General features: G+C 47.3%; 2 protein-coding genes and 2 pseudogenes across 2 annotated transcripts; 2 read left to right on the top strand and 2 right to left on the bottom strand.

Annotated features, from left to right (window-relative positions):
- Positions 1-10,907: 10,907 nt before the first annotated feature.
- On the bottom strand, positions 10,908-15,726 carry LOC136494557 (receptor homology region, transmembrane domain- and RING domain-containing protein 1-like). The gene is made up of 4 exons (XM_066490711.1): positions 15,549-15,726; positions 15,250-15,480; positions 11,750-12,145; positions 10,908-11,425 (listed from the first exon to the last, which is right to left on the bottom strand). The coding sequence occupies exons 1-4, from the start codon at positions 15,664-15,666 to the stop codon at positions 11,337-11,339; spliced, it is 834 nt and encodes a 277-aa protein (XP_066346808.1). The 5' UTR covers positions 15,667-15,726; the 3' UTR covers positions 10,908-11,336.
- Positions 15,727-36,138: 20,412 nt separating this feature from the next.
- On the bottom strand, positions 36,139-37,238 carry LOC136491688 (sulfate transporter 3.1-like; annotated as a pseudogene).
- A 3,321-nt stretch (positions 37,239-40,559) lies between these two features.
- Positions 40,560-43,707, top strand: LOC136494560 (uncharacterized; annotated as a pseudogene).
- Positions 43,708-45,704: 1,997 nt separating this feature from the next.
- LOC136494559 (thiosulfate sulfurtransferase 16, chloroplastic-like) lies at positions 45,705-48,120 on the top strand. Its single transcript, XM_066490713.1, has 5 exons — positions 45,705-46,021; positions 46,644-46,717; positions 46,869-46,939; positions 47,074-47,127; positions 47,830-48,120. Exons 1-5 carry the CDS (start codon positions 45,825-45,827, stop codon positions 47,923-47,925), a joined length of 492 nt encoding a protein of 163 aa, XP_066346810.1. The 5' UTR covers positions 45,705-45,824; the 3' UTR covers positions 47,926-48,120.
- Positions 48,121-60,948: the final 12,828 nt, after the last annotated feature.

A 60,948-nucleotide genomic window follows, 5' to 3' on the forward strand; every position in this document is an offset into this window, starting at 1 on the left:
GGAGGCTAGCGGAGCGAACAGCTCGGCAGTCCGCTCTTCAACGTCGTTCCTGGACAATATTTCTGGCCTCTCTCGGGTACCGTTGGTCTCCCCTTTGAATTCAAAGCCTGAGTGCGCCCTCTCTTTATAGGGTTGTATGCAGCACACTATGAAACTAGCCGCCACCAATCCGCCATTGGTCTTCACGTCCTTTATCAAGCTAAGGAGTTCATTCACTTGCTCCATGTCATCATTGCTCGATAGCTCCAACCAACTCCTCTGGCTTTCTAGGATGTGGTCGGCGTTACAACGAACCGCTGGGTGGCTTTGTTTCATGTAGAACCATCTGGTGTTCCACCCCTTCAGCGACGTGTTCAGTGGTATGGTAAGGTATTCACTCGACATTCCATCCTGAAGTTGGAGATACACCTCGCTGACCACCTTGGAACCAGCGTCGCCTCTCTTCTTCAGCCAGAATAGGTGACGGAAAAGATTGAAGTGGGGTAGGATTCTAAGGTATGCCTCACAAAAGTAGATGAAGATCGAGATGTGCAAAATGGTATTAGGGTGGAGATTGCATAGAGTAACCCCCCAGAGCTCCAACAGATCCCTCAGAAATGGGTGAACAGAAAACCATAACCCACGCTAGAAATAGTCTTCGAATACCACTGCTTCATTAGTATGAGGCGTGGGAAAGGACTCATTGAGGGCTAGCCACCATCCGGCGGTAGCACGGTCAGGGAGAACGTCGGCTTCCACCAATCGGTTTAGCTCAGCTTCTCCTGTTCATGACAGGCAGCCACTCCTCGCCGCGTCGGGCCACGGTGTCCGCCTTCTTGGGACTCGCCTTCTTCAATTTCACAGCTCCTCTCTTCGGCACCATCTCTTAGATCTGGTTAGGGTTTGGCGGCGGAGGCGAATGTGGTTGCGGATTCGGCGGAGCGATAGCTGAGGAGGAAGATGAAGTGAAAAAGGTGGAAACGGGGTCTGTGGCGGCACTATTATATAGGATTTCCCCTGCCATTCTGCATTCAAGGGTTTTTTGGGAACCGTTCCCACGATCTGCGCTACTCCAATTTCTCCGATGTGGCATATGGGCCGTTACCTAGGCTTCTGCACAACCGCAGCCCATGACGCTCATTTATTGCTACCATCAGTTGCTACTCGCCGAAATATTGCCGACTTCTCCGCCATTTATTGAGGCTCAGTAACTGCCACTGTACAGCCGTTACTCTAGTTTTTTCTCCACGGTTCGATTTCTCTGATGACTCCGCCTATGGCTTAGGAACTGGCGGCCTGCTCCATTGGTCTTTGATTGATTTCTATTTCTGACCCTGGCACCACGTGACTGCATCACCTACTATCAGGCTTCAGGGACTAAGTGGGCACACTTCACCTTGCGGTGAATGTGCTTTGTCTCTTTTTGGGCCACGCTCGGGTACTGGCTGCCTGCTCGGCTAGTTTTCTACTATTCATCTAGTTTCTGGCCCTAGCACCACATGACTACATCATCTGCTGTCAGGCTCGGGGACTAAGTGGGCACACTTCACCTCGCTGGTGAGTGTGCTGGGATTTTTTTTCTCGAGGACTACATGCCTATAGAGGAAGATTGACTCCTACAACTTTTTTTAGACTCTAAGTGGGCACACTTGGTCCACTATGGAGAAAGTTTCGATTATGAACTTGAGCTCCTTACACCCTTATGGCAAGCCATACTTGGGTCACACTACTCGGTGATAGGTCACACTGCTCAGTGACAGGTCACACTGCTCGGCGGCAGTTCATGCTGCTCGGCTGACGGTTTACACTACTCGACGACATGTCACACTGCTCCGCGATAGGTCATGCAGCTCAGCAATGGTTCACACTGCTCGACGATGGTTCACGCTACTCGGTAGTTCAGCATGGTGGTTGGACCATGAGCTTGACTGCTCGATGTTATTCGCACTTGCTCGGACGAGCTCAAGACGGCGTTGCACAACGGGTACAAGGCGCTCGGGGACTAGCTATGGGGTGTACGACCCTGGATACCCACTGGTAGACCATATGGGCTGTGCCCCTAGGGGTGGCCCAGCCCACAAGAAGAAGCCTTACGGGGCACGACTCTGCTCGGCGCCTTCCGCAAGACATCAGGAAGATATCCTAAAGATACTACGAGATCTGTTAGGATATGTATGATCCCAAGATTCCTGTAATCAGTTATTACTTTCCGGTTATCTCAGATCTAACCGATTTGTAACTCTGCCTCCCTGGACTATATAAGTTGGGCTGGGACCCCTCTAAAATTATGGCATATCATACGATAGCTAATACAAACCAACAGACCACAGGAGTAGGGTATTACGTCATACTGATGGCCTGAACCTATCTAACTCATGTGTCTTTGTTGCCTTCTTGTTCTTGATCTCACACTCCTCTGCCAATCAATCTACCTTTGTGGGATACCCCTCGGAGGACTGCTGACGATATTATGTCGATAAGCAGTTAGATGCTCGGCAGGAGGATATGGTCGAGAACGACCCCAGCGATAGTTTAGATGACTACCAGGATATCCCTCAGATGCCTCCTCGATGACATGACTATGAGGCCAGTAGCTCTAGCTCAGCTCCACAGGCACCATAGACAAACCCCGCTCTTCTTGCTATACTTGAGCGAATGTGGCAGGATCAGGCTTGCTTGGCCTAGGGGACCACAGCTACATTTACATAGTTTTAGGCTAGATTGGACGAGTTCCAGCGATAGCAGCAGGCTATACAGCAGCAGCAGCAGCTCCTCATGTAGCAACAGTTACTTGGATTTATGCAGCATGTAGTTACTACTATTGGGGCTCCACCGCCACAACCTTCACCCTAGATCGGTCAGCCTACCACCACTTCTATGACTCTAGCTTTACAGTCCAGTGGGCTTCAGAGTCAGGGACAACTAGCGACACAGTTTCCTTCACCTACAAAGCATGTGTCCTAGTGGTTTGCCTCACTAGTGTCTGCCCCGTAGTTCACACCTCTTCATACGGGCTTCACACTAGGCTCAGAGTTCATCGTTGCTTGTGCTAGATACCCTAATCTCTAGGAGCCTTGATGCGACATTCAGTGAGTTGATAGGGCAGCCTACTCCATCAGATCTACGTGTCCCTAGTCCTTCCACAGTTGCTCCTATCACTAGGACTATAGAGACGCTCCCTTCATCAGTTGCATCATCAGAGCCGCCTGCTTCAGTGATACCTATAGAGTCACTAGGCCTGCACCTATTCTAGATCCAACCCAGACCACTTCAGTGTCACTTCCAGTGATAGAAGGTTAGATAGCTCAGAGCTCAGGATCAAATGACGATGGCACACTAGTTCCAGATCGCTCATTGCACCTCAGCATCTGACTCGTCTGCTCCAGCCCCGCTGACCGACCCTTAGGTTTTGGTGTTTGACGCCAAAGGGGGAGAGGGATCGAGTATGATAGACTTAGGGGGAGCGATATATCTAGGGAGAGCTTATCTATTATATTTGGCTTTTTATGTGTGATACACTATTATGCATTCATGTTTACCTTCATGCATTAAACTATGTAAGTGTGATATTAATGTGATCGTGATATTTATGTGATAGTGATATTTATGTGATATGTGACATGTGTGCTCTCTACTTTAATCTTTATATATGTCATGTCACTTGGTTATGCTCATTTGCTTTGCTTCCGCGCTTTACTCCGATGCAAATGAGCTTTATTTCTTATACTCATGCTTATTTCATATCCATTGAGTACATCATGTTGGCTTGGGTCATATAAGCTTACCTAACTCCTTTGTTCTTATTGTCAAAAGCTTATATGAACCAAGCATGTTGAAAACCTCATCTCTTTTACATACTCGAGGTTGTATTATCATCAATCACCAAAAAGGGAGAGATTGAAAGCATCTAGGCCCCTAGTTGGGTTTTGGTGATTAATGACAATACAAGATTGTTGTGACTAACATGTGTTTTGTAGATACAATTAAGTTAGGTCATGGTAATGACAATTGATTGGGCAATCATGGCTATCATTCCCCTACGATGGAAATCGTTTCGGTTTTCAAAGGATGGACGACAAGGTTAAGGATGGACTAGTTCTAAGTGTCATTTGGTGTTGAAGAGACTTAGAGTAGTTTATGATTTTGTTTTTTTTCCTTTGGCCATACTATTAAGGGGGGTATGGACAGGTAGCTTGACCTAGGTGAGTCTAGTGGGTTAGGTGTGGTGCACACTTATCAAATCTAGCACTAGGTAGCTCCTAAGTAGCCCTAAGATCAATTGGAGCAAACTTCATTCACATATGATTTCGAGTTAGAAGTGAATGGATGGTCAAATGTTGACTGAACGCTGGTTTCGGCGTGACTGGACGCTAGCGCAGAGTTCCGGTCAGTTCATTTGATCAACAGTGAAGTCGTCTAGATACGACCGGATGCTGAGTGAAATGTGACCGGACATTAGGTGCTAGAGTCCGGTCAACTCCAGTAAGGTTCCAAGAGAGGGAGAATCCTGATCGGACGAGTCCAGGTCAGTGCTGACCGAACGCTGCTTAGGTTTCGGCTACTGACCGAACGCTGAGCAGCAAAGTGACCGAACGGTAGGTGCCAGAGTCCGGTCAACATCAGTAAGGTTCCAAAGAGTAGTTTTTGTGATCGAACGTGTCCGGTCAGTGCTGACCGATCGCTGGTTCAGTGTCCGGTCACAACTTAACTACTCAGGTGGCGGGGAGAACTAACCAGAGCAGTCTGGTCACCTCGACCGATGCGTCCGGTCACCCCACAGTGGCATATAATGGTTCGTTTTGAATGAGGGGTTATAAATACTTCCTCTTTTCACTCAAGGGATCACTTTTGCTCATTTCAACAGCTGAGAAACAGCCTTAAGAGTGCCAAGGAGAGTAAGGTCCTCATGAGGTGATTGAGATTTGAGAATCCAAGATTAAGGCCTCATTAGTGAAAGCAAGAGTAGCAAAGTGTGCATCCACCCTTCTCATTAGGCTTGTTGTGGTCAAGTGAGAGTTTGTGCTTGTTACTCTTGGTGATCACCATGACCTAGATGGCTTGGTGGTGATTGGGAGTTTGGTGATCATCCATCGGAGCTTGTGGATGACCAACTCAAGTTGTGAGCGGTTGTGTATGATTCACCGTGACGGAGTGTCGAAGAATCAACCCATAGAGAGCACTTCATCCTTGCACGGATCAAGGGGGAGCTACACCCTTGCGCGGGTGCTCCAACGAGGACTAGTGGGGAGTGGCGACTCTCCGATACCTTGGCAAAACATCGCAGCGTTCCTCCTCTTTTTACTTTAAGCATTTACTTTGACCAATTTGATTCTTGTCTTTACATTCATAGAATTGCCATGCTAGAGTAGGATTGGAACTTAGGTTGCAAAACTTTTGTGTGGTAGAACATTAGAAATATATTCTTGGCACAAGGGGTGAAGTGGGTTAAGTGTAGGGTTTAATTATTGCAAAGAATTTTAGAATTAGCCCAATTCACCCTCCTCTTGGGCATCTTGATCCTTTCAGACGTTGATAATGCATTGCTGTGAGTTGCCTCGTAATGTCGAGTCGATAGCAAGGACCACGCAAGCCGTCGATGAGGGCTGATGAGCGCCGCCGAAGGATGATGACGAGTCGATGTCGAGTGATGTTGCCGAATTCTTGAAGTTGACCTGCATGCTGCTGGCTTGCCGCATGTAGCCGTCTCCTTAATTGGTGCCAACGAAGCGCAGCGTTGGACCTCTGGAGAACTCTTACGAAGAGCGATGCGCCTCGGAGCCTTGAGTTGAGATCGCTGTCTCACGGAGCCAAGTTGTCGCCACAGATGGTGATGATGATGGAAAATTCCCATCTGGTTCTCCCTAAGCGTAGTTGACGATGAAGCGACAGACACTCCGACCAGTTGGTTGGCGAAGTGAGCGCCGAACAGTCCGATCAACTGGTCGGATATTGCATTATGGAACATCTTAAACATGGAGATATTAAACGTGGAGATATTTAATTATGGAAAATAATCGGAGAAATAATAATTGGAAAAGCATGGCAAAAACTCAGGTGAAAATAATTGAAAAAAGCTGTATTAAATGCAGATATAGTAGAGGTACTTATCTTTAGTCAAAATGTCTAATCGTCGGCATATGACATTATCTGATCGGCGTCGACAAAATTGCCCGGCCCTCGAGCTTTCCATCCTGTCAGTCATGGCAGCGGTCGTGGTGGTCATAGCGCCGTTCTATGCGGCGATCATTGCGACACGATAGGCGATCGGTACGAGTAGTCCAGGCGACGTCGTTCTTATGCCACTGGTCAGTCTTAGGCAGATCAGATACAGAGAGATCGTTGTCGTAGCCGTATTCAGTCTGGTCGGAGAGACGATGCGACATGGCACATTAATAGTCCGGCGAAGTGGAGTAATCGGCGTATATAATATCGAGCTCGCGTCTATGCAGTGGAGTTGTAGTCGTAGTCGAGGGCGAGGTCCAATGAGTCATGATGGAAGACGAGGATGATCGCTGCTGTGAATAACCATAGAAGCGTATGCAGATACACAAAGACATAAACATGCAATACGATACTAAATTGGAAGAAAGGAATAGGACTTAGCTTGTCAACAAGCCGTCGGGTGTGTTTGTGCTTGCGACCTCCATGCATGCATGCTGAGCGTGTAAATATATACTCCCGTATATACAAGCCAATTAATGCATAGCACTGTATGTCCTCCTTTGTTGCTTGAGGTTGTGCGACGGTTCCTACGCAAACGCCGCTTGACGCTTTCCACCGATGGCATGAGCAGGAGCGTCGTGCGTGGCTACCGATCATGATTGGTTGGTATTGGACAGGGCACGGAGGCACGTCGTCGAACAGTCGAGAGAAGGGTACCGCTTGACTCAGCACCTCATCGCGAACTGTTGTAGATTGCCTCGAGACGCAGAATCCCGTCGTAGGCCGACATGAATACCGCGAGATGCCAAGTTGCTGCCGACGCCGTTGGTGAAGAAATTCCAATCTGGTTCGGCGTAGAATCAGCACACATACTCTCTACCTAGCACGTCACTGTCAACGAAATCTAGTCAACAGTCTACCGAGGGTTATACCCACGGTAATAGATGATCGGTGGAGATGCACGTAATAGGAACCGAATGGTGACACGGCGTAGAGACGGCAGTTTAGACAGATTCAGGCCGTCTGATCGACGTAATACCCTATTGTGGGGGGTATGACCCCAGATACCCACGACAGACTACATGGGCTGCGCCCCCAGGGGCGGCCCAGCCCACAAGATGAAGCCTTGCGAGGCACAGCTCTGCTCGGCGCCTCCCGCAAGACATCTGGAGGATATCCTGAAGATACCGCGAGATCTGTTAGGATATGTATGATCCCTAGATTCTTGTAATCAATTATTACTTTCCGGTTATCTCCTAGATCTAACCAACTTGTAACCCTGCTCCTCGGACTATATAAGGCGGGCAGGGACCCCCCTCCAAACACACGTAATATCAGACGATAGATAATACAAACACAGACCACAGGAGTGGGGTATTACGTCATACTGGCGGCCTGAACCTGTCTAACTCGTGTGTCTCTGTTGCCTTCTTGTTCTTGATCTCATGCTCCTCTGCCGATCAATCTACCTTCGTGGGATACCCCTCGGAGGACTGCCAACGATATTCCGTCAACAGTTGGCGCGCCAGGTAGGGGTTGTGCGTGTTGTTTTCCTTGTCGAACAAGATGGTTTTTTCCGTAGGCTCTTCATCCCTCCCGCAGCCCGGCCAGATCTTCACGATCGGATCAATCTCATGGATCATCAATGCTGATGGAGTCGGAGAGCTCCTTGAGCCGGTGCAGATCGATTCTGCGCCGATCACCCCCGCCCCCGCGACAGTAGATCCGATCTTAGAACCACCTCCGAGGTCGTCTTCACCAACAACTCACCGCCCGCCAGGTGCTTGCCGTCAACGCCGACCAGATAACGCCATACGTCGTCGACCAGACATTCTTTCTAAAGCTAAGTCACTCTTTAATATTCTTTTAAATATTCTCCAATCTTCGTTAATCGCCATAATGTTTCTCCGAGCTGTTTTCTCCATATTTGCTCTCCAAATAATTTTCTGAACCCTTGAATAGTCATGTTGATGCTCGGATGCCTCTAGGGACAGCTCTGTCTCCGGCTCCTCCCTACACTTGCACGAGCATCTGCCCTCTGCGTTATGGGTGGTCGGCAGCGGCTCCTTAGCGACGCCTGTTCCTCGTACACGTACACGAGCTCCGCGCTCGACGTTATGGTTAATGGGCTAGTTAGGGCTGGAGACTCAGCTACACACTAACTGTTCGGGCGGTTTATATTAAACATAAATATATTTTCACGCCAACTGATCGTCAAGCTATATACACTATTTTTTCTCCAGAGTTCATATATTTTTACATCATGTACTACCCATTCTACATGTTTGTATTACAGGGTCATCGTCTAGGTGATCGGACCACCTGGTGCTCGGACTTCTCCACCGATCAACTGGTCGGACCGCTTGTTTCATGGACTCCGTCGCCAACCAGTTGATCGGACTGTTCGTCGGTCGCTTCTACTCAATGCTCACTTCGCCGTCGATCAGTTGACTAGACTGTTCGTCGCTCGTGCTTCATCGCTGCTACGTCGGTTACTCCTCAGCGCTCGGATTCTTCGTGCTCGATGACTAAGTGGGCACACTTCACTGCACGAACGTCGTCAGCTACGTCGGGGACTCCTTGGTGCTCGAACATTGCCGCCTACGCCGAGGACTCCTTGGTGCTCGGTCATCGCTCCTCGATGCTCGGACATCGCCAGCGACGTCGGGGACTCATCGCTCCTCGGTGCTTAGTCATCGCCAACGACGCTGGGGACTCCTCGCTCCTCGGTGCTCGGTCATCACCAGCGATGCTGGGGACTCCTCGCTCCTCGGTGCTCGGTCATCGCCAACGACGCCGGGGACTCCTCGCTCCTCGGTGCTCGGTCATCGCCAGCGACGCCGGGGACTCCTCGCTCCTCGGTGCTCGGTCATTGCCAGCGACGCCGGGGACTCCTGCTCCTTGGTGCTCGGTCATCGCCAGCGACGCCGGGGACTCCTCCCTCCTCGGTGCTCGGACATCGCCAGTGACGCTAGGGACTCCTTGTTCCTCAGTGCTCAGACATCGCCAGCGATGCCAAGGACTCCTCGCTCCTCGGTGCTCGGTCATCGCCAGCGACGTCGGGGTCTCCTCGTTCCTCGGTGCTCGGACATCGCTAGCGACGTCGGGGACTCCTCGGTGCTCGGTCATCGCCAGCGACGTCGGGGTCTCCTCGCTCCTCGATGCTCGGTCATCGCCAGCGACGCCAAGGACTCCTCGCTCCTTGGTGCTCGGTCATCGCTAGCGAGGCCGGGGACTCCTCGCTCCTCGACACTCCGACATCGCTAGTGACGCCGGGGACTCTTCGCTCCTCGGTGCTTGGTCATCGCCAGCGACGTCGGGGTCTCCTCGCTCCTCGGTGCTTGGTCATCGCCAGCGACGCCTGGGGACTCCTCGCTCCTCGGTGCTCGGTCATCGCCAGCGACGCCGGGGACTCCTCGCTCCTAGGCGCTCGGACATCGCCAGCTTCGCCGGGGACTCCTCGACGCTCGGACATCGCCGCCTACGTCGGGGACTCCTCGGTGCTCGGTCATCGCCGGCGACACCGGGGACTCCTCGCTCCTCGGTGCTCGGACACCGCTAGCGACGCCGGGGACTCCTCGCTCCTCGGTCATCGCCAGCGACGTCGGGGACTTCCTTGCTGCTCGGATCTTGCTACGTCTCATCGGTGTGCTATTAAGCTGCTCCATGCTGTTCGAATCAGGGTGCTGATCTTAGGCAGCACGTCTGGGGTCTTGATACGCGCATGTCAGACGACGTCGGCAAGCTTTCAGACTTCTTTTCCTTTGACCCTGCTACAAGATTCATTCTTCATCTTCCAATAGGCTTGGGGACTAAGTGGGCACACTTCACCTTACGGTGAATGTGCGCTTTTCATCTCGAGGCTACGTCCGGAGACTGGCTGCCTGCTCGGCTGGTTTTCTACTTTATGCCCCTGGCACCACGTGACTACGTCGCCTACTGTCAGGCTCGGGGACTAGCTGTGGGGGGTATGACCCCGGATACCCACGGTAAACCACATGGGATGTGCCCCTAGGGATGGCTCAGCCTATAAGACGAAGCCTTGCAAGGCACGGCTCTGCTCGGCGCCTACCACAAGATATCTGGAGGATATCCTGAAGATACTACGAGATCTGTTAGGATATGTATGATCCCTAGATTCTTGTAATCAGTTATTACTTTCCGGTTATCTCCTAGATCTAACCGACTTATAACCCTACTCCCCGGACTATATAAGACGGGTAGAGACCCCCTCCAAACACACGCAATATCAGACGATAGACAATACAAACCAACAGACCACATGAGTAAGATATTACGTCATACTAGCGGTCCAAACCTGTCTAACTTGTGTGTCTCTGTTGTCTTCTTGTTCTTAATCTCACGCTGCTCTACCGATCAATCTACCTTCGTAGGATACCCCTCGGAGGACTGTCGACGATATTCCGTCGACACCTGTCATGTGTCTTTGGTTGATTGTATTGAATATGAGATGAATTCGAAGAGGGTCCCTACCCGCCTTATATAGTCTGAAAGTAGGGTTACAAGTCGGTTTAGATCTAGATCTATTCGGTTATATGATAAGTATTTACAAGAAATACAATATCTATCATATCCTAAAAGATCTTCCTTTATCGTCAAAATGTCTTCAATTGTCTTGCGGTGCACGCTGTCCAGAACTGGGCACCGTAGACCTTAATTTTATGAGCTCGACCTCCCCTGACAGTGCAGCCCATATCCATTGACATGGGTACATTGACATGGGTACATGGGTACCCCCACAGTAATAGGATCAACCCATGTCTTATTAATGAACATTTCTCTGTGTGCGCATAAAATAAAATGAACAAAGTAATGTAACCTGGTATACAGAGGGGTTTACGTTGGAAGTACGATTACACTTTGCTTGCACACAACACCTAGTTTCTCGAGGAATACCGGGCAATACACTGCACCAGAAGCGACAGAAGTGCTGACATTTATCGGCATCAGAGCTTCTTGAAGTCTTCCACACAACAAACAAGGAGCTAAAACAGATGATCCAAATATTGACCTCAAAGTCAGTAGTCTAGTAGCACACTACAACGTCCAACCTGAGGAACTGTGATCTGTACTTCATCCTCAAGATCAACGGTTAAAATGAATATTGGACCTAGCAATGGATCAACAGATCAACAAACTTCAATAGAACTGCCAGCACATGGATGCAGTAATGCCTATTCGCGCGACGTTACTTCAAGCTTGCATATAGGGCAGAAGGTGCCCCATTTTGTGAGCCAGGAATCAATACAGGTCTTGTGGAATTCTGTAAATAAAATTATCGATGATAAGATAGAGGAGGAGCTATAAGAAATAAAAAGTTTCGAGCAAACTTGCTGCTAATGGATATCATTATGTTGGTTCCCAAAATCATTGTCTGCCTTGAAACAAATGAATTATGCAAAAAGAGAGAATATGCATCTACCCATCAGGGTCACTCAATATATATGATTATATTGGTACATTTGTATCTATCACTGAGAAACAAACAGTAACAGTTATATGACTGAGCACCTCAATATCTTTGGTAACTATTGAGTCAGCAATAATAATTTAAGATAGCAAGTACTAAAATATCTCAAGCACTTACCATGTTTGCATGGGAGATGTCTAAGCATATCACCATTATTGTAGTCTTCTAAGCAAATTGCACAAGCTTCCGGAAAATTATCTTCACTAGAACAGGAAGCACTGTATGCTGAGCAAGGAAGCTTTTCCACCACATGTTTCTTGACGTAAGTTGGGTGATTATCAACTCCATGGCGTAGAAGTCGGCAGTTTCGAGCAAACAGAAAAGAAGCAAAAACTGATATGATGACAACAAGTGACACGAATGACATTACCAACACTGTCCCTGCAGTCTCATCCATCGATAAGTTAATACAGCACTCATCATCTTCACCCCTGGCAAACTTTTTTAGTGTTTCGCCAGCCATCTTGGAAACAAATATCGCAGGTATGTGTATGCCCTCAGATTCACCAACCACTAAATTAACATAAAGAAGGAAACTATTAACTAAACAGGGAATCTCCCACAATGCTACAAGAACTGAATAGATGAACACAGAAAAAAATGTCTACGCTAAACAGCACAAAAATCATTTTCTCATGTCTAACATTGATAGGATTTATTCTGGTATTGAGATTCTCGTGCGATGACAAGCTCTTTACCTAGGTACCTATAGAAACCTCAGTACTTTGATGTGCATAGTGGGACATCCTACACCAGCAATGTAATCAGGTCGTCTGACTAATCGTGATTAGTTGGCTTATCAGTCCGCTCAGCTCAATTAGGCACCTTGAGTCAACTAGGCCGATCAAAACTCTAGTTGTCCGATTAGTGATTTTCGACCCATTAAGACATGAACAACTAGCCTGGGGAGATGAGAATGCAAACTAGGCTGGCACCTGGTCACTTGGACACTTGGGCTTAGTGTTTTCCACCCCAATAGGGTTTCACTTGTATACCTCCTCCACTCCTCTCTCATTGGATCCCCTTCACTGCAGACTGCAGTCGCCGCCTTGCAGGAACTCGAATGGGCAGGAGAAGCTCTCACCACCCTGCACCTTTCCCAGCTGCTGCTGCCACCTCATCCATCCCAAGCCATTGCTCCTCTTCCCAATATCCCCAGGCTAGGAGCACACACAGGGAAGCTGCTTGGCTCCATCCCTGCCTCAGCCGGGCATCGAGCGCTGCCAGGGTCCATCCTGATCAGCCCTAAGGAGCCTATGCTAACACCACCAACTCAAAGGGATTACGAAGATGAGCTCCTCCTCTGACGGTCCATGTTCGAATCTTGATGCGTGCTTTTCTTTCTTTACCAATGCTGTGAGTAGATACATCTTGAGTATTAGGACATGTCTGAATAGGCTCAATTATACAATTTGAAAACATGTACACCAGTGTTAGCTCAACTGTGTTTTCCCTATGATAGACAACTAAAAGAAATATCATTTACTTACAATTCAATCAGGGAGGTATTGAGTATTGCTAATAGATTGAGCAGCATTAGAGTAACTTGTTAAGCTGGTAGCAATGTTCAGCCAGAGATCATGGAAATCATTTTTCTAAGGGCAGCCAAACATTTTAGTCGTGTGCTGGTGTTAGTTATGTGTTTCTCAGTTTAGAAGAAGTGAAACTGACAAATGAAAATTGTATGGCTAAGAAATTAAACACAAGACAAAAATTACTATAACTATATGAGATTAGAGTCTTGAACAACTTTAATGAAATCAAGGCATTCAGCATTTTTCACTTCACAATCAATGAATTTGGAATTATTAGCCGAGTTTAGTCTCCTTAGAATTAGAACTAGAACATAAAGTCTCTTTCTCCCTTTTAGTTCTTTATTTATATTCTATAGGTCATTTTTAGAAAGCTCGAAGCGACATAGTAACCATGGGAAAATTTTATAATTATGCATGGGTATAATTTTTTGTTCTAACATGTTATTTAGCACCTCATCATATTGTTATTGTCATTGTCTACCTAAAAGCAATGACTAAATTTGCATTGGCACAGCATCAAAATTTGCATGATCATTGTAGTAACCAATTGAAAATTAAACTGTAAACCTTTTTGTTACCTTAAGTATGCAATAAGAATTAAACCAATGCACAGAGTATGGCTAAGGACGTAGCATGTGGCATAAGAGCCAAGCAAAACTTCTCGACAACGACTCCATGCTAGTGAGGTTATCGCAACTCACTTCATCAGTAATAACCCTACATGAGTTCTTCATCAATAATACCCATGCATGATGGACCAATATAATGGTAAGAAGGTTGCATAGATTCATATGTCTCCTGATGCTACCTTAAAACATGAGACAAGAAAGAGCTAAAGTCTGTAAATAAGGAGCAAAAGTGAAACAAGTGCTGCTATCATACTAGCTAATAAACCTGAATGAATTGATTTGGAAGTGAAGTCCTATTTGCTAATAATTAGCAAAAAAAAATGAATTAACTATTTTAGCCTCAAAAACAATGAATGTTGGCCTTAGTTTAAAATGATGCACTAAATAATGTGCATACAACTTCTATTCTGCTTGGCTGTAACCATTCAATTCGAATACAATGCTACCATGTTTTTCCTTAGCCCGACTACTTGCATGCATTTGAGACATTGCCTCGATTCTTATATTGCTCCAGAGAACAAGCAAAAGAAGCTAAAGAAAAAGAGTAGGGAAACTGCTATTTCTTCCTACATAAAAAAACAAGGCCTTCTTATTAAGTCATGTCACCATAAGTTAGTGGATCTAAATCATTGTCTCAGATAGCAGATCTCCATTTTAGATTTAGGCTCCGTTTGGATCCTTAGAATTGAATTTATTTTAATAATCATAACTTAGACACATATTAATTAAGCTAATATGGTTGTATATAGATTATATTTGTATATTATTGTTGGCTATACGAGAGAGATACTTATGTGTTGCATTTCTACCATAGGGGGTTGAGTTGAAGAGCGTGTCATAAGTTGTAAAGTAGAAACATAGAATAGTGATCTATAGAATCAATTTCCATCTCTCACCCTATGAATTTGAGATAGGCTTATATGTGAACTTTGGAAAGTGGTGGAATGTCAAATTCCAAGCCAAATAACCTAATTTATTAAGTAGATTTCAATTCCTCCAAATGAAAGGATCCAAGCGCCCCCTTACTGTTTTTATTAAATTAACTAACAATTAAGTACATTTGCAAATTTCTAAGCAGAGTAGCCGACAAGACATTTGCAAAATTCTTATGTAGTTACATGAGGTGGATTATTCTTTTCCCTTTGTAGGGAGACGCACTGGATGAATATAATAGTCACACAGATGTGTAAGCATACACAGATCCATCTTTAATAGAATCTCAAAAAAAAAAAAAAGAGGCGCTACCATCTTCAGCTAAAAAAATATTTGTCTAAATTGATATATATAAGAAATCACTAACAATTCTGCAGCAACAGGTAAATAGTTTGCCTACTATGCAACGAATACAATGAGCACCAACGAAAATCCTCAGTTAACCATAACTTCAGCTGGAGCAAACGAATTGCAAAGAAACCAAGAGTAGGGTTAAGCAGAATGGCATGGTGGTACTCACTGGAGTAGAGGCTGGCTTTCTCCTCATCGTCGTACACGACGGCGGCGTCGAACCCCTCTTGCTGCGCCGCCCGAACCTTCTCCTCAAAGCTGCAGTTGCCCCTTGCGATCAGCACGAAAGCCTTCCGGCCCGCGCCGCGGCAGCCGCCGCGGTCTTTGATGGGCTCACACGCCTCGGCCGGCTCAGCGGCGCGAAGCGAGCCGCAGATCCCATCGCCGCCCACTCGGGGCCCTACGCGCCAATATGAAGTAAGAGAGGAAAGGAAAGCTCCATTGAGGGATGGGGAGGGCGATGCTCACCAAATCGCGCTGGGGCGTCGAGGAAAGTGAAGGAAAAAGTGGCGGAGTGAAGGCGGACGAGGGCGGCGCAGGGGCGGAGGGCGGCGGCGAGGAAGAGGAGGACCACGCGGGGGCTCATCGCCGGGACATGAGAAGCACAGATTCTCGTCTCCTCTCTTTACTTCTAGAACAATGGAATGAATTTGGTTGGATATATTCGGTATTTGACATCATTGCTAGACCTAAGAGCCGGTACCTGCTAACAGCATCTTCAAGAGTTTTAATTAAAAAACAATTGATAAATCAATAGTCACTTGGCTAAAAAATATTTTCAAAATCTCACTAATTGTGTCATGAAATCCCGAATTATTTAAATTACTCTAGCTATTTTTATATCTTTTCTCTCTTATACATTTGCATTGCGTTCCCTCACATCTATCCACCTCTAGATCAGCAGATTGATACGCGTGTCTATATTTCTGCACGATTGGATCAATTTTCTTAAGTGCCAAAGATTGGGAGTTGAGTGTCGGTGTTTCGAGTTACCACCGACGAGTAAATTTCTATTATTGCGCATCTGGCTCGAATGTTGTGCTTAGAGGACACGAGGTTTATACTGGTTCGGGCAGAAAGTCCCTACGTTCGGTTCGTCGCTGCTGCTCATGTTACTGGCACTGAAAGTTTGTAGTAGGGGTTACAAATGGACGAGAGAGGGAAAATGATCCCAAATCTCTGGTGGAAGGAGTGAGTGGGTGCAGAGAGCTCGATCGCTGCTCAGCCAGTATGCTCATGTCGTGTTCTTATGTGTTTATCTCATGTTCTGATCTCGTGCGGATCTCGATTGATCCCTCCCCTTCATGAGACGCCGTGCTTTCCCTTTTATAGGCTAACGGGAAAGCGTGGGTTACAGCGGAGAAAAAGGAGAAGAACGAGAGAGAGGAAGGCTTTCAGGATCGCCGGGTCCTTCTTCTCCTTCACGCGGGTCCCGTCGACCCTATAGATGTCAACAGGGATGGCTCCATGTCACGGCCCTATCCATCACTAACGTCATGCGCAGGCGTCATCTGCCGGTCATGGCGTTCCATTCCGTCCTGACGGACGTCGTGGTGAACTAACGTGTTTGTCAGCGTTTGTACGAGGGTTAGGCAGAACAGCACCGACACGTCCCGACGCTGTTCTTGATGTGAATCCTATGGTATGGCCCGTCATGGCCACGGGTGTCGAGGACCAATACTAGGGTATCCGAAGAGGATGAGATAATGATCATCAACATTAATTCATCATAGCAGTCAAGAGCGCGACTACAGCTCCAACCGACCCTCGGATGCACGGGCTCTGCCTCGCCCGACCTCTGGGAAACCTCTAGGGAAGGACTCTGCCTCGCCCGACCCAAAGGCTGCGGGATCCGCCTCGCCCGACCCTTGGGTTTGCGCTCTGCCTTGTCCGGCCTCTAGGAGAGGGCTCCGCCTCGCTCGACCCTTGGGTTTGCGCTCTATCTTGCCCGACCCTAAGGCCATGGGCTCCGCCTCGCTCGACCCTTGGGTTTGCACTTCCACCTCACCCGACCTCTGGGGGAGGGCTTCGTCTCGCTCGACCCCAAGGCCACGGGCTCCATCTCGCCCGACCCTTGAGTTTGCGCTCTGCCTCGCCCGACCCTTGGGTTTACACTCCGCCTCGCCTAACCTCGAGGCCGCGAGCTCCGCCTCGCCCGATGGAGATCCACGCCACCGCCAACCACTCCAAGTCCAAGTGTATGGGCCTGGGTCAAAAGCTCTGACACCAGAGAGGAGACCGACATGCCTTCGATGTAACCCGCGACCATGACAGGCCATACCTGAGGGTTCACATCAGGAACAGCGTCGGGCGTACCGGTGTTGTTCTGCTTAACCCTCATACGAACACTGATAGGCGTGTTAGTTCACCACCCCAAGGCCACGGGCTTTCGTCTCGCCTAACCCTTGAGTTTACGCTCCGCCTCGCCCGACCCTTGGGTTTACACTCCACCTCACCTAACCCCGAGGCCATGAGCTCCGCCTCGCCCGACGGAGATCCACGCCACCGCCAACCACTCCAAGTCCAAGTGTATAGGCCTGGGTCAAAAGCTCTGACACCAGAGAGGAGACCAACACGCCTCGATGTAACCCTGCGACCATGACAGGCCATACCTAAGGGTTCACATTAGGAACAGCAGTCAGGCGTACCGGTATTGTTCTACTTAACCCTCATACTGAACACTGACAGGCGTATTAGTTCACCACGACGTCCGCTAGGACGGAGTGGAGCGCCATGACCGGCAGACGATGCCTACACATGGCGCTAGTGATGGATAGGGCCATGACATGGAGGCATCCCTGTTGACATCTACAGGGTTAGCGGGACCCGCATGAAGGATAAGAAGGACCTAGGTGATCCTGAAGGCCTTCGGCTCTCTCTTGTTCTTCTTTTTCCTCCGCTATAACCCATGCTTTCCCTTGGTCTATAAAAGGAAAAGCAGGGCGCCCCTATGAAGGGGGCATTGATCCAGGCTAGACCTAATCGAATCATCATGAACCCATCAAACCTCGAACTGGCCAGAACACAACACAAGCACATGGCTAAGCGGCAACCGAAGCTCTCAACACCCATTCACTCTTTCCACTAGAGACTTGAGACATGTCCCTCTCTTGCCTTTTTATAACCCCTACTATAAACTTTCGATGCTAGTAACATGAGCAATAGTGACGAACTAGACGTAGGGACATTCTGTCCGAACCAGTATAAACCTCGTGTCCTCTAAGCACACCATCCGAGCTAGACGTGCAATACTAGAAATTTACTCATTGGTGGTAACTCAAAACGCCGACAACGGGTTATGTCAGGGCATGCCGGTCTCTTCTTTGGTGTCAGAGTTTTGACCCAGGCCCATACGCTTGGACCTAGAGTAGGTTGGCGATGGTATGGGATCCTCGTCGGGCGAGACGAAGCCCGCACCCGAGGAGTTCGAGCGAGGCGAAGCCTGAACTCGAGGGGTTAGGCGAGGCGAAGCACAAACCTAAGGGTCAGGCGAGGCAGAGCCCATGGCCTTAGGGGTCAGGTGAGGTGGAGCGCAAACCCAAGGGTCAGGGTGAGGCAAAGCCCGCTGGCCTCAGGGTCGGGCAAGGCAGAGCCCACGACCTTGGGGTCTAGCAAGGTAGAGCCCTGCCCCAAAGGTTCGGGCGAGGCGGAGCCCACTGTGCCTGGGTGTCGATCAGGAGCTGTAGTCACACTCTTGATGGCTCGGATGAATCAATGTGGATGGCAATTAGCTCTACCTCTTCAGGGTACCCTAGTATTGGTCTCCGATAGTAGCCCCTGAGTCTGTGGAGGAGTAGAACAATCCTTCATAGGCTTTTTCTGAACGAGAAGGCTCTGAGGGCCTTGGCCTTCTTTTGTCGCCCATGGCGTGTCCTGGGAATGACGATTCCCTTTCGTCATGATCACACCCCTCAGGGGTCTATCATTCTACGACCGCGCTGTTCAGTCTCCTTATGAGTCCAACTTTCCTCGAGCCCCCACCCGTAGCAGGGGTCCAGTCGAGGGTCGGCTCATTTTTTGTGATCGTCTTCCCTCAAGCATTTTTCCTGATAAAAACAGAGGGGTTGTGCCATGATTTTCCTCTATGGACAAATCATGGTGCTTGATGAGCTGCTAATGGGCTAGTCCGAGTGGGGCCCCGACATCCCATTCGCAGAGGTCTAGCTTGGGTCAGCTAGTGACCGACTCTAGATTCTCAGCGGTCAATCCATATAGTTCTTGGGTTCGTTCGGCTGGTCCGGAGGGCTCTCTGCCTTTCTTCAAGAAAAACCCATGGATCGTATTCGGCCAAGACCCAAACATGGGCCGGAATGCCCACGACGCTCATGCGCCTAGGTACTGGCCACTAGTGGGCCCCATCCCTTTCCACCCCTCGCTCTTAGGGTTCCCCAGAGTGGCCGTGAACCCATCGGTGGGCCGGTCTTTGAACTCTTAGGCCTAAATGGGCCGTAGGAAGTGTTTTTTAGCTCTGTATCCCTCCTTACCTGTGATGGTTCTTGGCTTATCATTTGGGTGAATTGTTATCCGGTGTGTCCTTTGAGGGCATGGCCAGAGATTGGGTGTGCATGGTCTTCGGAGGGAGGTGTCGTGCCATGGCGCAGTGATTGCGTGAATCTAGGTGGATGGTTCGCCTTCTCGCCCCGCTCTGCCTTATAAATAGCAGCCTTCCCCTTGATGTGTCTGCACACCAAAAACACAACCTTGCCTTCTCTATTTCTCTACCGCCGCTATTTTGGATCTGCCGTGCTTGCTAGTCCATCACCGGAGCCCTAGATCCGTAGCCTTCGCTCCTCTGTCGCCGTTGAGCTCGCATCCGTCTGCCCCCACCTCCAATGGATCTGTGGTGCCATTCTGACATCACCTTCCAGCGTATAGAGGGCCTCGTCCATCGCGATCTTCTCTATGCGCAGACCTCGGTCGATGAGTGGTTGCTGCCCGGCTATGAGGATTTGTCGTCGTCGCTCAATGGCTACGTGGTGTCGTTCGCCCACTTCCATAGGCGTGGGCTCGTGACCCCCGCCCATAGATTCCTTCAGGGGCTGCTGCACTTCTACAAGATTGAGCTACAGTATCTCAATCCCAACGGGATCTAGCACATGGCGGCGTTCATCGCGCTATGCGAAGGATTCCTGGGGATCAGCCCCCACTTCGACTTATGGAGGTATTTCTTCACCGTCAACCTCTAAAAGAAGAGGGAGAAGGGTGGCAGGCAGGAGTTGCACATGCCGATGGGGTGCGCCGGCATCCAACTTTGGAACAATTAGGTCAGGCAAGTACCCATCCATGGGGCCTCTGATGTTCAACAAGGGGTGCACTTGCAGGGTTTCTACCTCAAGAATGACGTCGCTGCCCCTCTACCGGAGTTCACCGGGCGCTTGATCGAAGAGGCCCTAGAGCAGTGGAGGAAGTGGGGCATCCTGGAGAAGGACAAGAAGAAGATCTGAGACCACATCATAGCTATCCACATCCTAAAGGAGAATGGCCTAAAAGGGTTAGGCGTCATTGAGGCTTACCACATGCAGGAGGGTGGCGCCTTTGATGATGCGCGCGCTCCTGCTATACGCGATGGCACCCGAGGTGTCGTTCGACAGAACTGACGCTCAGTCGAGGGAACGCTCCCCAACTCTAAGATCACTGCAACACATCAAGGAGGTGATGGAGCCTTTGCAGGACGATGCGGGTGCTGCCCTCAACTTCATCTACCCTAGTGCTAGGGCATCCTCCAATGTGTCCAGAGCCAGGCTATGTTGTCCTTGTAAGTTTCCCTTTCTCTTGCCTCCTCTTCAATTGATTTCCTAACCGCATGAGGCTAACTTTGAGAGGGGTGGGACCAGCTAAGGGACCTCATCCTCATGGATCACCCAGTGCCGCTATCGAGGGATTCGGCCGTGAGGGTGGCGAATCGCGCCGAGGGCAAGCGGCTGAGGAAGACGAAGGAGGACGAGAAGAGAAAGAAGCAGTGGAAGCTATGGGCATAGGAACGAGGGGAGGACACTGATGATGATGATGGTGGTGGTGGTGGTGAGGATGATGAGGTGATGGAGGGAGAAGAAATGGTAACCGACGATATCAAGTGGGACAACCTAGAGAATGAGGATGTGCTGATAGGTATCGGTTCATCCTTATAGGCATCAGGGACCCTTCCCATTCCATGGAGGAGAGGATATGTTCGGGGAGCCAGCGGAGGTAGGACGTACCATTCGCCTACCCTAGGAGTCAATAGAGGCGGGCGGCTCTGCTGTTGCGACCAAGGTGCTAGCTGAGGGGAGCGGGGTGTTTCGCCTAATGTGCTCCAGGAGCTATCAGGGGCGAGCCCCTCTGCCAAGGAGCAGGGGGTGGGCTCGAAACGGCCTCATTCCGATGAGGTTGAGCAAGGGTCCAGGGGTTCGTCCCCCAAACACATCTATCGCCCGATAGCGCTGAGGTGAGTTATCAATTCCTCTGTTTTTCCTAGTTTTGGTTGAATTTTATCATGACTTATGTTTTTCATCCCTTGCTAGCGTTGGAAGGCATCAGGAATCCTTTGGTGTCGGCACCAAAGAAGAGCATCGCCCTCCAATCAGGGTGGTGGCCGTCGGTTGGTGTTGTGCCCATTTTGGGTAGGAGCGGCGCCAGTGTGACCACAGTCATCCGGCCGGTCAGGGTGCCTCCCATGGTGGTGCCTATGCCCTCAGTGGGATGGGTAGACTGTGTGTGTTCAAGGGGTGCCTTTGGAGGTCGTGGAGCAGCTGGTGATGGGCGCTGATACCGCTGCCGATGGTGGGGCGGATGGGGCTACCGACCGTGCTTGTGGCGCCGACCATGGTAAGAGCGACACAGCTGGTCGTGACCCCACCAATGTAGGTGGAGGTGATGACGGCCAGTGATAGATGGGTCACAACTGGGTGCAACCACAGCGTCGCCTAAGGCATTAGCAGTGACCCGTGCCATCGATGGCCCAACCAATGGCGCCTTGGCGTGGGTCGGACGGAGGAAAGATTCATGTCTGCACTACTAACCCCTTCCATCACTGGAGGGGCGTCCTAGTGAGGACATCATGGCGAGAGGGGTCAGGCGGCTGCTTGGAGCCAGTAGGGAGTCGTCCCTAACCCTGATGTCGGTGGGCTAGCTGCTTGCCTATGTGGGGTGAGCCCCTGCTCTAATGGATGGTTCTGTAGGAACCGACGTTGATGCTTTTTACTCTTGATGCCACCATAGAGAGCATGGAGCGGGAGAGCCATGACGTAGGGATCGTGTCCATGCTCGAGGCCCTAGACCACACCACGGGCGCATTGCGCTGACGTTCTTGTTCCCTTCAGCCGGGTATTGTTTGGTCCTGCTCCTTGCCCTTTTCTTCCTTTATATACTTTTCGTATCCTGACCATTGTCTCCCTACAGTCCCTTATATCTTGTAGCCAGGGGAAATCTTGGTTCCTTCATCAACAGAAGGAAGCCTAGGACCGCCTCGTCGAGGAGACGCGGCTACGCTGGGGAGGTGATAGCTTAGCTCATTGTCTGCCTAGTAGAGGGTGGTCGAGCTAACTCCCCTCGCTGAGGAGGTGGCCAATCTTCGGTCGTGGGTGGCCTGAGACCCATCGGGATGCTGACGAGGCCGAGAAGGCATTTGAGGCCCTATCAGTGAGGTTGTGGAAGGATGACGAAAGAAGCCGCTAGGGTCAGGAAAGAGCGGGATGAGTTATTCTAGAAGGACGTCGAAACCCTGCCAGCAAATCCTTGACCTTCTAGGCGAGGTTGAGAGAGAAAGGGATCTGAAGCTAGGGGCCAAGGAGAAGCTCATGGCCCTAGAGAAAAGGGCGAGCCTAGGATGCCGCGGTGGTCGCTCGGCTACGCAAAGAGCTGGATGAGCTGCTCCAAACCACTGGAGAGGCTCCACTCAGAACATGGCGTGGCTCACGAGGAGCATGACCAGGCTTTTGAGAGCATGACCAGGCCTACCAAAATGCAATAACACGCAAGCAGAAGGTCGGCTCCCTCTAGGATGAGCTCAAAAGCGTGATGACCCAGAAGCTAGGAGGCTGAGAGCATTTCTACCTGGGCTAGCTGTGGATCTCACCGAGGTGAGGAGAAATCTTCAGGCGGGAAGTGACGAGCTCGGTATCCTAAGTGCCGCCCTCAGGAGTGGTCGGCGACTGACCTTAAGGTGGTGCAGTCGAAGGGGACCAGCTCACTCGTGGCTCGTGCCATCGAGATCATAGCTCGGGTGCGCCAGCTCGAGAGGACTGCCCTTCGCACCAAGGTTAATCAGTCCTTCATGATTGCTCATTCTCGTTATGGGGACATCATCGATCTGGAGGCAATGAGCCATGGCTACACGCCTGGCTATGAAGTCCATGAGCTAGAGGAGATGGAAACATGGTGGTGTCTCTTCTTTCACTAGGCCTGACAGATAGGATAGAAGGCATAGTTCTCCCCCAGAGGGGCTAGTTAGTTAAATAGGTCGGGCGATCATTTTTGTAATAAGCGGACAAGTTCTGACCCTTGTGCTTTGTTTGAACGAGCTTGTTATTTCGTTTGAACAAATGTGTTCTTTCTTCGTTTTTTGTGTAAAAAGGGTTTAATGTGTTCCTACCCTTCCTATTGTTAAGACCATAGAGTTCGAGGTGTGGGTAAGAAAACTCTGGTCAAGCTGGTAAGCAAGAGCGCCGTAGCCATTGGAGCGTAGGTTTCTTGCAGTCCGACCAATTTTGCTCGGCATTCCTTTCCGCAAACTCTAGGTTTTAATCATGAGAAAGGGTCAGGCACGATGACTATTTTAGAAAGGGTATATGTATACCCTTATCAGCCTCCGAGTGAGGCCTGACCCCCTGCCATTGCTGAGGTTGGGTGTCACTAAAGATCAAGAGAGACGATAGCGAAACTAGTAGGAGAAAGCGTCTCTTGTTTTAAAAACGTTATCCTTAGTTTTTTGTACGTATCCCCTCCCTAGGATCCGAGCCATCATTCTATGACAATGCATTCGGTCTCCTTGCGAGTCCAACTTCCCTCGAGCCCATGCGCGTAGCGGAGGTCCGGTCGAGGGTCGGCTCGTCTTTGCGATCAGTCACCTCGTCTGCGATTTCTACAACCAGAAGGGGTTGAGCTAACGTTACTTGCCTCGATGGCTTGAGTGACACGCTCGGCGAGCTCGCTAATGGGCATGTCCGAGTTGAATCCAAATCCATCGTTCATGATGGGGTCAGCATAGCCCTCATGTGGCATTCCACTACTCCTTAACCTACCTTCCAGCAGATGCCCGAATCATTCCAGAGATCGATTCAGGTGGTTCAGTTGACCTCTCCTCAATGGAGATTCTATGGGCATGGCTTGAGGTTAGGATCGGATGAGAAGGTCAAGATGACCCTATCCACTTCTAAGCGGGTTGGGCAAGGGCCACTGTGGCTCATCTGTGTTTTCTCCCCTGGCTCTGTTCGACGCGAAGGTGGCCTCGAGCCCTTTGTGGGTCGACCTTCGAACCTCGATCAGTCATATTCTCGAGTCAGGGTCAGGTGGCTTGAGTCCCCCGAGCCCCGTTGGGCTCGGTAGGAGTCAGGCCGAGTTTTATGCGTCGCCCCTGTCTGTGGTTTTCACAACTAGGAGGGGTTGAGCTAACGACACTTGCCTCAATGGCTTAAGTGTCACGCTCAGCTGAGCTCACTAATGGGCATATCCAAGTGGAATCTGGGTCCATCATTCATGACGTGGTTGTCATAGCCCTCATGTGGCATTCCACTGCTTCTTAACCCGCCTCCCGGTAGATGCCCTGAGTCGGTCTCCCCTCGATGGAGATTCTATGGGCTTGGCTCGAGGTTAGGATCAAACAAGAAGGTCGAGATGACCCTATCTGCTTCTGAGTGGGTCAGGTGAAGACTGCTGGGGCTCATTTGCATTTTCTCCCCTAGCTCTATTTGACACGAGGCAGCCTCAAGCCCTCCGTGGGCCAGCCTTCGAACCTCAGGTCGGTCGTTGCTCATATCGAATGAGACAACTACCGCTTCGTGACATGACGCGAAGCGTTGTGATGCAATAATTGCATATGTGATGCTTAGGATGTATGAGAATGGATGAATGAATGCTCATGCACTAAAAAAGTAAAGTGGGGGTTGGTAAAGTGATGGGTTTAGGGAGCTCTTACCTGGATATGTCATGTGTGGAATCTAGGTTCATCGTTCATGATGGAGTCGGCATAACTCGTATGTATGGGGTATTCCACTTCTCCTTACCCGTCTCTCAACAGTGGCCTGAGCAGTTCAATCGACTTGGGTGACCCACTGGCATAGGACTTACCTGCGAGGATAGAGGACGAGATCATCCCCCAAGAAATTAGTTAGGTAGACAAGCCAGGTAGCGAACTCATAATAAGTGAACAAACTCTTAAATTTGGTTATGGCTAAATAGATTTTTAGCCCTTCTCCCCTTTTTGTATAAAAAAGTTAATGCATTCTGACCCTTTCCATCATTAAGGCTATAAAGCTCGAGGTACGGGCAAACAAACTCTTATCATGCTGGTGAGCAAAAATGTTGTAGCCACTGGGGCGTAGGTTTCTTGCAGGCCGACCAGTTTTACTCAGCATTCGTTTTCGCAACCCTTGCTTTCTAGGTCTTGATGTGAGAGAGGGTCAGGCACAAAGAATGTTTGCCAGGTGGATATACTCTTAAACGCTGTATTGACTCTTTCCGTAGCTAAGGCTAAAAAGCTCGGGGTGCGAAAAAAATTCTAATCACACTGGTGAGCAAAAACGCCATAGCCGCTAGTTTTACTCAGCGTTCGTTTTCTGCAACCCTTGCTTCTAGGTCTCGACATGAGAGCGGGTCGAGCATAGATAATGTCTACTAGATAGATATGCTCTTATCAGCCCCCTGAGTGAGGCCTGACCCCCTACTGTTGCTGGGGTCGGGTGTCACTAAAGAGGGGGGAGTTGATAGCAAAATTGATAAGAGAAAGTGTGCGTATATTAAGGGTAAAAGTGACGTAGCTATTCATGTTCTAGGCATTGATGAAGACTGCGCCATCGATGGTTTTGAGCTTGTAGGTGCCTGGTCGGAGCACCTCCAGTGACGACTGTACGGTCCCTCCCATGGCGAAGAGAGCTTGTGGTGGTTCTTGTTGCTCTAGGACGAGGCGGAGCACCATGGTCTCTAACGTTGAAGGCCCGACCCCGCACTCGATGGATGTGGTACTGGCACAACACTTGCTGGTACTTGGTTGAGCGGAGGAGGGTGACATCACACGCTTCATCTAGCTGGTCCATGGCATCCTCGAGGGATGCCTTAGCTCCCTATTTGTCATACGCCCTGACCCTTGGCACTCCATAGTCGAGGTTGGTTAGGAGGATTGCCTTGGAACCATAGACCATAAAGAATGGCATGTAGCCGATGGCCTAGCTAGGGGGTCGTCCTTAGGCGCTAGAGCACCACGGCAAGCTCCATGACCCATCGTCCGCCAAACTTATTCAATCGGTTGAAGATCCTAGACTTAAGGCCTTGTATGACCTTGCCGTTTGCGTGCTCGACCAGCCTGTTCGTGCAGGGGTGCGCCACAGTGGCCCAATCGAAACGGATGTGGTATTCATCATAGAATAGGAGGAATTTTTTTTGGTGAACTGCGTGTTGTTGTCCGTGATGATGGAGTTTGGGACTCCAAAGTGATGGATGATGTCAAGGAAGAACAACACGGCTTGCTCGGACTTGATCGTGGAGATCGGTCGAGCCTCTATCCACTTTGTAAACTTGCCTACGGCGATAGACAAGTGCGTATAGCCCCCGGGTGCCCTCTTGAGAGGTCCAACCAGATCGAGCCCCCATACCATGAATGGCCACGTGATGGGAATTGTATGGAGTACTTGGGCCAGCAAGTGGGTATGCTGAGCATAGTATTGACACCCTTTGTAGGTGCGCACAATATGTTCAGCGTCAGTCTAACACAGGTTGGCCAGTAGAAGCCTTGTCGGAATGCATTTTTACCAGGGTCCTAGGCGTGGCATGGTGCCCATGGACCCCACCATGGATATCACTCAGCAACGGCTTCCCTCGTTCGATGGGGATGCAGCGCTGTAGGATTCCAAGTGTGGCTTCAGTCTGTATAGCTCACCCTTAATAAGGACAAAGGACTTGGCACGATGCATGAGCCGCCGAGCCTCTGTTTTGTCCATCGGTCAGCGCCTCACGGAGGAGGTAGTCGAGGTAAGGCGTCCTCTAGTCGGCCAGAGGGTCAGGCTCTACCGCTGGATGCTCGTTAAGCTCCAAGACTTTGGGGTTCAGATGGAGCCACCGGCAAGTTAGCCCCTGAGCCAAGGGCGGTCGGCGTGTCACTGGTCCGTTCTGGTTCCTTGTAGCGGACTGAGGGCTTGTACTAATCGCTGGTGAAGACGCCCATTGGCACCGGCTCTCAGCAGGACGCCATTTTCACTAGTGCGTCAGCTACCTAGTTGAGACGCCTCAGGAATGTGATTGAGCTCAAGACCGTTGAACTTGTCCTCCAGCCTGGCGGACCTCTCAACAATATGCAACCATCTTGGTGTTGTGGTAGCTTGATTCCTTCATGACTTGGTAGATGACCAGCTGGGAGTCGCCTCAGACGTCAAGCCTGTCGGATACCCAACTTGATGGTGATGCGCTGGCCATTGATGAGCGCCTCATACTCGGCCACATTATTGGAGGAGGAGAAATGGATGTGAACCATGTACCTCATGCGTACCCCGAGGGGCAAAACAAAGACCAGCTCCGCACCAGCGCCTTTCTTCATCAGCGATCTATCGAAGTACATCAGTCCAATACTCTTGGTCGATGACTGCTGGCGGCATTTGGACCTCGGTCCACTCTACTGACAAAATCAGCAAGAACTTGGGACTTGATAGCCATCCGAGGGGCATATGAAATACCTTGACCCATCATCTCGAGTGCCCATGTCGCTGATTCTGCTTGTGGCGTCCCAATTTTGGACAACCTCATCGAAGAGAGAAGGACGTCATGACCGTCACTAGATGAGACTCGAAGTAGTGACACAACTTCCTCTTGGCGATAAGGACGGCATAAAATAGTTTCTAGATTTGGGGGTAGCAAGTCTTAGAATTAGACAAGACCTCGCTAATGAAGTACACGGGACAATGTACTTTGAGGGTGTGTCCCTCTTCTTCTCGCTCTACCACCAGGGCGGCGCTGACCACTTGTGTGGTGGCCGCAATGTAGAGCAGAAGCAGTTCCCCATTGGTCGGAGGGACTAGGATCTAGGGCCTTCGTCAGAAGCTGCTTGACTATGTCAAGTGCCTCCTAGTCCTTGGGCGTCCATTCAAAATGGTTGGCCTTCTTCAGGAGCCGATAGAGGGGGAGACCTTGTTTGCCAAAGTGCGAGATAAAGCGGCACCCTGTGACTCACTGTACCTCTTTTATGTTCTAAATCGGGCACATCCTCATGATGGTCGAGATCTTCTCCGGGTTGGCTTTGATGCCATGCTTGGAGATGGTAAAACGTAGCAGCATACCCCTTAGGACCCCAAAAATGCACTTCTCAGGGTTGAGCTTAATGCCATTTATTCAAAGTTTCGCGAGGGTCTGGTCTACGTCGGCTATGAATCTGGTAGCCAGTTTAGACTTGACCACGATGTCATCCACGTAGGCCTCAACAGTTCGCCCGATGAGGTCCCCAAAACACTTGAGCATACAACGCTGGTATGTAGCCCCCATGCTTTTCAGACCGAATGGTATTGTGACATAGTAGAACGATTCCGAATGGGGTGATAAAAGATATCATGAGCTGGTCAGGACTCTTTCATTGTGATTTGATGGTACCCAGAGTATGGATCAAGGAAGCAAAGGGTTTCGCACCCTAAGGTCGAGTCGACTACTTGGTCTATGCATGGCGAAGGAAACTGATCCTTTGGACGTGCTTTGTTGAGACTCAGTTTAGTCAACACACATTCTCCATTTCCCACTTTTTTCGTACAAGAATGGGATTGGCTAACCACTCGGGGTGGTATACTTCCTTGATGAACCATGGCCACCAAAAGCTTCGCGATCTCCTCGCTGATGACCCTATGCTTCTCCTCGTTGAAGTGACATAGGCGCTGCTTCATTAGCTTGGAGCCTAGCCTAATCTTCAAGGCATGCTCAACGACTTCTCTCAGAATGCCTAGCATGTCTGAGGGTCTCCATGCAAAGATGACTCTATTGGCACGGAGGAAGTTGACGAGCGCTCTTTCCTATTCAGAGGAAAGCGTGGTACCAATGTGCACCACTTTACCCTTGGAGCCGCTAGGGTCTATGAGGACCTCCTTAGCGCCCTCCATAGGCTCAAAAGACCTAGCCGACCGCTTGGCGTCGGGTGCTTCTTCGACGACCTCCTTCCTAATGGCCGCAAGCTCTTTGGAGGCGACGATTGCCACGGCGTGTTCACAACACTCGACCTCACACTCATAGGCACACTAGAAGGAGGTGTCGATGGTGATGAGCCCGCATGGACCCAACATCTTTAGCTTTAGATAGGTGTAGTTGGGGACGGCCATAAACTTCGCATAGCATGGACGTCCTAGGATGGCATGGTAGGTTCTATGGAACCTAACCACCTCGAAGGTAAGGGTCTCTGTCCTATAATTGGATGGATCCCCAAAGGTGATGGGAAGATTGATCTGCCTAAGTGGAATGGCCTACTTTCCAGGCATGATGCCTTGGAAAGGTGCCTCGGTCGGCCGGACACACGCTCGGTCAATGCCCATGGCGTCGAGCATTTCAGTGTACATGATGTTGAGGCCACTGCCTCCGTCCATCAGTACCTTGGTGAGTCACTTCGTGCCGATGATTGAGTCAACCATGAGTGGATATCATCCTGACTATGGGACGCTCTCTGGGTGGTCGGTCTAATCAAAGGTTATGGAGGACTCCGACCATCAGAGGAAGGAAGGCATGGCTGGCTCGACCGTATAGACCTCACAGCGCATAAGCTTCTGGTGGCGCTTGGAGTCATAGGCCGCCAACCCTCCAAAGATCATGAGGCGGCCATCTAGTGCCAAAAATCCACTATCCTTCCCCTCGGCGCCGTCCGTGGCCACTTGGGGTCCTTCCTATGCTCCTCCTTGTTGGAGCCTTCGGATAAGAACCACTTCATGAGGCTACAGTCCTTGTATAGATACTTGATGGGGAAGGCATGGTTTGGGCATGGCCCTTCGAGCAGCTTCTCGAAGTGGTCCAAGGTACCCTAGGTGGGCTTCTAACCCCCCCCCCCTTGCGATCGACGATGGCCACGAGTAAGCCCTCGTGCCGCTGTTTGTTCTTCTTGTTGTTGGGATGGTTTGAGGCGCCTTCGCTGGCATCCTTGTCCCATTTTGCCTTGCCCTTGAGGCGGTCGAAGATTGCTCCAACCACCTCCTCGCTTGAGGCGTGGCTTGTGGCGATGTTGAGGAGCTTCTTGGTGGTTTGTGCGCCCTTACATCCGAGCTTATGGACCAGAGACTCGTAGGTGGTCCCTAATAGGAAAGCTTCAATGACGTTGGTGTCGGCGACGTTAGGCAGCATGTTGCACTACCGGAAGAAGCACCGGATGTACCCACAAAGGGTTTCCCCAGCCTTCTATCGGTAGTTTTTGAGGTTCCATGTGTTCCTAGGACGCATGTATGTTCCCTAGAAGTTTTCCATGAAGATCTCTTTTAGGTTCGTCCAACTTTGGATTCTATTGGGCAGAAGGTGTTCCAACCATGTTCACGTTGAATTGACCAGGAACAATGGAAGGTTGCGGATAATAAAATCATCATTATCCACTCCACCGGCTTGGCAAGCAAGCTGGCAATCCTCAAGCCATAGTCTGGGGTTTGTTTCCCCAGAGTATTTTGGGATGTTGGTCGGCGGTGGGTATCATAGTGGGAAGACGACATTGAGGATATGTCGGCCAAAGGCCTGAGATCCTAGCAAGTTAGGGCTCGGGCTTTGTTCCTCACCACTGTCGTAGCGTCCACCATGATAAGGGTGGTAGCCGTGGCTTGCCCCCTCCCACACATCGCCATGGGTATGTCTACAGGCGTCGAGGGCATCATGCGCGTCATGGTGAAGGTTGAGATGCTCATGCACTAGGACCGCGACGCGTAGCCTGCTGCCTTGCCGCACCTGGTGGACTAACACATCCATGTTGGGTCACTCTGAGGGTGTGCGCTGGCTAGCGTCAAGCTCGCATCATCGGGACAACGAGCTCTCGACCTACTACACCGCCGCATGGTCGAGTAGTGTGTGAATCTCACAATGGGCCGATGATCCTCGGGCGTCACGGGCCCTGGAAGCCCCCAGAGCAAGGCCGCTGCGGTGCCGATGTTCTGGCTTACTCGGGTGAAGTATGGGAGGGCTTTATCGTCCTCGATGATCCTCCGGTTCACGTCACGAGCCACGACGCATGCACGCATGCCGTCTCCATGGCGCTCGATCTCTCACTCGAGCTCCGTGCGTTCCTGCTTGAGCTAGAGTCGTGCTTCCTCGAGCTCTTGGTGCCGGGCCTTTAGCTGCTCTACCCGCAAGCGAGGTGATTCCCCTGCATCCCTCTCGACCTCATCATCGAAGTCATTCGTTGGGGTAACCTCTTCCTTGTGGATACTTTCGATGTGTCCCTTGGGGGTACCTACCATGAAACATTCACGAGAGGGGTGATGGCTCCCTCTGCTAGAGTCAAAACTAGAGGGCTACTCTAACTCTCCTATGAGGAGGTCATGGAAAGATTCCATGACATATTCGGTCATCACCATGAACTCATCGTTCATAGGGGATGGGGGCGTGCATTGCACCACAAGGTGGCCAATGGTCCCTACGGCGTGGCGCAGACCGAATGGGAACACTGTCGGGGTGCTCCGGATGAGGTATTTCGGGGAGAGCGGCTCTCCACCAGCAAGCTACGTCATGACATTGGCGAATGAGAAGGTGAGGCGGCCCAGGTCCTCCCAGGATGGTCGGGGTCCTAGGAAGGCGTCGAGCTGGCGCTCTAACTACCTCCCGTAGTCAAAGCCGAGGAGCTGGTCGCTCCCAAGGGCGTGGGCCTTTGGTGCATGCAGCTGCAACTCCTCAAGCGCCTTGGCGATCACGTTGAGGCCGGCGGAGTGGAGAGGTTGGATGGCAGCGGGAGCCTGCGCCAACTCTCCCTCCATCGTGACAATGAAGTCCTGGTTCCCAAAGCACACATGCGCACCCTGGACCCAGCTGATACCGTGACTAGCCATCCGAGGCCCCTACCTGGCATACCAACTATCGGTGTTTCGAGTTACCACAGACGAGTAAATTTCTAGTATTTCGTGTCTGGCTCGGATGGTGTGCTTAGAGGACACGAGGTTTATACTGGTTCGGGCAGAAAGTCCCTACGTCCATTTCGTCGCTGCTGCTCGTGTTACTAGCACTGAAAGTTTATAGTAGAGGTTATAAACGGGCGAGAGAGGAAAATGATCCCAAGTCTCTGGTGGAAGGAGTGAGTGGGCGCTGAGAGCTCGATCGCTGCTCAGTCGTTTATTCGTGTCATGTTCTTGTGTGTTTATCTCATGTTCTGATCTCATGCGGATCTCGATTGATCCCTCTCCTTCATGGAGTGCCCTGCTTTCCCTTTTATAGGCCAAGGGAAAGCACATGTTATAGCGGAGGGAAAGGAGAAGAAGAGAGAGAGAGATGAAGGCTTACCGGATTGATGGGTCCTTCTTCTCCTTCACGCGGGTTCCGCCAACCCTATAGATGTCAACAGGGACGGCTTCCACGTCATGGCTCTGTCCGTCACTACCGCCATGCGTAGGCGTCATCTACCGGTCATGGTGCTCCATTCCGTCCTGGCGGACATCGTGGTGAACTGACACGCCTGTCAGCATTTGTACGAGGGTTAGGCAGAAGAAAACCGGCACACCCGATGCTGTTTTTTATGTGAATCCTCAGATATGGCCTATCATGGCCACAGGTTACGTCGGGGCATGCCAGTCTCTTCCTTGGTATCGGAGTTTTGACCCAGGCCCATACGCCTAGGACCTGGAGTGGTTGGCGGTGGTATGAGACCCCGTCGGGCGAGACAGAGCCCGCACCTGAGGAGTCGGGCGAGGCGGAGCACAAACCTAAGGGTCAGGCGAGGCGGAGCCCGCACCCGAGGGGTCGGGCGAGGCGGAGCGCAAACCCAAAGGTCAGACAAGGCTGAGCCTGCGGCTGGAAGTCAGGCAAGGCGGAGCCCACGGCCTCGAGGGTCAGGCGAGACGGAGCCCACGGCCTTGGGGTCGGGCAAGGTGGAGCCCTCCCCCAGAGGTCGGGCGAGGCGGAGCCCGCGTGCCTGGGGTTCGGTCGGAGCTATAGTCACGCTCTTGACTACTCGGATAAATCAATATTGATGGTCATTAGCTCCTCTCTTCGAGGACCTAGTATTGGTCCCCGACATTGAGATAACGAGTTTTTCGATAGTGTTTTTTCTCTCTAAGTTTCTAGCAAAAAATTCTTTCCTCTATTCTAAGATATCTTGAGCTGTCCATTTTTCATTCCTCTTTCTCTTACATCGTTTGGCTTTAAATTTGAAACTTACAAAAAAAAATCATTGGCATTTCTTTCTTTTGTTTATCTATTCCCCAGCTTTCATTGTCTCTTACATCCTTCTCGTTTTAATTTAGAGACACGAAAACTTCATTACGCCACATTATTTATATCTTGCTCTGGCCATCTAATAAGCCTATTTGTGCCGCAGCGCACGTGTAGGCGTGTCGCTCGTCTTTCACCTTTTTTAAACTCATAATATACGCACACAATACTTGTCTATTTAAATTCAGTCAATCTACTCTCAATTTTTTATATAGATAGGTTTGTGCCCGTGCGTTGTTACGAGAGAGCTAAATTTTTTTACTAAAAACACATAGATCGCACGATAAGATAATAATACTGTAAAATTAAATACCGACGTTACATTTAATCCAACAATCAAAGTTCGTGTAATTAACATAGTCACGAAAAGAGCGGCGTCGCAAGCTCACAAACTCTACTGTATAGATTTTTTTCGTGATGCGGCTAAGATAATATTTTATATTGGCAAAAAGAAATCTCATCCGCAAGAACAAAGATAATGTTACCCATCTTTGTTATCGGCAATGTTTTTTTCACGGATGAACTTCCATTTTAAGATATCCTTGTTCCATCTAGGACTACGTACATTCACTGCGGTCATATACTGCAAGTTAAATACAAGAGTTTACCTGGCATACATGAGCACTGGTGTGCCTTTACACCACTTTTCAACAGGTCCAGAGTCAATCATGATAAGCGTCTTCTTCTACATATCAAAAATAGCCCCGTTCATTTCGCTGAAATTTAGCTTATGCTCATTTATTGTGAGAGGCATGTTCGTTTGCTGAAAAGTATTGCTGAAGTAGTGTTGAAGAATAGGGCGAAAGAATATTTTTTTCAAACATGTAGCCATGGCAAAAGAAACTATAAACACAGTAGTGATTATAATAATAGGAAACAAATATAAAAGCATGAGCAAGTGATTGACATATCTCTACTGTGATAAGTTGTATTTCAGATTCTCATATACACCAATCACAGCAGTCATTTCTTTCGCACCGTATCTTTTATGGTATTCTGGGCTTTTTGTTCAAGCACACATTTTTTGAAAGAGAAGGATATCGAGAGTCAGGATTAGTATAACTTGTGTATTTTATATAATTAGAAGAACAACAAATAAGGCAATATAATATACCATGATAATAATTATAGAAATGTGTTAACCGAAGTGCAGGTCCGTGTGATGCTTCATAATATTTTTGGATTAACATTTTAAAAATGGTAATATTTTTAGGAAAAATGAGAAAAGACCAAACTACGCAAAACCTACAATCACACGTACATTATCGTCAGCAAGCACTTCAGCTGTTGAGCAATAGCTACCAGTGAGGGTGAGGGGACATAGGAGTAGAGTCCACTTCCACCACAACCAAACATACAGTGATACTCTCGATCTAGTCCTCTCTTCTTCTACTCAGCTCTTCCCCGTGGCACGAATGCACGTGTGCTCATCGGATTCGGTCATGTGCCGGCGAGAACTGGGCTGCTGCAGACGGAAAACATAATAATCACGATAACATATGTATGAGCGTGTTATACTGTTACTACAAAAAGATATTACAATCCTGATGTTTGGACATTGATTATACTCTTATACATATGTATGAGCGTATGTTATACTGTTAGGTTCCATACAAAAATAATGATTTTACCCTCTGAGTAACAGTAAAATTTTACTATATTCCATTATGTCATTGCACGATATTTTCATCCATTCCCCTAGATATCATTGTTTTGAATAATTATTCATTCCAAATCTCCCACAAAAAGTATATACATATATATGACAAGAAAAGAATGAACAAAAATACATGGATAACGCATATATGTTTACATAGACAACAAGCCAGCCATTTAATTGGTCACTGGATACATATGGATGACATACATTTTAGCGAGCTGCTCATTAAATCAAGGCTACACTCGGGTGCTCCTGATAGTAGTATCATCATCCAAGTTTTGTGTCGTGAAACATCATGACACCACTTTTGCTGCACATAGTAATGAGAACACACTACAGTTAGGGGGCGAGGAGAAAACTTGCTTTGTACCTTAGAGGAGTCTCCCAAAAGAAGCAAAAACAGGGGTTGTTTAAGTTTCAGTAAGTCCAATACCTAGTACCAATATGAATAAGAGCAAAAATCACAGGAAAAGATAAGCATCAATTACCTTTTGATATTGTCGATAGGCATCGCAGCCAGTAAACTGTTGCTCATTTTTTTAGACATAAACCTGTAGCAAAAGTTTAACAAAGCAAAATTATATATAATTGAATATGTTTTCTTCAAGAGGATAAAAGAATAATCTTAAAAAACATTGAAATGTAACTAATATATGCATCCATACGGACAAGTTATATAATTCTTACTACACACGGTTGAGGGTTCTCGCATCGATCAGTCAGACCATGCTCTCAAGGGCTACGACGCTGTCCTTGACCATGCTCGGCCTGTGCGAGTGCAGCACGTAGGCGCACGATGCCACCGCCTCGCCTACCGTCAGGAAGATCCACTCGTCGCCGGTCTACTCCAGCACCTTGGAGCTATCCAGCTTCTTCATGATCTCTATCCAGCTTCTTCATGATCTCGCTGCCTGGGTTCGCCAGCTCGATCCTAATGAAAGACACACGGAAGAGCACTACGGAATCAGCCAGGGTTCATGCAAGCGGCATGATATGACATTTCAGAACTGTGCTGGAGTTGACAACAAATAAAGGACTAAATCAGCGTTGGATGGATGGGAGTGTGTGATTGGTTCTGCTCTTACCTGCATTCCCCTCCGGTCCATGGACTTCCTGAGTTCGGCTAGCATGCTCGTCCCGCTCATGTCGATGCTACTGACCGCTGCAGCATGAAGAAAATACAGATCAAGTTTCTGATGCAGATCGGTCAAGTTTCAGAGTTGAGAGAAAATCATGCAACTGATTACTCACCACCCATGTCGAGGACAACTTACTGCACGCCAATCTTGCCCTTACCCTTGGTGCGCTCCTCCTCCTCGTCGTTCCACTGCGAGATCCTGATCAAACCAAACACCGGTAGATAGGACCTAGATCGTTCTCGTCATCCCTCCATCGAGTTCGTTCGAATCCGTTGATCAACCTGCCTGCATTGCTTACCTCTCTCGCACGTAGCTGCCGTTGGCGAAGTAGATGGGCGTGCCTATGCGCAGCACGAGCACGCCGGGCACCGTTTGCGTGGCGGCATACTGGTCCATCCTCCGGTAGACCATGGAGTTGGGATGTTGCCGAGCTGAGCACCGTTGTCTGGGGCCGCGTGATGAACAGCAAGGCGCGGAGGGCGGAGATGGAGATGGCGACGACCAGCCCGATCTTGACGCTGCCAAAGATGACACCCAGGTAGGCGCCGATGCAGAAGCAGAAGTCCACCTTGTCGACCTGCCACGGGTGGAGCACGACATGGTAGTCGATCAGCCGCAGCATCGCGGAGACGATGATCGCCGACAGCACCACCAGCGGGGTGTAGTGAACAGCGGGGTAAGGAGCAGCAGCGTTACAATCACCGCCAGCGACATGACCACGTTCAACATGGCTGCCTTGCACCCGGCGTTGTAGTTCACGGCGGACGGTGAGAAGGGGCCAGTGGTGATGTAGCAAGGCGTGAAGGAGTCGAGGATGTTCATTGTCCCCAACTCCCCATGGTGATCATCTCTCCTCCCTACGGCAATGCCTTCCTGTATTTGGCCTGGTGAGTGGCGATCCCCGGAGGCTTGGCAGGATGTGGGGTGGAAACGAAGTTTATCGCGCGCGCATGGTGGGCAATCAGGTTTCCCGTAATTTTCAATTTCCTTTTCTCTTCCTTCACGTATTCTCTTCCCTTATTTTCCAATACTTTCCCATTTCATCTTCCCTGCCGTAATCTCTTTCCTTTTTTTCCGTGCGTCGCCGGTGGGTTGTGGAAATTATTTTGCATTAGTTAGATAGAATCGGTTGAATCTTTTTGATCGGTGATTTCCTTTTGCTCGGCAACTGCGCTGATTGCGCGCGGAGCCGAGGCCGGGGGGAGCGCGAGCGGACGGGCGCGTATTGTTGTGAATTGTAACGAGCAGAGCGAAGGGAGATTGCATGTTGTGCTGTTTTATTTTGCATGTCCTAAAATTCTGGTGATTGAAGATCTATTTTTTTTGGAAGGGAAATCAGAGGAATGGGAGGGAATGTGGGATCGCAGGGCCGGGGGAGTGTGGGCGACACGTTTTTTTTTTCCACACGGGGTGAAGCGTAGGTGAGGCGAAGGAAATTGTCGCACTATTTCGTTGTCTTCCTTTTGTTTTTTTAGTTGTGGGAGATTATTAACCTTTTCTTGTACTAGCATTTATGATTGACCTTAGAATTTATTTGATTTAAAGGTAAATCAACTCCAATTAAATAAATCCAATAAAGGAAAAATATATAAAAAAATTAAGAAATCATCTTCGTCGGTGCACTGTGCCAAGTGGCGTGCACAGTGCCCTCAGACGTGATTCCTCGTCAGAGAAGCCCGTTCCAAGTTTGTTTCAGCGTTTCCGAATCAGTAGAGCGTTAAACCCTATCCGTTGGATGTAGCACTGCAACGCCGGTCACTGCTGGATTCAGGTTCTTTGTCGGCAAAGGCCAAATTGTACTCGGCAAAGTCTTTGCCGAGTGCGGCACTTGGCAAAGAACACACGGTAAAAAATTGATCGGCAAAGCCTTCTTTGCCGAGTGTCTTTTATCGGGCACTCGGCAAAGAAAGCGATCGTCACAGCGTCGGCCCCATGGACGGTCGCTTTGCCGAGTGCCAACCCTGTAGGCACTCGGCAAAGATTTTTTTTATTTTTTTAAAAAAAATTCTTTGCCGAGTGCCCTCTATCCGGCCCTTGGCAAAGATATTTTTTTTTCTAAAAATTCTTTGCCGAGTGCCCCTTGGTCGGCGCTCGGCAAAGTTTGATTTTTTTTTAAAAAAAATTCTTTGTCGAGTGCTCTCTGGCCGGCACTCGGCAAAGTTTGAATTTTTTTTTAAAAAAATTCTTTGCCCCCATTAAGCGTCCAGTGGCATCCAGTTGAGACACCGTTGACCGAACGTGAAGGGGTTTCTATGCCGAGTCCATCATGTCGTAGAACGCCTGTGCGGCTGTCTCCATCTCCTCCTTCTCATGTCCCTCATCAAATTGTCCTTGGTGAAAGTCATCTAACATGTCTGCTACCCCAGCATGAGCATCAAAAGCCTCCACCCGTGGTCTCACCACCTCCTCTCTCATACGTTGGGCTTCACCATGGTGGACCCACCAGGTGTAGTCTGGCGTAAATCCATTCTTCACAAGATGTTTACCCATTTTCACCTTGTTTACCCTTTTCCTGTTTCCACATTTGCTGTAGGGACACAAAACTAGACAATGTCCTTTAGCAGCCTTGCCAAATGCACTGTTCAAGAAAGCATCGGGCTTGTTCATCTATTCCGTGATGTAATCACTCTGACTTCTCCAGCCCGTGTACATCCACTGACGGTCATTCATCCTCTAACATACGTATCAGCGAGTAATGTAACCATCAGTTGCATCTACATGGTGTTCCTACTGTCTAATATGTGAGGATAGGTCCTAATCCCACCCACGGATGCGTAAATGAGGTTAGTTTCCATACTCTACTCCTATCCGAGATAGAATTTCGGCAGTATCTCCCCGCTGTTCTCCAGATACACATCCTGCCAAAAAAGAGTGCGTATCCAGAGAACAACAGGGAGGTGATGCCGAAACTCTGTCTCAGACCGGAGGAGACCATGAAAACTAACCCATCTACGCATCCGCGGGCTGTCCAAAAAACGTGGACAATCCGAAACAGATACGGTCATAGATATGCAAAGATCTGCATACCTCCAACCGTATCTCTTTCGAACGGGAGACGTCTAACTAGGTTACGTGATCTACGACCATGATACGGAAAGAGGGGTTATACTTAGGGTGGCGGCGGAGTCAGGCTAGCAGGGCCGTGGCGGGTCGGTGCAGTGGCGAGGCGACGCGGTGCAGCAGACCGGCACGGCGACGGGAACTCCAACTCGGCTCCGACGGGCTCTTCTCTAAAAATGGAACAAAATACTGTCATTTTAAAAAAAATCGGCAGAACCTCCCCTGCACGGTGAGGTTTCCAAAACCTAAAAAAAAACAACGGCACGATGGCCGACAACCACATATGTCTCAAGAGAAGCCATGTAGTTTGGATATCAATCCATGCAGAAGAATATATCCAAGTAGTACCACTACTTCTACTACTACTTCCACTATTGCTACTACTACTACCACTACCACTAGTTCTACTACTACTACCACTATTGCTACTACTACTACCACTAGTTCTACTACTACTACCACTAGCACTACTACTACAACTATCACTACCATGACAACAACAACAGAGAGGGCATACCTAGCAGGCGCCGGGGGTAGGGGCGGGCGGCGTCAGGGTCGAGGTCAGGGTCGCCGGAGTTGGGAACGGGATCGGGCACGGGCGGCATCGGGGCGGGCGGTCCACGGGGCGCGGCCGGGGGCAGGGCCGGCTCCTACTCCTCCTCCTCCTCTCCCCCCTCCTCCCCCTCCTCCTCCACCCGCCGGCGTTGGCGGGCCGACATGGGCGAGCTGGCCATGCTCGGCCACACGTGGGCGCGGGGGTGGGGGGCTGGCGGGGGCGGGGGCAGGCGCCGGCGCACGGCGCGGGGAAGGGCGACGCGCGGCGCGGGGACGACCGGGAGCGGCGCACGCGGGGGCTGTATGGCTTGGACTGCCCGGTCGAATTCGCCTAAGTGTTCCCACCCGCCCCTTTGCCGAGCGCTGGATACTCGGCAAAGGAGACAACTTTACCGAGTGCCCCGATCCAGTTGTTGGTATAGATTTTTTTTTTTGAATAACTTTGCCGAATGCCCCTATAAAGACACTCAGAAAAAAAAATTAAATAAAAAAATTAAAAAAACCTCCTTACCGAGTGTCCGATTGGCAAATGCCCTTCCTGTAGCGAGTCGTCGAGCAATTCGACATGGCGCATGCGGCCGCGGCCGCCGCCTTGCCACTACGTCATCCGCTCCTCTTCCTCAAGGAGGCCCGCCTCCTATCGTCACTCGCGCCCCCCTTACCTGGCATCCGCCACCCGCGCACCCTCCGATCCACAGGCCCCTTGCCCTCCGATGCCGAGGACACCGACGATCCAGACGCCGGGCGACGGCGCCGCCGTCTCCTTCAAGAAGAGCCGCAACGAACTGAAGCGGGAGGCCCGCCGCGCCGTGAAGTGGGGAATGGACCTCGCCAAGTTCTCCCCGCCTCAGATCAAGTGCATCCTCAGTGCCGCGTCGCTGGAGCGCGAGGTGTTCGACACGCTCATGCTCGTGAAGGTTCGTTCATCCATTCGTTTCCTCGACGAGATTGTGGTGGATCACCGGATTGGGGACGTTCACATGTAATTCTTGGTTCTCAGAAATTTGGGCCTGATGTGCGGGAAGGAAGGAGGAGACAGTTCAATTACATCGGTCCATCTGTTTCTCTGATCATGTCCTACCTGCATTTTCTTATGCCGAATTATTGTGTTCTTCTTCGAGGGTGCTTGGTTCAGTAATGGAATTTGTTGATCCATGACATTTAGAGATTGATTTATAACTATAAGTGTTTTTAAGCTCTTCAATGGCAATATGGTTTTGGTATTTATAATTATAAAACTTAATTTACATAATATGTGTTGATACATGGATGCAAAAGTAGTAAAGAAGTAGGTTTTCAGAAATCGAGACTCAGTAAAGAATTGTTGAGCTATATTTGTCATGTACTTTTCATTTTATGTTATATCAATTTTAACCAGGAAGACTTCTGCGCAATGCACAACAATACCTGACGATCAAATTCAACACCATGGACAGAGTAAACTTCATTAGTAACTGAGATGTCTTTGCATAGGAGGCCACCAAACCATCTATATGCAATTTTCATATACTCTTGATTGTCCTATTGAAATACTGAAAGGTTAGTTCAGTGTTTGCTAGGTCTTCATCATTCTAGTTATGTTAACCAAAAAAGCTACCTCTTCTTCATCAAGTAGGTTCTCCACTTCCTCCTCTTCCACCAACAATGTACCTTCATCACTAAGTAAGGTATGTAACTTGCTCTCATCTCCATCCTTTGACCGACTCTTTGCTGGCAGTCTAGTATGGTTTGTCCAAAATACTTAACTGAAATTAGTTTAACAAGCTAGAATCCAACCTTTTTTGTGCAAACGCAGTTTAAGAAACAGACCTTCGATCATTTTCCCTTGAATGAAATGGTAAAATTATTGTTGTTGTCTTGTTGAAGTAGAGAGATAAAGTATACAGGCAGATTCGGTTAAAAAATGAGAAAATATTGAGTACACTCTGGAAATCAGTAATTACGTAGTTTCTTTCGATCTCAAAGAGCAGGAGTCTAAGGAGTCCTTACCTGTTTTACATTTCTTGCATGAATTTTGTTCAGGTCTTCAGGCCCTCACTTATATTGGTCTGTTCATCCTTTCATGCAAAACGTATGGAAAATTGATAGCTGAAATTCACCTTTATCCAAACAAAAAGCTATTGCTGAAACAAAGAAAATAGGTACCCAGTGCAAAGAGCTCCCGCTCTGTGCGGGGTCTGGGGAAGGGTGTCAGTGGCAAGCCTTACCCTTGCCTGTGCAATGCGAGGAGACCGCGACTCGAACTCGGGACCTTCCGGTAATGTTTCTAGAGAGGGGTAGACTTACACTGGGATGGGAGACTTAATTATTTCTTAATTGCTTTATGGAAGTATAATGCATGTTGCTTTAAAGGGAAGGCTCATCTTAACCTACACAAATATCTTAACTAAGGATCTAAACAATGAAGTACTCGATCTCTAAAGGACTCATACTTGGTAATATATTTTCTGATAATGAAAGCTAACCTAGAACCATGAAGCCTCATTTGGTACTGCTTTTCCCAATAAGGGTCCACAATAATAATCCATGTTAAGCATGTTTAATTGCCTGAGTGGTTGTTTCGTCCTTATTGGCTATTGTCAAATAGCCTAATAAGTAAATGCATTCTATATTTCTTACCCATGCCACAAATTTCAAACCTTGATCAGCAATCTAAATTTTGAGCCTTGTTGTATAGCTATCTAAAAGTCTTTTGTTGTTATTTAACCAATGTTTGAATATCTATTATTTTGGTGCATATCACTGACATTATTGGCATTGTGTGTTATCATTTGTAATAGAGTCATGCTTGATTCAATGTAGCAAGTGTAACTATGAATTGTGACTGTAACAACCTCAGAGCAAAACTGATGTTAGGTCTATGGAAACAGTTAAGGAATAAGTGTATATCCTAGTTCAGGTTAAGTATACTAATTGTAAGAAACTAAATTACTGAAACATGAATGTTGTTATTTCAAACTAGATTTTAGACGATTGCTATGTTTTTAGGATGTTTAAGAGCACGATGCTTATTCTGATGTAACATCGCAGAACTTAAATCGAAGCAACAATAAACCTTTCGTTCACCCCCTTGATCCCTTCAGATTATGCAACATGGTTACTATGATCCCATATGGCCATATGGGAAGCATGGTTAGTAGCATTGTGATCTTTAACATTGATCTGCATTAATCCAGTAATAATAGTGTTTGCATTGCAATGTAGTATTAATTAAACTACATGTAACCCTGTTGGTTGTATATTTCTTGGTGGTGTGGTAAGTGAGACCATAAACTTGTGTTCTTTTCTTCTTGAGCCTTATTGGCTGTGCTTTGAGTATGTCAAAGATGAACAATTCTAATGCTGAAGCTTAACATATCCAACATGTAAGACTGGTGTTTACATCGAAATCTAAAACTAAACTTTCTCATGAATACCTATTGAGGCATTTGGGATGCTCTTGCACACCTAAACTTACCAAAACAACTAAGTCAAGTGCATTTGTTCTGGCTCAATGTTTGAGGTTCTTCAGTTTCTTAACATTTTGCCAATAGGAACTGCGGAAGCTTGTGAAGAGAGCTCACATGGTCCAAGAAAGCACACAAAATAAAGATGGGGAAGATTCTAATGTGAAGCTTTCTGGAGCAACGAAACAACTTATGAGGTTCCTCCGATCCCTAGCAAAGGAGGCTTATGCTGCATAGGTGAGCTACAAATTATCCTTGATAACTTCTTGTATCCTTATGTATGAAATTGTAAAAGTTACCTCTATATTGTTGCACAAATACTACTTTGGAGAAGTACTACCCAAATAGCTGCCAATAGCAAAACGGCCTAGCAAATCTTTTGCAACTAACCTGTCCTGACATAGCGGAGGCCCTAGGTTGATTAAAGAATGAAGAATGATAAAAGAAAGAGGTCCTAGGTTGATTAAAGAATGAAGAATGATAAAAGAAAGAGGCCCTATCGATATCGTGGTAAACACAAAAGTAGGTCATTTATTAGTCAATCTAATGTTCAATATGTCAATAAAAAAATATTTTCTCATTGGTGACAACACAAGTTCATTGTTAACAAACTCTAAAATTAGAACTCATCATCTCTTTCTTATTGTTTTTTAACAATTTCTTTTGGTTTTGAGGAAATTTTAGATAACATATACAATGAAATTGTATAAGGTTACTTTAGACGAGGGTCCAATCTTCCTACGGTCATCATACAGCTAACCTTTGTGCTTATCTCTAGTATTCTGTCCATGTTAGCACCAAACTATCAAACTATTGAGGAATGCAGTGGTATGCAATGTTCAAGTGCAACCCTAGTTACTACTTACTAGACCCATCCTAGCCCGGAGATCCAACCAAAAACTGGACCCTCTGGCTCAACTGGGTCAATCCAGCCAGTGTATTAACTAAGTTACAGTTTATTTTTATTGAGGTGAAGGACTTGCTAGTACTTTGAAGGATAGGCTGCTTTACAAGTTTGCATTTCATTTACCCACACACCAGTGCACCATATGCGTGGGTAAGTGCCTAGGCTCACCAAAGTAGTCAGGAGCCACCGCGAAAACACAATGGAATTCTTGGCTCCCTTTGACTGGCAGCCTGACAGGTTCTGGTGAGTGAGCTAAAGTACCATGGATTGGAGCTCTCGGTAAATTCAGTTCAACGAGGATGCCAGCTTACTTTAGGGAAGCATAGTATCATGCAAGACCTGATCACTGATAGTATGTTCTTTAATGTTGTCTCACATATCAGCCACATGTAAGAAAATAAATTATCCAGTCCTACACTGTAGTATTTGAGGACAGAGTGACTCGTTATTAATTCTTCGAAACTTATGTAAGTTTTGCTATAAATTATAAGTTAATTCGTTCCTTTGTGTGTTACTAATAACTTTTATGTTTGCAAGTTTTGCCATAAATTATAAGTTAATCTGTTAATTTGTTTTTAATAACCCTTTTTTTTTATAAATTGTGTTTCATAACTCTTGAGTTTCCAAATTTTTCACATAAATTATATGTTATAAGCCAGTACACATAAATTGCTCCCGGAACGAAAGACTTCGTTTGCTGCAGCTTCTTCCACGGCTGCAGCAGCTGTTTGCTACAGTACTATTGATTCTGGAATCGAGTTGCTTCATCTGCGTTGGTGATCTTGTTCTGTTTTTTTCCCCTGAATCCTTGATGCGAAATTACGAGTGTAGCATTCCAATTTCGGAGCCAAAAAGGTTACGATTGTCCTGTGCTTGGTTTCTGAAACCTGCCGTTGGACTGTTTAATACAGTTGAGAATTACTTGGAGCAATTAATGTACAGTGTAATAGTACTAGTTTTCAAGCCTGTTCGCTCAGCCAGTCAACAGTGATTTCTTCTTACAGCAAACCAGCACCAGTTAGCCTAGAAACCAGGTCGCAACTTCAGGGAGAGTGCCCTTTTCCATTTGTAATAACGCAATGCAGACGGACGAGGCCAATAGGCCATCAACTTGCTTGGCTCTGCAGCAGAGGCCGACCAGCCCACAGGAAAGTGGACCCTCGGCGGCCTGGTGCGCTGAAACGAAACCGCGGAGCTGTCGGGATCGGACTCCGCCCACCCACAGAAGCAAACCTGAACTGTGTGCTAATTCACAATTCTACCGGCAGTACAGTCGCACTTGGCTATTTTAAGATGATGGATGGCCATGCTCATGCCAAGTACAACTCCCGACCTCTGCTCTGCGCCTTGCACAAACTCTCGTCGTCGCATCTTACCGTTACCGCCCCTGTTTCTCTCTTCCCTTGGCCTTGGCCCCCTTCTTCTTCTCGTCCAGCCAGGATGACCATGAGGTTTGGTCAAAAAAAAAAAAGGATGACCATGAGGCCGGCCATCCTGCTTACGATCTGCACCTTGTCCGTGCTGCTGCTGGTGGCGCGCGGCTCGGAGAAGCCGTCGCCCGCGCCGGTGGTGGCCGTGGGCGTGGCGGCGGCCAGTGATCTCATCCGCTCCGGCGGTCACCGCTACCTGGACGTCAGGTGAACTTTTTTTTTTTTTTTTTTTTTGATAACTCGTGCCTGGTGAGGTGACTGTTCTTCTCTGCTTGCTCAAGCTTTGTTTGAGTGCTTTCTCTCAGCATTCAGTCACTAGTATAGTAACTAGCTGCCTTCTTGCCGTGCTACTCCCGAATCCGGTGCCTCACATAAACTTACTATTAGTCATGAGGCACCAAATGAAACAGAATTTATGTTTCTAACCTTCGTTTGATTGTTATTCGACCTTCAGACCTTGGTTACCATGTCAATTCTGTCACTCTCCAGCGACTAGCTTTTCCTACAGTCGACCAATATTTGGCTTCCATTACAATCAATTTCCCAAATTGGTTATCCTGGAAATAGTTTGCTCAAGGAATGTTCTGAATAGCCGTTTTCTGTCAGAGAGCTATCAATACTCTTTTCTGCAGACTGATTACCCGTCCTTGCAGTGAGCCTTTTGTCACAAAAAAATGTTCACTTTTTCCAAAAGAAAAATGAACTTTTTTTGAAGAATAAAAAAAAACTTGCCCAGAGCCGATTTATAATCATGTTCTTGCATATTACATGGATCTCTATAGGATATAGCTTTTGATTCGATTAATCTGAACACAAATTATATTAACAGAACGGAGGAGGAATTCAGGAATGGCCATGTGGAGGATTCCCTTAACGTGCCCTATCTTTTCTTCACTTCACAAGGCAAGTCTCCAAAACAAACAAATTAAAATACAGATCTTACATCACAAGACTTTCTTGTCCCTAAGAAAACACTAGCTGTTTGAACCTTTAGCTGTGAGATCTTTAGCTTGAACTGTACTCTACTGGATGTGACCTTGTATGGTTTCAGCAGGAACGGAGAAGAACACCCAGTTCATTGCACAGGTCGCAGCAGATTTCGACAAAGAGGACAACATCGTTGTGGTATTACTGATGATCTCTACCCACAGCTCATCAGATTAATTGTATTTATACACCATGGCATGTGTGCGTTTATTCTCACAATGATCTTTTTATCTTGCTTGTTCTTCTGCTGATCCACCTGTTTTTCTTTCAAGGGCTGCAAAAGCGGAGTAAGGTCTGAACTAGCATGCGCTGATCTCATGGCAGCTGTAAGACCTTTTCCCTTGCTTCCCCTTGAGGCTTCAGTTGTCATTGGATAATTGTACGTTGTACAGTATAGGACTACACGATTGCATATTGTTCATTCAATCTGATTTGTCTTATGGAATCTTAGGCCTTAATAGAAAACAAAATTACCATGATCCTATGTTTCTTGCATGACTAATTTTGGTTATACAATACTGGTAAAATAATCTTCTTTGGGGTACAATCTTAGCTGCATTGATATTCAATAATGAGGATGGCTTTCTTGTTCCAAATTATTAGAGAAACCATGTTCACATAATTCAAAATTGTAAGTTTATAACACACATAGGCAGAGACACAGAGTCAGATCGACCTCAAGCATAAAACATCAGGGCAGGTAGCGCAAAATTTTGCTGAACACTATATGGCAGTGCTGTTTAATTTGTCGCAAATTGCAAGTCCTGAAACTCTACGGCGGAGAAATTTAGGGGCTGAACAAAAGAACTTCTGTCTAAACACCTTCTCAAAGCCACTTTGAACTATTTTGTGGAGGGGGTGGGGTAATTTGTCAAGGGAGGGTATGTTGTCCGGTATTCGAGTATGAAGGTGTTTGCTAAATTGGGCTTTACGCTTTCCTTAGTGTTGCCTTAAAAATCAAGAAAACATCTTAATTATTTTTTATGTCTCCTTTTTTATCTGAAACATGTGAATGCTTATGAAAACAGGGATTTAGAAATGTGAAGAACATAGAAGGTGGTTACACCGCATGGGTGGAAAATGGTCTTGCTGTGAAGAAATCTCAAGCACGAGATGAACTATGATGTGCCCTATTCTCTGGTTATTCTTTTCTTTCACGTGAATCTTCGTATAGATAATTGTAGGTTTAATGAACAAAACATATATAGTTTGCTTTAAACATTTAGATCATGTGGAAACTTCTTAACAGATGACATAAGGATGTAACTTGCGGTGCATTGCGTCATGTATATTAAATGAGTAGTAAATTTTCTGCTGGCTCTTGAACTTGTTTTGATTTCTTATCTCGGATTGTAAATTGCATGAGTGCTCATTCCAGTTCTAGCACATGTAAATTGCATAATCGGCTCCCTGAACTTGTTCTGAGTACTCATCATATCTTGGTAATAGCAAATTGTATATGAGCTCCCTAAACTTGTAATAGTGTACCATCCTGTCCGCCCATCTCCCACGTATCATGTCATACTGCACCCCACTTGTCCTACCGCCCCATGCCTACCTCTCCCTCTCACGCGTCGCACGACACTTGTTTGCCTCACCTACGTGGCCATGCCGCATTGCACCCCACTTGTCTACCGCCCCGTGCCTACCTGTGTTATGCCATTGGTGCGGTGCCACACCCACACCGCATTGTCGGGTCCCTGCCATGCTCACCCGCACCGCCACGCTATGTAACCTAGCTTTCTCAGAGATGAGTGGCCAGGTGGGCTCCAACCGCCATGGCCCTCCGCACTCTTGCTCGACTCGACATTGTTATCACCGTACTCCTTGTCTCCTTTCTAGCTTTCTCTTCGCCGCGCAGGATCTTATGCTTGCCATATCCTCACACCTGCTCCCCACCCTCTCGGCCTTCCTTGCCTCTCACCGCAAAGATCGAGCTCATCCTTCTATATATGCACGCTACACCACCATGGGGAGGGGGGGTGGAGGCTAGGCACCTTAGCAAGGGAACAACATGGTGGTGCGTCGCTGTGGCGTGGCGTGGGTATTGTGGCAGAACCGCCTAATCTAATGCCTCCTAGAAGTACTCGTCTTCCATTAGACACTAAGTACTCATTGGAGGACACTAAATTACGCAATTCCGTCGAGCACACCCCATGGAAGAACCCGAAAATCCACATTTTCAACGGGATCATAAATGGGAAAATAAAACTCACAACATTTTAGTCATTTCTTACATCACTTTTCATGCAACATCAGAGTATAATTTTTATTGTTTATAACAACGGAATTATAATCATGTTATCAGAGTTTCAGCGAAAATAAAATCATTTAACGGCAAGTTAAACATTAACATGATGATCCGTTATATACATCATAACAGGTTATCAGCTTTCCATTGTAAAACATTTTAGGTGGAAGTGTCAAATACACCCTATCTCCGCAACGTTAAGGAAATCCTCGCTGAGACCACCAGAAGGTTTCCACACACAATTGTCAGCTCCACATGTTCTGTCACCTGCAACAAGGTAGAACAAACCCTAAGTACTCAATTGTACTCCGCAAGGCTTACCCGTCGGGAGGAAAGAAAATACTCCAAGGATATGCAAAGATATCTGGCTCATGGGTTATTGCATCTGTAGAAAGCATTACTAAAAGTGCGTCCTTATATTCAGTTTCATTAGCAGTCACTATTAGTTCATTAACTAACCATTCTATGTAAGCACATGTGCTACTTTTAAGCAGGTGGTAAGCAATCAGATCCATTTCACCATCTTTCATCTTTCAGTTCTTACTATGGTGCTAGATTGTAGACAAGTCATACCGGATTACCCGACGATTCGTGAATCAATATGCCCAGTTGGGTACCCCAAAACACACGCCCCGCTTGTACCCTAGGCACAAGCAGGACCAACCCACCACTCTCCTGTCAAGGGGTCCAGGTCCCCGTCCAAACTTGGACTCCAAGTCCCCACACCTGAGTCCCGGACTCAGTGTGGTGCTTAGACCTCCACCATCCCATCTTCCAATCAGTCGGTCCAGAAAGAGCAGGAACCCACGACAAGAGAGCAACGAGTCTTCCCTGCTCCCATAAATAAGTATGGGCTCAGGATAATAAGTCTATGACCTGACTAGAACCCAATGCAACGACCGGTCCTTAACCTACACAGGCAGAACAAGTGTAATCCGAGCCTCGCTCGAATGCCAAACCAAGTCCAGATCCAAAGTACCATTCCGCCCGGTCTCCAATTATCATTCATATATATTCCATGCGATAGTAATATAATAACAACAATAATATCTTTTCTATCTCTCGCGAGTGACAGGCAATCACTCGACTTCTACCGGAGTCCTGTAGCATAGCAATCTATACGATCCTGTCATACTAGTAAGGCTCATGGGATAAGGATATATATATGTATATGTATATGTATATATATATATATATATATATATATATATATATATATATATATATATATATATATATATCTTCTACCGGAGTCCTGTAGCATAGCAATCTATACGATCCTGTCATACTAGTAAGGCTCATGGGATAAGGATATATATATATATATATATATATATATATATATATATATATATATGCAAGTGGGTTTCATTCAACTCCTTAAACTTAATGCACAAGCATAAAATAAAGTGCAGAATAATAGAGGTTATACACCGGGGCTTGTCTGGTTAAAATATAACCAAGTTAGCTTTTCATCATGGTGGCACGATCATCAAGTCACCATCTGCCTCCGCTACTCCAGACGACTCCACGATCCAACATCGCTCCTATCATGAAATACGTGGATGCAACGTAAGGACGTAAATAATCCACGGCAACCACAACTCTAATGTACGATTACGTCTCGCAAGCTAATGAGCTACCTCTAATGACTAACGTACTAAGTCATGTATCCACGTTGTCAAGTGAGGCTCGTTTTCAGAAAATGTTTTCGTTCTACAAATCCCCAATTATTTTGACATTTGATTGATTAAATGTATATTTTCTTAGTAGGGATCATTTAGTTACCTTAACAACTAATCCCTATTGAGCTACAAAAATTACAGTGAGCACCTAATAATGTTAGGAATCTACTGTAAAAAATTTAGAGCCAATGCTACTACCCATTCATCACAACAATTCCTACAAGTTTATGCTTTAACAATATTAAGCATCTCGAATTAATTAGATTACTCTTGAAAATTCTATGAAACAATGTGAATAAAATATACTAGAAGATAGATCATGATTTTAGGAACCTAACAAAATAAGTTTCACAATTTTGTTTAGCTACACAAATTGGTATTGAATTTACAAGTTTGGCTTAGAAACTAAATTAGCAAATACATGGAAAAAGAAAATGGAGGACCTTAACCCATCTGGCCTGCCGGCCCAGTGTGGGGTGCGGGCGCGTGCGCGCCGCGGTGGCCCAAAACGGCCCAAGGCAGGGGAAAGCCCGCGCGTGTGGCACTTTGCAAAAGAGGACTCAGTTTTTAGGATAATCAGGCAGAGCAACAGAGCACTACTGTAGACTCACATTATGCATTAAAGTCCCTAGAATGTGTTGCCTTTGCAATGGGACGGTCCTCGGCGTGCCCGCGCACAGCGGCGCGGCACACCGACGGCGATAGCTATTATGCCGGACGCGCTAGACCTACCGCGACGGCACTAACAGATCGACCACCATCTACGACTAAACCTGCAGCGATGGTGGCGGTTGGGCACTCGGCGTCGCCCTGTCGTGGTCTGTCGGGGTGGGCGGCGATCCGCGTCGACGGCGAACCTGTTCCGATGAAACTACGCGCTAATGATATGGTAGAGCTTGCAAGTGAGCAACAAGGACTTACCCCGAAGCCAGTCGAGCACCCAGTTGCGAAGGGGAAAGTCAGAAAAACCCTAGCCACGTGCGCCCACACCACACGGCGGCGCTCCGAGCACGGCACCAGCGCGTCGCCGCACCGATGATGAGCACCCTGTCCAAAACAGCGCGAGCACCGGGTTGAGGGAGTCAAGATGAGCACAGGGCCACGAGCAATTTAACTATCACCCTTCCTACTAGACGCACCTCCCAATCTATCGATTCAGCGGCGTCCATAACCAACAGCGAGAAGAAATCAAAATTCGACCGCGATAGACGACGACTGGACTTGGTGCAAATGGGGCGCCTAGCTAACTCCCTCTACTACACGCCGACGCCAGGAATTGGACTAGAAAACCTCGAGCCGGTGAATAAGAAAGGGGAAAGGAGAAAGCGGTGCACTGCCACCACCACGGCGCGGGGAGTGGCCTAGGCCGAGGTGACACGACCAAGACCGACAAAGCATGGCGGCACGTGGCACAGTCGCACGAGGGAGGACAAGGATCACGCTGTCTAGTGCTCACGGGGAGCCTTTAGAGAGTACCTTCTCGGCCATGTGCACGCGGCAGCATGGCCCCGCGACGCAGCAAAGCACGTCACGACGCCGAGAGTAAGGCGGGGTAGGTGGATTGAGTGGCGGAGAGCGAGCGCTGTAGTGACCGAACGGCAACGGACAAGGGCACCTCCCTGTACGCGCGCGCGGACGGCATTACGGTCGACATCAGCTCGTGCCCGGTAGAGAGCGGCTACGGCCACACCAGGCCCGGTGGCAGCGGCGACCGAGGGGAGTGCCGAGGTCATCGGCTAGCAGCAGGCGCCATAGCTAGGGCTAGCCAAGGCACGGCCACACCGTGGCTAGACCGAGGGTAGCTCCCGCCAGCCTATGGCCACGCGCGAGCGCCAACGTGGTGGCCGCGCACTCCTAACCGAACGGTCTGACTGGGAGCTATGCACGAGTTTTAAAGCGAACGAAAAACTATCAACGATCATGTTTGAGGCTCAATCAACTCTCCTATCCCTAGGCCCGTAGTACCAACATTCCAAAGAAACGATCGGCACGTGAAGAGGATAAACAGAAGGGGAGATAGAAGCATGCCAATCTGGGTTCGTTACGCTGAACGCTGGTTCGTAATGAGCACCAGATTATAATTCGTAGCGCGTTCTTAGCGAAGTTTGAACAAGTTTTGCGAGAGTATCGCAACACCTAACACTACTTTAACCTACACTATGCTCAAGTGCTCATCTTGGGACAACCAATAGTGCTCCAACATATACAAATTGCTTAATCGTTTTTGTAGGAATTTAAATGTCGAAATGGCATCGTCGATTAGCGTTATAGACTTAGAAAGGATGAGAGTCCCGCTTGAACTAAACAACCATTAACACCTTTGATTGAATTTTTAAAAGGTCGGAGCTTCATCAATTTCAACTAGACAACATGTCATGACCTAGTCCATCCTTCGTACTAACTCGTGGAAACAAAATATTAAAGCACTATTTAAGTATTTTGCATACTATAATTCTTCAAAAATGGCACTTTCTAATTATAAACTATGTCACATTTTCATTTACAGAAACCATTTTTCATGCCGAGCATCTAAAACAACTTATCATATTTTTCTTATTAGAATTTCATAAACATGTTTACACATTAATTGAACTAACTCACAACATCCCAACATCCCGTTCGCTTCTCTTCTCATAAAAATGAGACCTACAATTTAATTATCCTTTCACGTGAGTTTTAAAAATTTTAACACCCGAAAACTTGTTTTGTTAATTTCTTTTAGGCCTTAATCTAAGCGCTAAGCAAGATCGTAACACTAGAGGTGTTACATGTATGACACTTCACTGGCGATGTAGCACAAGCAGGCGGGACGAGCGAGGTGTAGTGAGGAGCAGCCACATGGGTGAGACGTGCTCGTGCGGCGGCATGTGGCGAGGACAATGATGTGTGGCCATGCGGTGAGGGGGTGTTTGGTCATGGATGGTGCAATAATATAGATTTTGAGAGTCGGGTGTGCACTTTAAGTATTGGGACCGTGATGAGAACCTAGAACAAGTTTAGGGAGCCGAGTGTGCAGTACAGTCATGGATGGTGCAATAATATAGGTTTAGAGAGCCGGGTGTGCAATTTGTAAGTACTAGGACCGTGACGAGAACTCGAGACAAGTTTAAGGAGTTAAAGTATGCAATTTGTAAGTATTAAGACCGGCATGAGAACTAAGGACAAGTTAATTGAAGGACCATTAGTGACATTTACTCTTAAATGAGTGTTAGGTAATGAGTACTGCTGGGGGTGTTGGAGTGTGTTTTTTAGGGATTTATCATTTTTTTAATGTAAATGTGATGATGTGTAGCTCACTTGTGCATTTGTTACTGTTCACATGGCACAAAGTTGAAAGAGATAATGCTACTATATATTAATAAAAATAAATGTTTGACTGAATAAGATTATGGAACCAATTTTGTTGAGTTGCCTATGGGAGAGTTCTAACCATACACTGTAAGAGTTGTTTCTATGCATTTAATTATTTAATGATCCTAGTGAAATGAGTCTTAAATATAACACAATGATACAAAACATCAGCATAGCCATATAAACAAGGTTCAATGAAGGAAAACAATTATAGCATGTTATATAGAGTCAACGTTTCTCCGGTCCATACTTAACAATTCAAAATATTCTTTGACAATAATTAAACGTGACATGTAAGTGGTCAGTAGTCCCTTCGTACGAAAGTATATCAAGATATATACAATACTATTTCGATTAGTCACCCAAAATTGGCATAGTTATGTTTGCTATTAGAAATACTTTCAAAATATATTCGGACATTGACTAACAAATTCATAAAAAAAAAACTAGTATTAGAATGCACGGCTCATCCGGCCAGCTCGTTATACCCAGTGGCCAAGCTAGAGCGAATCAAAGGGTGGTGCGCTTGTTAGATAGATACTTGAATTTGTGTTGCAAACATGGTAAAATTTTGAATATAGTATTGGATTTTCGTTTTTCTATGGGTGCAGCCGCACCCACAACCCATGACGTAGCTTCGCCGCTGGTTATACCCATCAGTCGCTGTCATATCAGGCCAGGTCTCCCAGAGCTTATAATATACCAGAACCTTCCATCTAATTCATTACAAACGACTAGCCTAATAGTGAGGGTTATTTTGCCGTATATGTTGCGGAACTAAACAAAGCAATGAGTCCAATGACTCTGATTGAGTTCACCGTGCCATGTGGCACGTTTTTCATTAAGCATGGTGAAGAACAAAGTACAAGCAGGAAACGCTGCGGTGATTAGAGGTCAACGCAAACACAAAACAACAGGCAATTGATCGAGTTCCATGCATGCTATTAGTGTTCGTGTTCCTGCTACTTGGATTAGTCAATCGATCGACTCCCCCCCCGTTACTCGTGTACGACCAAGACACCGGCTCCAGAAAAGAACTCCACGCTTCTCACAGCACAACGAACAGATCTTGTGCCACACCCATCCTCTTTCTGTTAGATTGATCTATAATCCTAAACTGGGCCCAACGGCCCAGTTGGGCCTTTGATCCGCGCCCTGATCGAAGGCACCCAGCCCACTATGGCTAGAGGGCCCCTGTCACACTACGCAATAAATAGAGGTGAGGGCCGGTGGCTCTGAGTACGAGGTTCGCCTGAGCCAAGCTTCCCACCGACAAACCCTAAACCCAATCTAGTGAGGGGTGCAGTCAGTGACGGGAAGCACCTCCACCACTGCACTGCGCCGCCATCGGTCTTTACCGCCGATCGTCACTGCTCATCACCGACACCGTCTTCACCGACCGTCGCTGCCCTCGCGCAGACACCGACGCAACGCCCATGGCAGACACCTCTAGATCGAAGGCCTACGATGGTCGGTAACCTAGCACTACTCCCCCCTCTAATCTCTGTCTAGTTCATGTACTAGGACATGCTATACATTTACATGATGTACCCGGCTAGATCTATGACCATGTGATCCGAATAGTCCAACAATGGTACCAGAGCCTCGATTTCTAGGGTTTTTAGATCTAGAACGGGTAAACAGACAAGAAAGCAGAGAACCAATCAGATCCAGTTCGGATCTGAGAAGAAAGAGGGTTTTCCCAACCCTAACCCTAACCCGGTGAAAGAAAGAAGAGAAGGAGGGCTCGACTTCAAGTCTACTCGAAACCGAACCTTAAACCCGCAATCAATTCGGGAAGAAGAACAGAGCGAATCCCTAACTCTAATGTGAAACCCTAACCCTAGATCTCCAATCGGTTGAATCCGAGAAGAACAAACTAGACCCAAATTAGAAGGGGAAGAAGGGGAAGGGGAGGCCTGCCTCGACCGCTGCTGACACCGCCGTAGTGCGGCTCGCCGGCGCACGGGGAGAAGAAGGCCGAGCTAGGGGCGCTGCTCACCGGGCTCTGGCCAAGGGGGCACCACAGCCAGACCGCTCGACGGTGGCGCGCCCACCTGCTGGGGAGCGCGCTCGTCGGTGAGGGGGGCGGCGATGGCACCGAGGCTCTGCTCGCCCTTCGTTGTCTGCTCGCTCAGACTCGCCTCGCTGCGGCTGAGAGAGTGAGAGAGAGAAGGAGGTGCAAATGAGCATTTAGGGTTCAGGAGAGATTGGCGTCTGCGGTTTTGTTCGGGCGAGACGGCCGGGCGACCGTCGGATGCGATCCGACAGCGGAGCGCGACTGGGCTAGTTTTGTACCAGGCGGGGCACATGGCCGCGACGCTTTGTTGACCTAGGCCCATGTTGCGGCCTGGGTGGCAGCGCGCGTGCGCGAAAACAGAAACAGGCCGGGCCGATTTCTTGGTCGGGCCAAAGGAACAATAAAGAAATGAGTTATTTTTTGTTTTTTTTCTAGTAAATATTTATTTCCTGGAAAATGGATAAATGGCTTAAAGTAAATAGAAAAGAGAATTTTCCTGGGGGTAAAATTCATTAAATTGAATTATTTTTCCGCTGCGTATTTAAAGTTGTTATTTTCATTATTAAATTCGAACCAACGGGAGAATTTAATTTTGAAAAATAGATATGTTTTAGTTTATTATAATATTGTTATTATTCTAACCAACATTGATTAATGTCAATATTATGATGTTTTATCGTGCATTAATTCTATTTCTGCCCAACGGTGATATAGAATTAGTGTAGAGAATAATTGTATGTTTTAATTTTGACTAACGTTGGAACTAAGACATGCAATTATTATTATTATGTTTATGTTCTCACTCTATATGAATTGTGTTTTCAGGCGGATACAACTTGATGGGTTGTATCAAAGAGATCCCCACTCTCAAAGGTGATAACTACACGGAGTGGAAGAAATAGATTGACATGGCCTTCATCTTGGCTGAGGTGGACTGGGTAGTCACCTCATCGTGTCCCACTGAGCCTGTGGCACTGGTGAGGGAGACAAACGAGGCTGATGTCGCTTGAGCAACTAGAGAGAGGGATTTTACATCCCAAAAGATGTCCTATGACCTTGAGCATAGGAAGTGGGTTACTACCAACAAGAAATGTTTGGCTGTGATAAAGAACACGATTGAGCCTGCAATTGTGGGCTCAATCCTAGAGTGTGCCACGGTCACCGAGTACCTCGATAGAATAAAGAGTCAGTTCACTGGCTCTTCAAAGACATATGCTACCCAGCTAATAAAGCAGCTGGTGACAGAGAGGTACTCTGAAAATGGTGGCATAAGAGAGCACATACTAAGGATGAGCAATTTGGCATCCAAGCTAAAACCAATGGATCTAGCTCTCAAGGAAGAGTTCTTTATCCATCTGATTTTTGCTTCCTTGCCAAAGAAATTTAACACTTTTGTTGCCAACTACAACATATAGCCTGAGAAGTGGAACTTAGAGAGGCTCATGGCTATGTGTGTACAAGAGGAGGAGAGAATAAAAGCTGCCAATGGTGGCACTATCAATTATGTGAAAGACAACAAAAAAAAGAATAATAATGCTAACTCCTTCTCAAAGCCAAAGGGAAAGGGTCTCATGCTGCATCAGCCTCAGTAGAACAAGTTTATAGTAGAGAAAGATCAGTGTCTCTATTGCAAGAAGATGGGACATTATAAGAAAGATTGTCCTGATTACTTAAAGAATATCATGGCAAAGAAAGGTGAGAACATTATTACGTTTATAAATGAATCCCTATATGTACAGTATTCGAAATCTACTTGGTGGATTAACTCAGGTGCAACTGTTCATGTTGCTAATTCTTTACAGGGATTCCGTTCGACGAGGACTACGCAAAGAAGCGAAAGACACGTTAAAGTTGCAAATGGAGTCCGAGCAGATGTAGAAGCCGTTGGCGATCTTTCTCTAGAGCTTGCTGATGGTTTCACACTTTTACTTAGAGATGTACTTTATGTTCTCGCTTTACAGAGAAAGTTAATTAGTGTTTCATGCTTGGACAATGATGGATATGATTGCCATTTTGGAAATGGCAATTGTAAGATAACATTTAATAATGCATGTGTTGATCTTGCTATCTTATAAAATGAGCTTTATTTGTTATCACTATGTGATGATGTGAATATTGTACGCGATGATGGGAACGTTGCGTGCGACAATGAGAATGTATCCTTGTCTGTGGATGTAAACAGAAAATGAAAGAGAGCTCATGATGCGTCGTTAAAATTATGGCACTGTCGTTTAGGCCATATTTCGAGAGGGAGAATAGAAAGACTAGTTAAGAATGATATTCTTCCTCCTTTAGAGCTCTCAGATTTAGAACAATATAGAGAATGCATAAAAAGAAAGTATGTAAAAAAATAAAAAGATGTCAAACGAAGCACAGGAATTTTACAGATTATTCACACAGACATCTGTGGTCCATTTCCTATAAAGAGTGTGGATGGTTATGATTCGTTCATAACATTCACATATGATTACTCCCGTTATGGCTACATTTATCCAATCAAAGAAAGAACAGAAGCATTGGATAAATTTAAGATATTTAAGGCAGAAGTTGAAAACCAACACAATTTAAAGATTAAGATAGTCAGGTCCGATCGTAGAGGAGTACTACGGTCGGCATATCCCATATGGCCAAGTTCCTAGACCTTTTTGCAAGGTTCTTACAGGAGAATGGCATATTAGCCCATTATTCTACACTGAGCGAACCTCCGCAGAATGAAGTAGCTAAAAGACGTAATCGTACCCTAATGGATATGGTGCGCAGTATGATAAGTTACTCCACCTTACCGTTGAGCCTGTGGATGGAGGCGTTAAAAACCGCCATTCATATTCTTAATAGAATACCAAGTAAGTCGGTACCCAAAACACTGTATGAGTTATGGACAGGAAGAGTACCCTCACTAAACCACTTACGTGTGGGGGGGGGAGTCCTGCTGAGGCTAAAGTATTTAACCCAAACATTGGGAAGATAGATTCCAAAACAGTAAGTTGTCATTTCATTGGCTACCTAGAAAAGTCAAAAGGTTTTCGTTTCTACTGTCGGGACAGACATACAAAGTTTGTGGAAATGAGACACGCTGTCTTCCTAGAGGATGAAATGATGAGGGGGAGCATGGCAGCTCGAGAAATTGACCTTGAAGAGAAGCGGGTATATGCGCCCACTCCGATGATTCATGAGCCATTTTTCTCACTACCTGCTGTCGCTACACCAACAATGCAAGATACTGTGGTGCCAGCACCTGTTGTTATTTCGTCTGTGGAAACAATGAATGACGATGAGGAACATGTTCTTCAAGATCATGTAGAACCTATTGCTACACATGAGGGGGAGCAACAACAGCCTCAAACAGAAGTTGTGCTAAATGTGGAGGCCCCTAGAAGGTCTCAAAGAGTTAGAAAATCAGCTATTCCTACTGACTATGAAGTATACAACACTGAGAAATTTCAAATGAAGGATGATCCCACCTCATTTGAAGAAGCCATGAGAAATAACCATTCATCAAAGTGGCTTGAGGCCATGGAAGATGAAATAAAATCTATAAATGCCAATAAAGTTTGAGACTTAGAAATAATTCCTAAAGGAGCCAAAATAGTAGGCTGTAAATGAGTCTACAAAACAAAACTTGACTCTCAAAGAAATATAGAGAGATATAAAGCGTGACTTGTGACAAAAGGCTTTACGTAAAGAGAATGGATTGATTATCATGAGACCTTTTTTTCAGTCTCATGTAAGGATTCCTTTAGAATCATAATGGTATTAGTGGCACATTACGATTTAGAATTACATCAGATGGATATAAAGACGACATTTCTCAATGGGGACTTGAGGAAAATGTTTACATGGCACAATCGAAAGGTTTTGTCATGGAAGAAAAAAGAATGGATGGGATGTCGCCTAAAGAAATTCATTTATGGATTAAAACAAGCTTCAAGACAGTGGTACTTAAAGTTTGATCAGACAATAAGGAATTTTAGGTTTAAAGAGAATGTAGAGGACAATTGTGTCTATGCAAAGTTTAAGAATAGGAAGTTTATCTTTCTTATCCTGTATGTGGACGATATCTTACTTGCTAGTAGTGATGTCAGTCTACTACCAGAGACAAAGAAGTTTTTGTCCTCAAAATTTGATATGAAAGATCTTGGTGAAGCCTCGTTCGTTCTAGAGATCGAGATTCACCGAGATAGAAGTAATGGGGTATTAGGACTGTCATAAAAGACATACATAGAAAGGATCTTAAAGAAATTTAGTATGTACAAATATAGTCGCTCACCTGCTCCTATAGTCAAGGGCGACAGATATGGAGATTTTCAATGCCTCAGAACCAATATGAGATCGATCAAATGAAAGCGGTTCCATATACTTCAGCTGTCGGAAGCTTATAATATACTCAAGTATGTACGCGCCCTGACTTGGCATCTATTACCGGGTTACTTGACAGATTCCAGAGCAATCCTAGAACAGAACACTGGAAATTAGTAAAGAAAGTCTTGCGTTATTTGAAATGAACGAAAAACCTTATAATGACGTATATAAGATCTGATTCACTTCATATAGTGGGATATTCAGATTCTGATTATGCGGGAGATGATAGAAAATCCACGTTTGGATATGTATTTACTCTCGCAGGGGGGCTATTTCATGGAAAAGCTCAAAGCAAACCGTCACTACATCGTCCACAATGTATGTCGAGTTTGTAGCGTGTTATGAGGCAACGGGACATGTGAACTCGCTAAAAAAGTTCATACCCGATTTAAAAGTGGTTGACGATATCTATAAACCACTTAAGTTATACTATGATAATAATCTGGTAGTACCGTATGCTCATGATGTACCAAACTACCGA

The sequence above is a fragment of the Miscanthus floridulus genome, chromosome 11 (assembly GCF_019320115.1).
Source record: "Miscanthus floridulus cultivar M001 chromosome 11, ASM1932011v1, whole genome shotgun sequence".
NCBI classification, from domain to species: domain Eukaryota; kingdom Viridiplantae; phylum Streptophyta; class Magnoliopsida; order Poales; family Poaceae; genus Miscanthus; species Miscanthus floridulus.

Coding starts and splice junctions, on each gene's coding strand:
- LOC136494557 (XM_066490711.1), bottom strand. CDS start 15,666: ATGAGCCCCCGCGTGGTCCTCCTCTTCCTCGCCGCCGCCCTCCGCCCC. Junction 12,146..15,249: donor GAAAGCCAGCCTCTACTCCA/GTGAGTACCACC, acceptor ATGTTAATTTAG/TGGTTGGTGAATCTGAGGGC. Junction 11,426..11,749: donor ACATCTCCCATGCAAACATG/GTAAGTGCTTGA, acceptor TTTTATTTACAG/AATTCCACAAGACCTGTATT.
- LOC136494559 (XM_066490713.1), top strand. CDS start 45,825: ATGACCATGAGGTTTGGTCAAAAAAAAAAAAGGATGACCATGAGGCCG. Junction 46,022..46,643: donor CACCGCTACCTGGACGTCAG/GTGAACTTTTTT, acceptor TTATATTAACAG/AACGGAGGAGGAATTCAGGA. Junction 47,128..47,829: donor GCGCTGATCTCATGGCAGCT/GTAAGACCTTTT, acceptor TTATGAAAACAG/GGATTTAGAAATGTGAAGAA.